We start from the raw sequence: 64430 nt of genomic DNA on the forward strand, positions 1-64430 counted from the left end.
GCAAACTTCAAAACCGCTAACCCCATTGTCAAGATGGCAAGTTTTGACATCCATGCTTGATTGGAAAGGGTCTTTGAACATCTTGTACTGTGAAAACATTGTAACAACCATAAGGAAGTTGACAGCAATACTTTCTCAATAATTGGGGTCACCTGTATCATTTTCTCTTCACGAAGATGGCCATGCAGGAAAGCCCAAAACGATAACTGATTTGCACTGTTTAATTTGTCCGAGACTTGCATCTGAATTATAAATGGGGTCTTCAAGCTAAGCATATGCTCCTGCTTCCCTGGATGCAATCTATTGTTTTTGGTCGTGTCTCAGCTCGGTTTTGTTTTTAGTTTGTCATTGGTTGTATTTCCTTTTGTTCCTTTGTTTTGGCGTAGCAATCAAAGTAAAATACATGAAAGAAGTACAAAAAAAAAAAAAAACACATTAAATGGAAGATGTAGAACTTACTCGATCAAGTGGGGTTTATTTGGTTCAAAGATCGGAACATGTCAAATCTGTTTTGCTTTCATAACAGCCCAACAAGGCCTGAAAATGAAGAACAGTTGCTCCTAATGAACTTAGCTTGATTATCTTCTAAATTATGAAGATTTCTTTATATATATACTTCATTTATCTTTATACAATTCCCTATTCAAAATACAAGATTTTTCATTTTGAGGGGGTCTTAAGAAATTCAATGCATACATATCAAGTGAGCCCCATGGCCTGTTTGATTGCAGGAAACTGGACAAACAATAGGATGGGCAATGCAGCCTTGATTTATAGGGCAATTTCAATTAAGTTTGTGGTGCATACTAAACCCCATGTGAGATTTGGGACCCAATCACAGTCATTGTCCATGAGAATAGTACTTCATAACTCCGATTTTATTATCTCCTTAACTCTAATATGGTACTTCTTCTGTGGTTTTAAATATAACTTCATTTATAATCACAAACTTCTCCAAAAATGAATTAATTATTAAATGAATAGTAATGTCTTCTTCTTCTAATCTTAATTAAAAATAGTATAATAACGTAATATTAATGAATAACAACATTTCTTTGAAAACGAAAGATTCGAGTTTTCATTTAAATCCCATGTAATACAAAGAGAAAACATCCTGTTTAGTAGTTTGATGGTGATGTGAGTTAGGTACATGGAATAGGGTTGTCCTGAAGCAGACATGCAGATGAGTTTATATGGTTATGCAGGTAATTGGTAATTAAATAAAACCATGTAAGCTACAAATCATTGCAATTAGTGGAACAGGTTAGCTGTAATGTTTTCAACTTGACTATGAGTCTATATGACAGGTTGGTGTAATTTGTTTGCATAAGCAAAAACAATAATTTAAGTGAAGCTGCTCCAAATTACTCAAACTGCACATCAGACATCAGTCACCCCCACTGCAAGCATCTTTTGATTATGAAACTTTTTCTAAAGTTTTGTTTTGTCTTTAACCACACATTCATGATAATTTTTTTAATAAAAAAGTTCTATCTTGATTTGATATTTTTTTTTATAATTTTACGTCACATGTTTAATTTTATGATATCAATAAAAATTTTTATCTTTCAAACCTAAACTCTTAATCTTTGTAATAAAAATAAATAATTTAATGATAAAAATGACGTTAATATATAGAGTCTATTAGACATAAAATTATGAAAAATATGACAGATTTTTTTCACCCAAACAGTAGTTATTACCTAAAAAAATAAAAAAGACCATCATGGGCTGGACAGTTAAGGCCTGTGAAAGTGTCCTGCTGAGTTGTTTACCCTGCTTTGGACTTGAAACTTGGTCCATGATTTCTATCTGGAGACACAGAAGAAGCCCAAGGCAACATGTGTTGTCTAGAACCAGAAATACCCAAGCTCGGAGACAAGACTTGCAGGCCCACTTCAAATATCTGCTCATGGATAACACCACCTTTGCGCTTTGTCCCCTGGATGTTTTCCACTTTCCTAAATCTTGGTTCATGCTCCTGACAGAACCATGGATGCTGATGTTGTTGTGAATGGAGTGGAGTTCCAAGGATTTTACGGCTTCTCTTATGGCCGTCGTCATCGTCCCCCACTCACGCGTTTGTGACTGTATTGACAGCTTAGGATACGGATAAGCTTTCCTGCCAAGCTGTTTTTTCTGTTGCACTAGCAAACTCCCTAGTTGCATAGAAAATCCAAGATTGTACCAAACATGAAAGAAGCAAGAAAACCCAATATCATGTTAGTAGTTTATGGTTAAATGATCCATTTGTTTACTGGAAATGAAGACTCTTACTGATCAGACTAGTTTCTACTAGAATCTTGAACACATCAAAACATGTTAAATTGATAAATGTCAACACCGACCTCCAGGAAAAATCCACAACGGCCAAAATCGTAACCAGGAAAGAAAGAGATTAGAAGGGGCTCAGGGCCAAAATAACCCAGACTTTGCTTGTGACTTGCTGACGATTGCCAGAAATTAGTATTGTACGAGCAATTTGTATTAGCAGTAACCATGTGATGCAATGCACGCAATGATTCATGGAAGGGGTCTGTCAATCCTTCTCCGTCCTTGATCTGGAGTGGAAACATCGGAGAAGGAAATCTGATAATGTCATGTTGTAAGACGGAAACATCCAAGAAGTTTCTCACTTTTTTGGAACTTTCTACTTCCCTGTCTTTAGGATACCTCGAAGGGCTAAAAAGACTCTGCTCTTCCCTCCATGTTTGTTTGCTTATAGAATTCAAAATCACCAATTTTGGTTAACAAATAAGCCATAAATGGCATAGATTTGTCTCTGATCTTAGCTACTTATTTTAGCAGCATGTATCTTCACATTAACACTTTAGGTAAACCTGACAGCTCTGTGTTTTTCCTTGTACCTTGATGTCCACCTATCCCCATGGGAAGGATCAGTGCAGAAAAAGAATGCGTGCTGAAGCAGTAACTAATTGAAATCCACATATTCATGCGAATTATGAAAATATCTCCGAAAGCAAAAAGTATAAGATTTGATTTGAAATGAAAAAAACATTTTAAAATTCAAGCCAACTCTGTTGTTTTCAAATGTTCATGTCTATGTTTGCTTTTCAGGCTGATAGTTGTCAGAAGTAAATGCTCTCTAGCACAGCATGTTCTGTACTGATGGAAATGGCAACAGGAACAGGGGTGAAGGACCCTCTGATGCATGTCTAATGGCATCTTGTCTGTCTAAATCAAAGCCATAGAACCCCAAGAAAACAGATAATGTTGGTTTTTTTTTTTCTAAATGGAATCCAAATGCAATCTCGGGAGCCTTTTAATATAATTATAAATACCCTTTTTTTTTTATAATTCAGATGATAATGAGAGTTTAAATTTGAATATAGATTAGAATAATTGATAAAAGTTATAATCCTTCAACAACTTTGAGTTTGACTTAAATAATAAGTTTGGTGAAATTTTAATAAAAATCTTTAGTTATATGACATAATTCTATAAAATCAATAGACACCTTTAAAGCGTAGTTGGTGTTTTTTTTTTTTTTTTTATAATTTTATATCATGTTTTCAATTTTATACTCTAAATGAAAAACCCAAATTCTTAATGTAAGATAAAGGTATTTAAAATCATAAAATTTTTAAGCAAAGAAGTTATATGGTTATATTAATATTTTTAACCCAAAAATGAAAATTAAAAGTGATGTCCAATAATAGGTAACCAGACAATTTCTCTAATGGCTATGCGTGTGATTGGGAATAAGAGAATTTGCTAGGAAAGTTCCTCACAATTAGTTGAATATTTGAATTTAGGATTGAGATGGTTCCCCAAATATTGCTTTATAAAAGGACCACTAGGCAGTAACCTTGTCATGCAGGGTGCAAACGAGTGAGGAAGTAGAGAAAAAAGGAAGAAGCAAAAGTGTTAAGGAAGGAGTGTGAAAACATGATGGAGATCGAGGAAGTAAACAACTGCGAGGCACTGCCACTTCTCTCATTGAATCATGTCTCGTTGTTGTGTAGATCAGTTTGGGATTCCGTGCGGTTCTATGAAGAAGTCTTGGGCTTTGTTCTCATCAAACGCCCCTCGTCTTTCAAGTTTAATGGAGCTTGGTAAGCTTAGTGGTCTAGCTAGCCTTCATTCTCTTTTCAATGAAACAGGAGATTTTCGCCTTTTGTTTGCAGTAAGATGTTAAAATGACCGGTCTACCTGATCTTGTGCAGGTTATATAACTATGGCATTGGGATACACTTAATCGAGAATCCAGCGATTGATGATTTTGACACCATTGTTGAACCACGGCCAATTAATCCCAAGGACAATCACATATCCTTCCAGGTATAATATATGAATTCAAACTGAATCTTTTCGGAAACCCAACCTGCAGATTTGATTTACAGTAGCAGCTAGCTTAGTAGGGAGTTGATACGATGATGATTGTGACAAGTTTTTCTTGAAATGGTTTGTGATGACAGTGCACAGATGTTGGCCTTGTCAAGAGGAGGCTGCAAGAGATGGGAATGAAGTATGTCACAGCTGTGGTTGAAGATGATGGGAATAGGGTTGATCAGGTGTTCTTCCATGACCCAGATGGGTACATGATTGAGCTCTGCAACTGTGAGAACATCCCCATCCTCCCTCTCTCCCCCTGCTCATTCAAGCCAAGGCTAAGCAGTTTCAAGAAGGCTGCACCAGCTAATTGTGGATTCATGGAAAATGTGATGATGGAGAGCTTGAGCATGGACATGTTGAACATCTCATTTTGAATTGCACAAAAAGAAAACAATGTGAACAACTTCACTTTTCTTTTCTGCTATTCTATGCTTGCAATTGTTTTACAGGTCTTATATGGTCTGGTGTCTTGGTTCTTCTGAAGAAATTGTATTGGTTTTAGTATTTAATAAGTTTGTTGAGAATTGAGTTGTAATCCCTATGTAATATATACACCCTTTAAGCCTAGATGAGGCCTCTGATTGTATCAAAATTGGAAATATGGCCTCTGATAGATCAAAAGGATGAAAGAAATGATTCTGTAAAAAACTAAGGCAAGAGTTTGCCATGTTCTGCCTTGGCAGGGCCAGCTGCCACTGTTATCTGTGAAATGTCAATTTTGCAGCAGCTGCTGCTTTTTTGTTATAAAACAATTTTCATTCTATGACAAAATATTTGCTTTGTTGCTGTCACGGTCCATATCTCATTAGATTCATGGTTTTATCTCCTAAAAATCACCTTGCAAATTAAAAATAAAGTGACTTCTTAAATATCTAGTTTCATTTTAGTACACAAATGATGTAGAATTCGCGATTCTTCTGATTCATGCTTTCTTACCACTACAACCATTCCATCAGATTTCCAACTCAATTTTCAAATTTGATTTCGTCAGCTATTCATTTTGTGGCAGGGCAAAATTGTGGACAGCACCAATCAAAAGGAAGGTGGGAGGAAAAATGGACACCACAGAATCACAGAAACAAATATCTTCCAACTGAAATGTGCAATTCAGGTTTCTCCAAATTCACTTCATTTTGATTCAATGAAGTCAATTATTACATCAACAAAAAAATCTATTTCACTCTGTTTGATCATGTTGATTTTTGTGGAGGAAATTTCTTCTCAAGGTGAAGGCTTATCAAATTCACCATTACCCTCTGCTAACCATCCCAGAGATGAATAGCAGTCAGCTGATATAGTTTATCAGATGGATAATTGCTGCAAATATTCTTGTGAATATCATCAAAACTTTGTTAGATTTATGATGGTTCAATCGAAGACAAGACCAGTGAATCCAGGTAAATATAATACTCAGTTATGACTTTGGCTCATTTTTATATAATTAAATCTTAAAATTTTATACACAATCCGTTAAAACGATACAAGAATAATATTTAAGTATGATACAATTATACGAAATATCTAAATCTAACTATGATCTTAAAAAAAATTCTTTATTTTTGCAAGCTGTCTATCCTCCAAGCCAACAAGCATAAGATTACATTAGCCCCATCTGATCTCATAAATAATAGTACTATATGTAGTGGTATACTGATTGAACTGGCCATTCATTGGCCATCGTCCATTTGTTGTGGTGAGATGTGCTTGCTTCCTCAATGAAGCAAAGGGTTTTATTTTGGATTTTCATTGTTGGTTTTTTCTTTTCTATGTGGATATGCATGAAAGAACACCATTAATTAAAGAACCCCAATGCTAAAGTTTATTTGATAAATGTTCAAAGAATACATTGTATTCACTACTTGAAGCCAGGTGAACTAAGATCAAATGTGAAAAAATTGCTGCTCCTTTTTTACTAATCAAAGACATGAGAGAATAATACTATCTGTCTTGTTTGAATAAATTAATAATAAATTGTCCATCAACCACCAACTCTGACAACATTTAACCATAAATTATAGAGAAAAAGTAGTAAAAAGAAAAGAATCTCAATTGTTAAGACATTAAATTTAAATAAGAGAATTATTGGTGTTCCAAATGATGATTTCTGCCACCTGCAACCTTTTTTTTATTTTTTTATTTTCATTTATTACTTGTTGAACCTCATCCATGACCAATCAATCATAGCAAGGAGACGGTATAAGTATTCAACAAGTTCAGGAAACTATTTTGTTTTCGAATATAAGTAATACGCATGCAGTGTTAGTCAGCTTTCTAGTAGGTACTAAATTGAACACTCCCTGTGTAGGTGAAGACAAATCAAAACTTGTGAACTTGTCTTACTGGAAGGTGTTCAAAGTTTGAACAACTTCAAACTAGAAGTTAGTAGTAGAGAAATTTTGATTTGGGTACAACAAGAAAAAAGAACAGGGAGGTTGGGTACAACAATCATGGAAACAAGATATGCCTCCTGTATCAGGTATCAGGCTATCAGCAACTTTAATCACGAGGGGGAGTAAATTGTGGAACCAAATTGGTACAGAATACTCTTACAGAGAGAGAGAGAGGGAGAGAGAGAAAGGTCAGATGCTTTGTGGATGGCTAGGCTTCCAGAAGCAGCAAAAAGAAAGCTAGGAAAGAAACCAAACCAAAGTTAACTGGAAAGTGGGAAGGGGTGGGGAAGAAAGCTGGGTCCCAAAGCAGATATGTGACTGGTGGGCAAGATTAAAGCAAGAGACGTTCTCAACCCCACAATTGCCAAAAGCCAAGACTCTCTTTGGAAAAACTTGTGGTGTCAATCAAGCGAGCAAATACCAAATGAACCAAACCAAAAAGTCGGCCAAACAAAACACACCTCCACTCACCACTCTCCAGCTCTCTCTCTCTCTCATTCATTTGTTATGTCTTTGTTGCCTGCTTATTAAATCCCCCACATTTTCCCCACCCTTCTCTAATCTCTTCTAACATCCAAGAAAAAAAAATCTTTTTTTTCTCCCCTATCACCAATCCTAGTCCTTCCCATCATCATCATTATCACCAACTAACCTCAACAACAACAACAACAACAGCTGCCTCTGCTTATCATTTCATTTGATTATAGAAACAAGTTGTGTTCGTTTGTTTTTTAGTTGGGTTGTTGGTTCTTTCTTTTCTTTTCTTTTTTTTGGTTTCTGGGACGTTTTGTTATGTGAAAGGAAGATGGATATCTTTGTTGGTTGATTGGGAGAGGATGAGAGTGAGAGAGAATTATGCGTACCCTTTGTGACTCTTGTGAAAGTGCTGCTGCTATTGTCTTCTGTGCTGCCGATGAGGCTGCTCTTTGCCGCGCCTGTGATGAAAAGGTTTGTTAGTTCTTTCTTTCATTCTTTTTGCCTTCTTTCTTGAATTGATTCTTGTTTTTCTTCTTGTAACTATCTTGGGGTGTTTCTTTTAGCTGTTAACTGGACCCCATGTGGGATTATTGTGGCCTATTCTTCTTCTTTGTAGGAGGCAGGATTTTTCTCATAGTTGCTTGCTAGTCCAATTGTTTCTAACTATTAACTGCTTGATATTTGGTTTTTTTTTTTTATTAACCCCAATTTAAGGCCCCTCTTTTCTTCTTGAAGATTGAATCTTTTTCCTTATGCGGTTTCTTCTGTACCGCGGCTAGCATAAGCAATTGTTCAGATTGATCTTTCTCTAAATTCTTGGCTGCAATTCTAAAATTTGATGAATAGTCTTAGTCTAACGAATACTTTGAGTCTTTTCTTCATGTCGAAGAGTAAAAGATTGTGTTTTTATGACAAATAGATTGGTATAATTTATTTAATTTCTTGTCAAACACTTCCTTTGCATGTGTTCTTCAAACTTGTTTAGAAGTGGAATTAGAATTCTTTTATTGTTCTAAGTTGTCCTGGGAAATCGAAGCTTTGCTTTGAACTATTGATCGGTCTGGCAGGTCCACATGTGCAATAAGCTTGCTAGCCGGCATGTCCGGGTCGGGCTGGCAAATCCCAGTGATGTTCCTCTCTGTGACATATGTGAAAATGCACCTGGTATGCAGGTGTCTTTTGCTTTTCCTTTAATTATTGACCTGCTGCTTTATCAGGTTTTATAGAAGTTTGTTCAACTTATGTTCATGCCTTGAAATGTCCATGTAGCTTTCTTTTACTGCGAGATAGATGGAAGTTCCCTTTGTTTGCAATGTGATATGATTGTACATGTTGGAGGTAAAAGAACTCATGCAAGATATCTTCTATTTAGACAGAGAGTAGAGGTTTGTCACTTATCTTTGAAGACAATTGCATCATTTGTTCCTCCTGGAGTTTAAATATGCCCTTGGAATTTTATTGCTTCGGTTTTAATGCAGTTTCCAGGGGATAAACCTGGTAATGTTGAGGACCCAGCTTCACAACCAGTGGATCCTGGTGAGACCAGAAGAGGCCAAAATCAGCCAGTTAAACCAACAGTGGGAGAGAGCCAACAAAATCACAAGGTCTCTTCTGTTCAATTGGTAGATGCTAATGCTGATGGTCATGTCAAAATGGATACTAAAATGATAGATTTGAATATGAAGCCTCATCGAATACATGGTCAAGCCTCAAACAATCAGGTTAGATCAATGTTTACTATTAATATACCTATATACCAAACTTCTTCCGTTCTTTTCTCAGCATTTGAAACACGTGATCTTGTTCTTTCAACAGATGTTGGTGTAATATCTGTATTAACTCATTATGGGCTGAGATTGAGAAGCTGTCTTGTTTGGAAGCCCTCAAAATTTCATTCATGTGCAATAGGCATGCCTTTTGTTTCGATGAATGAAAAGACATAAACCTATATATCAGGATTATATGACCTTTCAAATAAGATTGTAGTATCAAACCCAGAAGTTCACAAACATTTAAGGAAACTTGAAAATTTTCACAAACATTTCTGTCTTTGATTTACAACTTGAACTGCGGGATTAAATTCAGGAACAGTACATTCCTGAAGTTCATAATGCGACAGCTTTGTTCTGAACTTAATACAGTCATTGCATTTCTGCTTGCACATGTAGGTCCGCCTACACTGCGCAATCATTCAGGAATAAAACTATACATCTCATATTGTTTTCATAAGCTTGCAAAATATACATCTGATGCCTGTTTCTCTGTCTGAAGGAACAATAATTCGCTGTTGTAAAACAGCAGAGATGATGAGTATGAGTAGGAGACCTGGTTCCTAGTTGGTTAAATTTCATATGGAAGCCAGAAGCCTGGAGGCCCTCGGTTTTACTTGACATCAACTGCTGCATAGCCGGTCAGCCTATCCTCTCCTTGGCGTCCCCTTCAACTGGCCTAGTTTGTTTAGAATAGATTCTCAGAACAGCTTTCATAGTTCATACTGCAAAGCAAAAGAATGTAATCCACTGCAAAAGGATTCATGCAGCAATCTTGTCATTTTTTTGTTAAGTTTTGCTTGCGAATGTTGTAAACACCGGCATTGGGGAGTCTGTGGTTGATGCTTGAGATTCCATGCTTGAAGAGTTATGCCTTGGTAATCATCCAACATGATCATTTCTGGTGTTTTTGTCCTGAAAAGATAATCATATAGTATGCATTTGAGCATTTAGTTCATTGAATGATACATGATCTTAATTTAAAAAGAATATGTTCGAATTCCTCTTCTTTCAATTTAAACAAAAAAAAAAAACACTCAATATTTTTGGTGGATGATTGATTGATAACGTGCCTTAAAGCTTTTCATTGTTGATCAATGTCATCAGGGTCGATAATAATTGGATGAATTAAGTTGTGAATATGGTCTATCTAGTTCATTTTAATTGATTTTTTTATTAATTTGAGTCTATTGTTTCGATTTCAATAATTAATTGATCAAGAAGGATAATGTATTCAATTATTTTAGTGATTTTAATATTTAAAATTTAGAATTGAATCAATGAAAAATTGACCATTAATAATATATTTTTAAAAATATATTATATATTATTTATATTCTACAATATATCTAAAAAATATGTGAAAAATATATTATATAAAAATATTATTATTAATAATTAAAATATATCTCAAAAGATCTCCATTCCAATCAAAATAATCAACCTAATTAATTGAGATAAATCAATTTCAGTTATTTTTTTATTTTTAATTATTATTTTTAAAATTAAATTAATTTTATTATTAAAATTTTAAAAATAAAATCAATCGAATCAATCAAATACTTGTGCTATGATAACAATTTCACTCTTACATCAAGTGAAAAAATCATGAAAAATATCAACATCTAAATAAATATTTTATTCTTCGAATGATAGGATTGGTAATTGAAATATTAAAAATGCATTAAAATATTGAAAATCAAATCACGTGTGTTGAGTAGGATAACAGCAATCATGTTTCGTGTCGAAGCCCCGCGCTTGTCTAATCTGGTGTTCTCCTTCAACGCTATCTCTTAACAGAACAATAGCAACAACAGTCGTTCTCCAAGTTGTTAAGAAACTAAGAACACTCGACGTTTGGTTCCGAACTGGGGACGGGCAACGGCGACCATGAGGCTGTCCGAAGCTGTCGCGTCGGTCTGGTTTCTATTTCTTGTGGCTCTGTCGGGCTTCGCCCATGGGTTCGTGACGAGACGTGCTTTGCTTGACCGCTTGTCTGGAAATAGCAATTACTTAACCACTAAAGAACTCTGGTTCGATCAGACTCTCGATCACTACTCCCCTTACGTAATTCTCTCACTTTCTTGTCTTCTTCAATTTCATTGCTTTATTCCGAAGTTTCCAACTCTTTTTTTTTATTGCATTCATGAAATTTCATTAATTCGCTGAAATTAGGTAAATTTTTAATTTCTCTTTACTTAATAAATGTTAAATTAATTCTATTTTTTTGTGGTAGGATCATCGTCAATTTAAGCAGCGTTACTATGAATTCCTTGACTACTTTCAAGTTCCTGATGGACCAATTTTCTTAAAACTTTGTGGGGAATCGTCGTGCAATGGCATAGCCAATGACTATATCAGCGTAAGTTCTAATTCTTTTTAACCCCAAATTTCGTACAGTGAAAAATGATTAGATTTTGGAACAAAGGGTGTAATCTTTTATTTTTCGGTGGGGGTTTCAGATTTTGGCAAAGAAGTTTGGGGCAGCTGTTGTTTCACTTGAGCATCGTTACTATGGGAAAAGCACTCCTTTTAAATCACATACAACGGAAAATTTGAGATATCTTTCATCTAAGCAGTCTCTGTTTGACTTGGCTATTTTTCGTCAATGGTATCAGGTAATTTTTTTTCCTTTTTTCATTGTTAAGAGACTTGATAATGTGATTTTCTTTCAATTTAATGCCACTGTTAACTTGCCTGGTGTTGTCTTAGTGGGTTTTTGAGATGAACCGAATTCAATGTGATCATATTAGTGGCTACCTAATTTGTTATTTTTGTTTGATGGTGCTTCCATTTTGTAGGAATCCTTAAACTTGAAGCTGAATAAAACAGATGCTGAGAATCCATGGTTTGTTTTTGGTATTTCATACTCTGGTGCTCTTAGTGCGTGGTTTCGTCTTAAGTTTCCTCATTTAACATGTGGAAGCCTGGCAAGTTCTGCAGTTGTTCTTGCTGTTTACAACTTCACTGAATTTGATAAGCAGGTAAGAGATTGATGCACGCTTCATCCCACTTTTATGTGTTACATTTTACTATTAATCTGTCAACTGATTAAGTGTTCGCAAATACCTGTAAACTAATATTTACAATTAGTTTTCTTTGTAGGTTAAACATAGGAATAGGGAGATATAGTTGTTTTAGTTTGTTTTAATATGACTTTATATTTGGGAAATCCAGTTGTGAAAATGTGATGAGATTAGGTGGTTCTACATCCTTTAAATATCTGCTTGCATACTTGGTCTTTTAGTTCCATATCCTTATTCTCCCTTCAGTTCTGGACTTCCTTGTCACCTCCATTCTCCTTATTTTAACCCTCTCCCATGTGCAGATTGGTGAGTCAGCTGGTCCCGAATGCAAAGCTGCGTTACAAGAAACTACTCAACTTGTTGATCAAAGACTTCCATCAAATGGAAAAGAACTAAAGACACTGTTTGGCGCAGCTGAGGTAGAATCTTCTTTCCTTTTAGTTCTCCATAGGGGACACCCTCTCCTTAAACTGCAAAGGGATGAGGTTCTTTTTAATTGTCATGTTCTAATCTTGATGCTTACATTTTGTTTTTGTTTCCAGCTTGAGATTGATGGTGATTTCCTCTATTTTCTGGCAGATGCAGCTGTTATAGCGGTAGATTTGCTTTCTTGTATATTGCTTTCACTCTCTATTACTTTTGCTCAAATATGATCTTAAAGTTTTTAAACTTGCAGTTCCAATATGGAAATCCAGATAAGTTATGCACCCCTCTTGTTGAAGCAAAAAAGGCTGGAGAGGATTTGGTGGTATGTTCCTCTTTCTCATTATGCTTCTTTACAGTTCTCTGAGAGTATGAATTTCTCTTTGTTGTTATTAATCGAGACTATGATTTGTGGGGAAATCATTTCCTATACCTCATGCAGGCTGCCTATGCCAAATATGTCAAAGAGTATTATGTTGGAAGTTTTGGTGTCAGTGTTGAAACATATAATCAGAAACACTTGAAGAACACTGCTGTTACTGAAGGTAGTTCTGATCGACTTTGGTGGTTTCAAGTTTGTACTGAAGTTGCATATTTCCAGGTGGCACCCTCAAATGATAGCATTCGCTCTCCAAAAGTTGATACAAAGTATGTGTTTGAATATCATGTTATGTAATATATACTAATATTGCTTTCTGTGTCTGTATTTCTGCTTTCCATATTTTTGTCAAATTGCTAAATGCCTATAGTTATATTTGTTCCTTTTGTATGCTTTTGTGCATGTCTGATTATACAAATGAATTGCTCAAACATGGCAGATACCACTTAGATCTTTGCAAGAATGTCTTCGGAGAGGGCATCTACCCAGAAGTTGATGTGACAAATATATACTATGGAGGCACAAAAATTGCAGGTTAAAACATTACCTTCTTGTTTTTCTGCCTTTTCTTCAACATGAATTTTACTATATCTTTTACATAAATATTTAGCCTTCTAGCGGTAAAAACTTGATTCTTTCCCTTCTTTGGTCTTCCCCATAGCAACTGCTGCTCCAGAATAGCTTCGTTTCTTCTAGCTAGCTACATATGATTTTCCTCTCTCACATGCACCACACCCCCCTTTCAACCACCTGCAAACACAGGCTTGCTCGTACCTGTCTTCATATGCTATTCTCATGCCAACAGAGGTGCAGCACACATTGATAAACTGTCGCACACATGCACAAAATCGCCAGGGTATTCTTTACCTAGATGCGCTTATATCAGAATGAATGCTTCTTAATGTCAAAGATCATTTCTTGATTTCATTTCACGGAAATGGATTATCTATCTTCGTACACTGAAGCCCTCTGTTGAGCTTGATTTGTGGTTTTATTCATTCATTTTCAGCTAATATTTTTGGGATTTACATAAGTCAAAAACAGATTAAGTATGTTATATGTGAAAGAAAAGGAGTGATTATATTTCTGAGAGAGAAAAACATTAGCTCAAAGTTAAAAGAGATGGATGATTTCTTTAGCATTTGAGGGCTAAATGATTAAATAATTAACAATAATGGTTTAGATTTTTTTTTCACTATATTCTCATGCTCCTGCTATTGCAATCAATAACTTTCATTCATAGACTATTCACTTCTTTTTACAAAAATATAAATTTGCAGGTTCAAAAATCATTTTTACAAATGGCTCACAGGATCCATGGCGTCATGCATCCAAACAGACATCGTCCCCAGATAGTAAGCTTCTTATATTATTACCAATTACTTTGATGAATACCGAGCTTCCAATTAAAAGAAGAGGCTTTATGAGAAGCTCTTCCTTTGTATTTGCTCGATATGACAATGTGGATGGTATGGCAGTAAACACCTAGATGTCTAATAGGCTACCTGTTGATGATAGCTGGGCCTAGTTTCCCCATGGAGCCAATTCCACTTAGTGAGAAAAAGGCTAAGTTTAGTTTTGAGATTATCTAGAAATCACTTATCAGGTGTATAATGTTGATCAATGACTTCATTGTAATTCACTTTGTTGTCCTATTTCACTCTCTAATAACTTCCTCTGGAACATTCCACTTCCAGTGCCTTCCTACATCATTACTTGTCATAATTGTGGCCATGGAACTGATATGCGAGGATGTCCCCAATCGCCCCTAAGCATTGAAGGTAAGAATTTGTTTATTGCTATTGTCATCTAAACTATATTAAGAAAACTCCATATCTTCAAGACTTAAGCACATATTCTTAAGTCAATTATGTGCTTGCTTTGTGTGGCACTTATGAACTCTGCTGCCGTATTCTCTTAAGTTGTGATTTTTATTTTTTTCTTTTCAGGTAATGCTCAGAACTGCAGTTCCCCTGACGCAGTTCACAAAGTCAGGCAACAGATCATAGAAAACATGGACTTGTGGTTGTCTCAATGCAAGGGCACAGGTAGGACTTACATGTAAACATGTATGGCTGAGAATTGATCATTTTAACCTTGATCTCATGTATGTTACCTTCTCAAAAGATGTTTAGGCGCTTATTATGAAAGGCATTGCCAGTATTACTTGTCCTCTTGTACACGTTTATGTATGGCAAAAATGCTTAAATGTGAGAATTGATCACTTTAACCTTGATCTTATGTATGTTGGTGCTCATGATGAAAGGCATTGCCAATACTACTCTTCCTCTTGTATACTCTCAACCCAAAACTCAAGCGAATAATATCCCTTACTTACAGTCAATTTCCTCTTTTCTTATCCTTTTTCCATGTATACCATTCAAATGTCTGATATCAACCTGACAACCTCTTCATTGTTGCAAATGGTCCATGTGACCAGACTTATATCATTGATGCAAGTTGTTGGATGAAAAATATTTATCAAATATAGATGGGCAAGAAAAAAGACGATAACGATGATGAGAAGAAGATCCAGCACTGGTGATGACAACAGTAGCAGAGAGGATGGATGCCAACAAGTGGGTGAAGCAACTTCTTAAAACAGGTAAGAGTTTCCATCATTGGATAACAGTACGAACAAATTTATCATAACAGAAATATCTGCTCACAAGGCTGGATCTTTAGAATCATTTGCTCCAATTTATGCCTATGGTTTGGTCTAATCTTGGTGCTTTAGCATAATTATTAAGAAGAAGAACAAGGGGAAAAGAAGAAAGAGTAGCAATGACAGAGAGATTGGTAGTCTGCTCTTTCAATTAAATTTTCACTGCAGGAAATTTATATAAAGTTGAAGATACATGTTATCAACAAAAATATGGTCCATTGGCTATGAGGATAGCAGCAAAGATCTTCTTCATCATTTCTACATAATTTCATAATTTTACCATCAGTGCTGTTTTCTTTTGTGGATTTTGATTCGAACAACCTTAGTAGACATAACCCTTGACGAACATGCCTTGTTTGGCTTCCTCTGACTCTCCCTCGCCAGTGTACTTGCCAAGTTGAGCAAGAGAGTTGGCCTTAGCCCGGACAAGCAGAGCTTCCTGAGCCTCCTTCACGTTCTCAGGTCTGCCTCCCCACTTCTTCAGGCAAGTGTTTTGAAGGGCTCTCGCGTACGAGAATGATACATGCCATTGGTTTGGAGCTTGGTTCATTGCGTTCAAGTTCAAGGTAGCCTCTACTTCAGATTGCCCACCAGACAGAAACTGCCAAAACACAACCAATCCACCATTAGTTGCAAAGTTTTCACCGTAGGCATGCGCAAGAACTTACATTGTATAGTTAATTACCATGATTCCAGGGACAGCTGGAGGGATTCTTTGGCGGAGGAGACTCAGGGTGTAGTCAGCAACTTGTTGAGGGGTGGCCCTGTCTTTGCACTCTGCACCTGGAGTGACCATGCTTGGCTTTAGGAGGATACCTTCAAACATCACATTGTTCTGGGCAAGGTAGAAGAAAACCTCCGCCCACACCTTTTTGGCTACTTCGAAGGTCCTATCGATTCCATGTTCGCCATCAAGCAAGATCTCTGGCTCAACAATTGGAACCAATCCGTTGTCCTGCATGACCAAACACCCAACGATTATTTAATACAACAAAATGTAATCAAGACAGTGCGTCAATAAGATTTCATATCATCTTACCTGAGAGATGGCAGCATAGCGAGCAAGTCCCCAGGCTGCTTCCTTCACGGCAAGTTCAGATGGTCCATTGGGAATGCTTACCACAGTACGCCTATAATTAACAATTGAAAGTACGTCTTAACAAAAAGCAGTTTCTCATTGGCTGTATTCATAACACAAGGGAAATGCTAATGGAAAACTGAAATAATTTTCTGACATGAACTGCCTAAATGAATAAAGATTTTACCATTTTGCAAAACGAGCTCCCTGTTGGTAGTATGCAGCAGAACGTGGAGCGAGGCCGTCAAGACCTTGGCACCAGGACTCGTTGTTTGAGCCAGCCAGTGGAACAAGACCCTGTAGCAGTCATATTATCAAGCTCTTAGTAACAGATACTTCTTAGCATTAGATCTACAGCGGGGGGGATGAGACTTACCTTGTCGACCTTGATACCGGGTACTATGTTCTGCTCAACAAGAACGTCAACCATTTTCTTGCCATCGGTTGTGGATTGGTAGAGGGTTTCCTCAAAGAGGATGGCGCCTGAGATGTACTGGCCAAGGCCAGGAGCTGACACCAGCAATGTCCTGTATGCTTGGCGGTTAGCCTCAGTGTTCTCTAGCCCAATTGAGGCCAGACGTTTCCCACAGGTGGCGTTGGACTCATCCATGGCCAAAATTCCACGGCCTGGAGAAGCAATAGTTTTCTACAAGCACCCAACAGTTTCATATCAGTAAAAAAGTTCCATTGTTTTTCAGTAAATTCCCAGTTTCTGGCTGTTAAAAGCTTATCCTACTAGCTAAGTAGCTACTACTTCCTGGTGAGAATCCATGCTGGTTTAGAACTTCAAAAGCAAGTACTTTGCAACGGTGTTCAAACCACCATTATTTCTCTTTTCGTTCACTCATTCTAGTATTAGCGTTGACTTTTAACCAAGCTGTAGAAGAGGTTAAGAATTATAACACTTACTGCAGTCTTGACAAGCTCATCGGCATATGAGCTGGCACGCACGGTTAGTCCAGAGGGAGCAACCAGGTGGCACCTCACGACAGAAACCGAAGGTTGGCGAAGGGTCTGACCCCTAACCCACTCGGACTTGTCTACCACAGGTGAAGTCTTGAGGAGAGATGCAGAGGCCATTTTTCTGTTTTCAATACGTTTCTCTTATCTCTCCCCCTCAAGCTTTTTCAACACGAACTTTTTGGCTCTAATTCTTCAATTTATAGTTCCCAGTCCTTACCAAGAGATATCTTGTTTGAGGCTGCAATGCATAGGCCAATCATCAACTGACATGAGGGATGCTTGCTTGGCAAGTTGGCATTGGCATAGGCGTGGCTGATATGAGGTGGGGGAGCTTAAGTATATACCTGTGGAAATCTGTCTTGAAATAAAAGGTTGAATTTTCAGAAATTTGTAAAACCGGAAAACCTTGATCTTTTTGGAGCTGATTGATCTCTTTTTGTTCTTTTTCTTTTCTTTTGACCTTGCTAGCTGGGGAGGAAAATCACCCAAAAGGCAGGATGCAGACAGCTATTTGACTATTTGAAGGGCTGGCAACAATTTAGGAACAGGGTTTTTTTTTTTTTTTGGTCCCTTTAAAAAAAGTTGAGGCTATGAAGGAATTCGTTTCTCTGCTCAAAACCAATTTGATGCATTCATTAGCTTTCATCAGACTCAACTATGAGTATGAAATCAAGTTAAGAATCTCCTGCAAACATACCAATTTAGAGTCAAAGATGAGCATTAATATATGACAGGACCAAGGCAAAAGTCCCTTAGCTTTTAAGAGCGTATTTCATATGCATCAATGTGCCATATGCATTCCTGTGGCTTCTGCATATTTCAAAGCAAGAGGTGGCCTGAAGTTAACAGAAGGCATTTGCCACTATTTCTGCACCCTGAAGACAAGGTGCAAATATTTCAACAAGGACAGTTCTCAATTGAAAGGAAAAATCAGTGTTTGCCTCACTGGTCACCTTAAGCTGCAGAAGTTAGCTTATGACCCAGCTATTCTCTTACTTATAACATCAATGGTCCCATGGCCAAACATCTGGCAATTGTATACCTAAGGAAAATCCAAGTAAATAAACAAATAGACAGACACCATAGGTTGCGAAGAAGAGAAAATCTTCTTAAAAGGACATATAGGAAGTATTGTCGTGGACAGATGCTGGCACTCTGTAATAAATATCCTCAAAGACTGAAGAGCAAAGACCGAGTAATTCTCAACCGCTCAATCCCTGGGCATCTTACAGCTCAGGTGATTCAAATTCAGTGTATTAAAGTTCTCATGTGTCCTACCAATCCAACCCACAAACACTTTGTCTTTGGACATTTCGAAAGAGAAGATAGAGAGAGTGATTCCATATTGATTCAGAATCTTTGTAACAAAAATGGGAGAAAAGAACAAAAAGGAAGAAAAGACATGTAAGAAACCACAGTTACACAAAATCAACAAACTATCTTTATTTTGACCTAGTTTTACATCTTTTACTGGACAACAAACAAATTTATCCACAAATCTTTTCTTTCAAACTATGCTTTTGACCAATATGTTAAGCACAACAACTAGCATCAATGCCGAAACTAGAAATATGACACAGCTCTCATAAGCTAATATAACATGAATAATGTGCCACTACCAAGAAAATCTTGTGTTATCCACTGCATCAAAATTGGGGTCTATAATGAGAGAAACCTGTTGCTTTACCACTACTTAAGATAAGTAGATGAGACCCAGAGTAGCACATAGGTTATCAATGATGTCAGCACTTCAAAACTCCTTGGTCCCTTAAGTACAGGGATTGGTGGAATCACAGATACCATCAAGAAGGTCCCCACCAACCAGGAGAATATAAAAGCTCCAGCCCTGCAGGGCAGCAACAAATGATTATGAAAACCTGTTAATGTTGTAACATTTCAGGGTTCAATAGCAAAGAATTTTCAGGAATGCATTTAGAAGAGGGAAGAAGACATGAAATGAAGTAGTTCACTATATATTCATCATAGTTGGAAGGATCTGGTTAGGAACATTCGTCTGTTTGACAAGTATGAAGCAGTGCTATATCATGGCTAATAGAGAATCAGGAATTATATTGAAGATTAAAAAGAAAGAAAGAAGAAAGGCCTTAGCAAGAAATATCAAGGACATCATATCACATTTTAAGGTAATACCACAAATGTCACCACGTACCCATAAAGTAGAGCTCGAATTTTGCTCTTCAAACGATCATGTATGAAATAGAAGGTAGCTATCAGCGATATGGCTACTTGGAGGGTTGGGCCTTCTTCAGTTGGAAAGAGAACAGTGAGAACTCCAAGCACTAAAAATGCTATGGATGTTTTTACAATGAACTTAGTGGCCGGAGTTTGAAACCTGCTTGTGACAGCCTGTACAACCCGGGATTGTTTAACTTCCCTGACCTTTTTCTTGATGTCAATTTTTGGGTTCTTCCTTTCATAGAACTTCTGCATAATTATTTTGTCATGTGCTGCTTCAATTGCATCCACGCTTGGTTTGTGCCCCCCATATTTACTAATAAGGAAGTTCCGTGCAGCTTGAATTTCGTCTTCAGAAGCCTCCCTGCTTATTCCTAGTCGTTTGTATGGGTCCCTAATATTAATTCTAGGAAAGATGGCCGATCCTGCAAAGGCAGTTAAAGAAGAAATTCCATAGGGTAATATGTATTAACAACTCATAAAAAGCTTTAATAAAATGGGGTCAGCAGCAACAAATCAGGACAAAAGCACAATTCAGTGAAACAAGTTCTCCAAAAGAAAACAGGAAGCAGTAGGCTCCTGGCAAATGCACAGAACAGATTATACCCCAAGCTCATTAAGAAACCAACAATGTCAGGGTTGAACTAGGTCCATGCTCAATGAACAAAAGCATGCTAAGGTTGAGCTTACATTATTTCCAAATCATAAAAAACTATTCAATCTTGAGATTAAATCAGCTCTCACAAACTTATTAAATGACATATGCCTATTAAGATGATCATAAATCCAAACAAACAACTAAACATACATCAAAGCAATACAGATCTTAGTTTACACTTTACATCATGAGCAATGTCTCTTCAGGGCAGAAATAATTAAAGCCGGAAGGTTTTTGAAATTTTTTCTACTTCCACAGAAAGAAAAGATCCTTAGTATAGCATGTCTACTTATTCAGAGCTAGCCAACACAATAATCTGAAAAGAAAGAAAGTCCACTAAACTCAAGCAACAAATATTACCAGCTGATTCACTTGCCATATCACCATAGGAAGCATCCATTGCACACTTGATCAAGTGAGTTTTCTGTGTCTTCCACCTTGTCATAGAAACAATCCAACTACTTCTGCACCGCAACAGGAAAAAGCCATGACATCATACAACTAAACTCAAAGTTTATAGGTCATATTATTGGAGCACTACCTTTCAAGATGGAGTAAGCCAAACTTTTCCTTAGGCTTGCCAGCACTTGGAATAGCTGAAACTTGCCCGCATACCAATCCTCGACTGCGGTCAGGTAGCCTAAGGCAACATCTTGAGGGACTGCCGGTCAGTCCAGAGACACTCATTTTTATAATACCTTAATTGGTATTGTCCACGAAAATACTGTGAAAGGTCAAAGATTAACAGCTGCAACAAACAAAATTAAACCGGCTAAATTAGATGGCAACTAGAACTGAATAAAGGATAAAAAAAAGTTATCATGCCTACCTCAGATTAAACAACTATGTAGGAGAAACATACATCAAAAGCTAAGATGGTCCATCCAAAACATCTCAGTATTCACTATCTTATCTTCCACAGTGCATATAGCTCTGAAATTTAAAAGCACAATCCCGTTATAAAATTCCTCAATATTCATAATTCAACTTATGTTAGTGAATTCAAGAATGGGAACACTAACCACCAGTTTTTCCTATTAGCTACAAACATCTCTGTCAAAATAAACAACATACTCCAATACCTTGAATCTAAAACGAATTCATTCCTTCATCCTCCATGACAACATCTAAAAAGAATATTCCATTTCCTTTGCTTATAACCCAATGAATAAGGCAGCTTGGAAACCCATAAGAACAAACAATCACCAGGCAATCAAAAAGACAAACCATTATCAACTGAACAACACTTTAAGCTAAAATCCCAAGAAAGGCTGCGACTTTATCTTCACCAAATAATCAAGGCTATAAAGCAATTAACTTTGCCCGAAAAAAATTGAGAAATTCAAGGCCGAAGAAATGTAGGAACAATTCAACCTATAGTTTTCGAAGATTGTTTAGTGTTATCCAGGAAGCATTTTAAACCGAAATGAAGCATCAAAATTTTAGTGAAAAGTAATGCGTTTTGGAAAAAAATGTTGAGAAATAGGCATACCTTTGTGGAGATGACTGAAAATACCAAGTTGGGTCGAGCTGGAAAGTGTTGCAACGGATAGGGAAGCAGAGTGTGGGAAGCTTGGAGAAACACACTAAACCCTTGCTTGCCAGGCTCGAAACTGAATTAAAAAAAAAGTTGTCTTGTTTCAAAACTTTCACAAACACAACAATCCGTTGTAGTCTAGTTGGTTAGGATACTCGGCTCTCACCCGAGAGACCCGGGTTCAAGTCCCGGCAACGGAATTCTTTTTGCTTCTTTATATATATATAAGTGATAAAAAGACCTATCAAGTCTTTATATTTTTCAATTTTATTTAATTTAATCTCTATATTTCTCCTCCTAAATTAATTTTTATTGATTTCGTCACTGAATATAAATGACTAAATATAACTTGTATTATGCATATCACTAAATATGTTGATTTAGTCATTTTATATTTTAACGTAATGTAAGTTATTCATTTAAATTTGACTTTAGGTATGAAATTTTTTAAAATTTTTTATAAAAAGAGAATTCAAACTTAATTTTAGTAAAAAAGATAAATTAATTTACATATTCTACAATCACTAATCAAGTAAGAAAATATTTACATATACTTTTTAATATCATAAATTTTTTACACTTAAATATTTGACTTATTAATAAACATATCAATATTCTACTTAAATATTTGTATTTTTTAAATATTTTTTTAATTTAGTCTCTCGACATCTCAATTTTGTTCAATTTAGTCCATGTACTATATATTTTTATTCAATTTAATTTCTATAACATGGTGATTTTTTTTTTGAATTTTTTAGATCTGCCACATGGCACTGACATATCAACAAATCAGTTCCACATCAACACTGACACGTCATCGTATAGTATCATGTGGTATTGCCACGTTATTAAAATGTGACACATCAGCACTGACGTCATCTTTTAACAGTAAAATTAGATACCGTTAGGCAAAAGGATTAAATTGAAGAAATTCTTCAAATCAAGGCACTAAATTACTTCAATTCTTAGTATAGGAACTAAATTAAACAAAATTGAAAAGTACAAAAATTTGATAAGTCTTTTTACCATATATAATTTCTACGAAAAAGCTTCTGCATTTGAAAAAATGAAGGTGAATTGGAGCTTAAAAATAAGTCCTTTGGGAAGAAAACATGCATTGAAAAAATGTTCATTTTTCTGGGTTGCTTCAATCCATGCTTATGTCATTAGAACTATTTAGAAGCAAAGGGTTTTATTTTTTATTTTTGGCAAATTCGTATTTATCCAAACCATAATCTGGAATTGGAGCTTGCTAAGCTACCTATCAAGCAATGTGCCGGTGATGGGAAGGAGACCTTGTGGCGCGATGATTGGCATCCTAATGGATTTGCTATGGCAGAAGAGTTGGAAAAGATGCAAAGGTTGCTACTGTGGTAAAACAAAGGTGATTCAAAATGGCAACCAGGAGAAAATCCAATGAATTTGTACATATCCAATTCCAAAATTGCCTTTGTTTCCAAGGCACCATGTTCTGAACTGGACAGTTCAAAGCTTCTAGCACGTGACAATGGCTGAGAAAAAGATTACTTTTCCTGTCAATCATGACGGAACTGAAATTTAATATCTGTTTAGTTGTTTGCATTAGCATATATAATCAAGAACAGAAAATTTTAGTAAAAAAACACATAAATTCCGTTGCCGGGACTTGCACCCGGGTCTTTCGGGTGAGTGCCGAATATCCTGACCAACTAGACTACAACGGAGTGCCGGCCATGGAGAGCAAATATTCTAAAATGCTTTGACCATGAAATGGCATCAATTCTAAATGGAATGATGGGCACATTCCTTTCTATGGACAGCAAGGATTATTTAGACTGAAGCCCAGCAAGAAAATTTACTGAGATGATAATGGTGGTAACAACAGGGTAGCATCTCCATCACGAAGATGATACATCAGGACAATCCCTTTGTCATCTTTTCCCACGCTTCTGCCCAAAATCATGTTGTTTGCTTTGTTCTTTCTGTTAGCTTATTCGCAAGCTAGCTCACACTAGAAATACCAAGAGAAATTAATTAAAGACAAATATGGTCCACCTCATTATGTTGTCCACTTTCCTGCACGATTTTACACTCCAAATCCGAAGGTCAAAGTGCAATGAAAAGCCCAAGAGATTCCCAGTTACACAAATAAACTGAACAGTGAATCATAGTACAGAGAAACATGAGAGTAAAATGCCATAGTTCTTTCAGGATTGAGACCCTGGTGGATTAATGTTGGATTACTGCTGTTAAAAAGGATGATATTCGGAAGAAAAGAAGGGAATTTGAAGGGCTGCAGGGGTCCATCATCTTTTGTTACTTTCAATATTGTCATCTCTGTTGCTGGATTTCTTCAGTATGTAAGCCGAAGCTGACAGTCAATGGAAAAGTGAAAATTGAATATGATCAGTACATTCACGGAATACCTTAGACAAGAACAGACAAGAAGAAACCCCGTGGACTGAAAGTCACTGCTTGGTCTTAAGGGCCTGGTAGGAAGAGCCAACATAGATACAGCCACCCCGTGCCAGATATTCCATTTACAATTTCATCATCCTCTCTTTGGGTTTTGAACCTCCATTTTTACGAAGTAATTAAACCTTTTCACTGACTATGGAACCATACTGAATATCAGCCAACTTGTGAAAACTCTAAACACATATATTCTCCAAGAAAATCCTGAAGCTTTCATCTATTGCTGGCTGGCACATCCCTTAAGAAAGTTGGCTCTTCTCTCACCTCCTTCCCCATTCTTCTGGGTTAAACTGCAATTCTTTTTAACTAGCAAGATGATAATGAAGCTGTTCTTGTTTATCTTACTGTTGGAAGCTGCAAGTTTTCCGGTTACCTCAAACAGGCCTGGTCATGAATTTGTGTTGATTGAAAAAGAATATGTAAACTGGGTTAGACAGATGTCTTCTTTCAAGCACTCTCTCTTCGGAAGAGCAAAGAACAAACTAAAGCCCTGCTTATCCATAAGAGTAAACAAAAAACCAAGACTGGGGCAGTTTGCTACGGTGCAAAAGGCTATTAGTTCACTTCCAGTAGTTAATAACTGCCGGGTTGTAATCTACATTGGAGCAGGAACTTACAGGTAAATCTAAAGCTTCTTTCAGCTTTATTTTTTGACAGGAATTGGACATTTTGTTTCTGATTTGAATTCGGATGGCAAAATGCAGAGAGAAGGTTGAAATTCCTGCAACCATGGCTTACATCACTTTGGAAGGTGCTGGTGCAGGCAAAACCGTCATTGAGTGGGATGACACAGCAGATAGGATGGGGCAGAGTGGCCGTCCGTTGGGCACCTATGGTTCTGCAACATTCGCCGTTAATTCTCCTTACTTTATCGCAAAGAACATCACCTTCAAGGTCAGGCAGAATCTTTAGATTACAATCTCAACAAGTCCCAATTTGAGTAGTAGTTTCGTCCTATGATGTCAACATCCTTTAACATGCACGCTCATGTTATTCATCAATGTTGCCATAGCATCTCCAAAAGTTCAAATGCAGTTAATTTTTTTTTAATAGAACTTGAATATCCTCTGACAGAACAAAGCACCATCACCTCCATCGGGAGCTCTTGGGAAGCAAGCGGTGGCTCTGCGGATTTCAGCGGATACGGCAGCCTTCATCGGTTGCAAGTTTATCGGAGCGCAGGACACTCTCTACGACCACATCGGCAGACACTACTTCAAGGACTGCTACATTGAAGGTTCTGTAGATTTTATATTTGGAAATGGCCTTTCCCTCTACAGGGACTGCCATTTGCATGCCGTAACCAACAGCTACGGAGCCCTGACTGCCCAGAAGAGGGAGAGCTTCCTCGAGGAAACGGGCTTCTCCTTTGTCAACTGCAAGGTCACCGGGTCAGGTGCCCTCTTCCTGGGGCGAGCCTGGGGAACTTTTTCAAGGGTGGTGTTTGTTTATACTTACATGGACAAGATCATCACCCCGAGAGGATGGTATGACTGGGGAGACAAAAATAGAGAAATGTATGTATGATCTCTCTTTCCCATTTTACCTGTTCCAAATTTATGAGCCAAGACAAGCTAAAACTCATCCATGTTCGAAAAACATGTTCGCCCTGGCAGGACTGTGTTTTATGGACAGTATAAGTGTTCAGGACCTGGAGCTAATTTTGGCGGGCGAGTGTCATGGGCCAGAGAACTTACTCAACAAGAGGCAAAACCATTTATTTCAGTTGATTTCATTGATGGCCGTAGTTGGCTTCCTGTGTCATGAAGATATATCTTCATCCTTCAACTGCAGCATATATATCAAATCGTAAAACTATGCTCCTTCGTCTTCAATTCAGTTGCTCGGAGATGGCACCTTCGTTCTGAATACATAATTTATATTTAATGCATTGTCAGTATATAATTCAAAAATTTTTATTCAAGCTTGCTTTTGTTGTGAATTTTCCTGAACTCTTATGAACCCAAACTTTATTGGTTTCGAAAATTCACATACATACAAGTGCAAGACTAGGTCAGGGCTCAGGGCCGACTCAATCCCCAGATGGCTGAAACAAAAGGAAATTTGAGCTAAAGTGAAACAAACAATGTATTATCCTTTTAAAAGGAATAATAATTTACATAAGTTACATGGTCAACGTATTCTACAGCATAAATCAACTATACAAATCAATACATACTGTACAATTATCACTACTTCCCCATGTCGTGTACAAACAATAATTGTGGCTCCACAACTGTACACATCCACCAGCTTGGATGCAGAGGAAGAACCTATCAGACCAGAGATGGTCATCAGGACTGGAAAAGTGTCACTGTTGCGATATAGCCATTCTTCATAACCTGCTAATAGCAATAATCTTCATTAGAAATCCTCTCACTATCATTAACTAAACTAAAAATTAGCAAAACAGTGTTGCATCAAATACTAAAAAGCCAAAGGAGCAAGAAATTTTAACAAATTTTCACCTCAAATGCAACATTCTGATAGCCATACACCAAAGTAGAGCCAAAAGGATTGCTTGTGGAACCTTGTGTTTGTATAGCTGCTCGGCCACAGTCCCCAAGAATTTCCTGCAGTAAAATATCATTCTTTGTGACAACCATAATCTGATTGCATATATTTGCACCATTTTCCATATAACTATGATATAAAGTACTCGAGAAACTGAACAAATTGCAGGTTAGTGAGAAGTAAAATGAAGATTATTGGCTTTTATTCAACTCTAAGAAGTTACCTTCACCTGCTCCCATTTGGTGCTTGGAGTAATTCTGTTTTTGTAGTTACTCACATCTGGGAAGGACCCCCCAACTGCAGCAAGGAAACAAAAACATAAGATCAATTACCCTCACCAATAAGGCAATAACTATAATATAAACAGCTGAAAGAAGGGCTCATTGTCAGAACCTAAGATAACAAAATTGCACTTTATATATGAATTAAAATCTGCATGACCAGGATAGTTCGTGTGTAGAACAAACTTCTTGATTTTATGAGTCTGCAAAACCAAAAAAGCGTTCTGAGAAATTCTGACCACCAATATCAATTCCAGGAGTACAATGATTATAAATAAATAATAGCCAGAAAGACAAATCTAATGCCTTCTTAACCAAAAGACAACTGAAACAAATACTAACGAAAATGTATGTACTATGTAGGGAAGGTTCCTTCACTTTTTTATTTATGGGTGTTAATGGAGCATTTATTCTGAATACCTGGCCATCAAATAAGATATCCAATCCACGAGTAAAATAATTGTAGAAATAATCACCACATAGAGTTGTCCGAGGTCGAGGATCAGAAGCAGAGTGAATAACCATTTGGTCAACCTGTAGACAAAATCAATTTTTCCCATGAGGGAAATATGCAAACAGTTCAAGCTTAAAAAGCTGCTATAATTCTGCTCAGTCAAGTTCAATTCAACAACATCAATTAGATATAAATTCATAAAAATTTCAGAGCAAAAGAAGAACAACTTGCTGTATTCAGTTATCTTAATTCTTAATTTTGTCTTTACCAAACAAAAACCCTTTCACCCCACAACTGAATGCAAAGAAGAAAACAAAATAACATGCCTAATTACTTCATGTAATGTCCAATCCAACAACTCTCCTTAGGTGAAGTAATGTGTGTAACCAGTATAAAAACCCCATATTCCATTTCAAAAGGTTCATGCATCATTGCTACCTGCTTTTGATGGATTCCACAAGGGCGCCCTAATTCAGTCCAGACATCCTGCATGAAAAGGAATAGCATAAAATTAGCACTACCCCACGTGACTAGCGGAGAAAGGGAAAAAGAACAAAGTTAAATCTCATTAAATCGATTGGAGATTTACCTGTGGTGATGCACCAAAAGGAATATGCTGGCCTCCAACAGTGAAAAACAATTCTTCCCCAAGCTGGAAAAATAGGCATGGAAATCAGTTAGATTCAAAATATTAGTCTCTAGGATTAAGAGACCATTGGTACTCTAAAAACCATCAACAAACGATAGGCGAATCAAAATACCCAGCCCAAGAGACGTCACCCCTTTTCTAAAAAACCACTTATTTTCAAGAGATATTATCCAAAAGTTGATGCTAAAGGATAAAAAGTAAAAAGGCAGTCAGCTGCTAAAATAAGATGACCAACTGATTCTTATTAACAACAGAACTGAAAAAGATAGAAGTCAAACCTTGGCTTGCACCTCTTCCATGTACAGGCTGCCAGCAGGTAATGGAGGAGCAGAAGCCTTGTCCATTAAGGATCCAACACCAACTTTTTTGCCTTCTGAAGTATCATATATGGATACACGGCAGGTAACTGGAGTGGTGCCATCTGGGAACTCCAAAGGCAATTCCGCTGTCAAGGAAAAGAGCAAAGATAAACTTATTAGGAATCGAAGAATAGGCATGACAAGGAATCATGTGTTGAGAAAAGAATGAAAACCTTCTCCATCTTGGCAGCAATCTGTATACTGACTTGGAATTGGAAAAGCAAATGACAGACCCTGCAAAATAACAAGATAAAACACAGCACAATTGGAGACAAAAACTTTAAAAAACCAAAACAACGCACTCTAGTACTAAAGTAACCAAGGTACATACTGGATAGAATAGGGTATAAACACCTCTATCCTTGTCATATATTCCAGGATAGGTCGGACCAAAAAGTGGATAGACAGCTACAAAAGTAGCAAGAGTAGATGGTCCCCTGTATGCAAAAACCAGGTTCACAACCGAAACATGTAATTATGAAATATTTGAAATTGAACTTAGGACTTAACTTACCCAATCAAAGAAGTGGCATAGCGCATTTGAAGACGTTTGATATCGAAAATTTCAATAAGGCGTAATCTCTAATACAGAATTCAGAATAAATTAAATGTGTTATAACGAAATCATGTGAAAGAAAAGATAACAAGGAAGCAAAAGGAAACAAAGAATGTGAACCGACAATAACACCTGTGACCAAGGGTCAAAACGAAGATGAAAACCATGATCTGGAAAGCTTATGACAATATCCTGTTTAAGAGGCTCCTGCAGACAATAAACATAATGAAAAAGGTAGGCATGAATATTAAACTTGTCCTGACTGTGTAATTACTCAGCATACACCAAACTAACTTTAACAGCCAAATCAAAGAAATAATCACAATTATGAGCAACTGCACAAATATTATGTAAACCTGAATTCCATTTTAAAGAGTTTCACCTTGTACCGATTAGTTAAACCAAACTACTGAAACACGACACGACAGGAAACAGTATATTTAAGGGTTCAGTCCAAACCTCATCATAAAACTTCACATGAACGACATCGTAAATCTTAGGCTGTTGTTCTATTTGAGCAAATGCTTCACATATCGGCATCCCTGACAATAAACAGTGCAAAAAGAAAAAAAATGAAAATTAATAAAAACAATTAGCTGTATAGAAAAAGTAACCTAGTCCTTTGATTAAAACGAATCGCGATTGTTTCGAACAATCGAAATTCGCGTCAAATTACATAATTTCAAATTCAGTTCGCCGATAAAAGTAAAAAGGAGTAAAATAATATTAGAATATAAAATTGAGAGGAAACGAACCGAGAGTGAAAGGTCCGATGCCGAGACCGGGCCGGAGATCGAGAACGATGGCGCCCATGGCGGTGCCTTCGCAACGTCGTCTAGGTCTCTGCAACATTTGTTCTCAGATTTTTTTTTTTTTTTTTTTTTGGCCTTTCGTGCCTCCTTCTTCCTTTTTCTTTTCCTCTCGGGAGTGTTTGGATTGGGTTTGGGGCAAGCCTCCGTTACTTCCGCTAAGAAAACACCCAAGCGTTGATTACTTTATATATAAAGCTTGTGCTTTTAAAAAGCCGAATCGGTTTGGGCTTGAGATTGACTCCCGGCTCACGAAATGTTAACACCGTGGCCTACTCGGGCCGTTGGACCCACGAGCCACCCATCTGACGCAAGCCCCCCCGTCCCCCCGGTCGCATTATTTTTTCTGTGACTTTGATATTATTTTAGAAAATTATATATTTATATATAGCCATGATAAAATTTTAATTATGCTTTTGAGTATTTCACTCTTTTTTTAATTTTTTATGCATATAAACAAATAATTAATGTTCTTTTTTAATATTATAATAAATAATTAAAAATTTCGACTTTATACTTTTATTTACGTGACATCTAATGTAGATGTAATCATATGGTAATTCAATACGACACGTTGCTACATTATATATCACAAATAGACATTTGATGATATTACGTCTGATAATTATTAATTTTTGGTTAAAGTTAATAGATTGTGTAACACAAATCAAAAGATAAAAACATGTTTATATATTTTTGTCTATGTGACATATGATTTGTTAACCGATATGATCACATGATAATTGAAAATGAGACATAATTATATTGTATATCACAAACAAAAAAGGTTGGTTGGTATTAAGTTGATGATTATTAATTTTTAGTTAAAGAATTTGTGTGAATGCAAACCAAACAATAAAAAGTTTGTTTATATATTTTTGCCCACATGATATATGATGTGATAATCTATGTAACCACATAATAAGTGAAAAACAATATGTAACCACATTTTATATCACAAATAAAAAAAAATCAATTGGCATAAGGTTTTTCGATTCTTAGTTTTTTGTTAAAATTAAGAGCTTGTGCGAATACCAATTAAATGATAAAAATTGATTTATATATTTTTATTCACATAACATATGATGTGATAATGATGTAACTAAATAGTAATTAAAAATAATATATAATCATATTACATAATAAAAAAAATATCAATTGATATTGAGTCTCACAATTAGTAATTTTTTGTTATAATTCAAAGTTTGTGTAAATACCAATAAAATGATACGAATTCATATAAATTAAAGACTTTTTTCTTATTCAAATCATATATTCAAAAATGATAATTATCATAACGAAAGGCATTTTTGGTCCGACACTTGCATTAAATTCCAAAACAAAAAAGCGACCCCATTTACCTTGTCATTTTCTTGATGAAAAAGCTATGTGATAAGTTCACATTGTTTTCCTAATCAAATACTGAAACCTTGTCAAGATCTTTCCATTTGCCTTCCCTGATTTATTATTTTTTATACAGGCGCCGTCCACGCACGTGCAGAAAAAGCATATTATGATGATTTTCTCGTTTCAATTCATGTGATTTAATTTTTTTTATTTTAAAACTGTTTGATTTAATAAAAAAGAATATACATTTACTCGTAATAGTTAGAGTTGAGCATTAATTATTAATTAAAATCGATTAATTCAACCAATTCACTCGATTTTAGTATTAATTGAACAAGTTAAACAGTTTTATTTAGTTATTTGATTGATTTTCTATATTCACAATTTACAATCGAACCAATTGAAAAATTAATTATTAATAAAAAATAAATTCCTCTAGGTAGAAATTAAAAGGCATTAATTTCTTTTTTTTTTTATATATTTCCCTTTTGAGTAAGTCGACATTGTTTACAAGGCATTTATCAGTACCTAACAAAGGAGCGGCGTCCATTGACTAATTTGCTTCTAGTAAAAGATGCTTTTTTTTGTTATTTTTTTAATTACTAAATAAAAATAAAATATGTCCACTTCATATAATGCATTGAATTTCATTAATAAAAAAGGGTCGAGGTTAAATGTACCGGATCAAAAAGTAAAGGTTTCCATCGAATACAAATGAATATGCTGTCAATTCTAGCTTAAAACCAAAAGAAAAAAAAAAAAAACATGGAATTTGCCTTACCAAATTTACAACATAATAATCATTACAAGTTCGACTAATTCATCTAAATTTTTTTTATTTTTTAATTTTAATTTGGATAAAATTAAAATACATTATTTCAATTTTAAAAAAAATAAAAATAAAATCTCATCATTATGCAAGAAATAATTTATGATTTTTCAACGTTTCAATTATGATTACGAGGGCATGATATATATATATATATATATATATATATATATATATTATAATTAAAAAACTATGATTTTGTTGTAGAAAATGGACGAAAAGAGTATACATAATCATATTATTAAAAAAAAATTGCGTTTCTTCTTGAAAATGTGAGAAATTTTAAATTTAATAGTGATTATGATTTTTTACGGTTGTTTTCATGTTTTTTGCTCTTCAATTATCTCTGTAGTTAACTGTTACTACAATGTCATACATGATAGGGATTAAATTCAACCTTTACAATTATGAAACACATGCTCCTTATTACAAAAAAAAAAAAAAGAAGAGATTTGAACAATCCAATTACATAACATTATATATATCAAACAAGATTATCAAATTTTATATAAAGAAATATACCATAATCACACTATTAAAAAATCATGTTTTTTCCTAGAAATACGGAAAAACTTGAGTTTAAAACCAACGACTTAAATGAAATTATTTTTATTGACCGATGACACGATATAAGATTTTTTTTTCTTACGTAAGAAGAGATTTAAATTCGATTATGCGGGTGATAAAATACATTCACTTATAACATACTATGTTTGTAAAAAGTGTCAGATGCCATACCAAATAGGGACCTAAATCCTTATCAACAAAGTACAAATCGAGGTGTTGTTACCTTATATAAAAGGATGAACAGGAAAAGGGGAGTCCACACAGCAAAGAGATTTTTCAGATAAGGGAGGAGGAAGGGGTAGAAGAAGAAGAAGGGGATCATGTTTTTAGCATTTTGAAACAAAATTTTTCCTAAAGTGTGGGTCCACATTTTTTTTTGCCACTCCTTTTACTTGGTACTCACTGCCCACTAACCACGTGGTGCTTAAGAGCAGCGAAGATTAGAGAATCAAACGCTCAAAACTCTGTCCCAAAGCCCCAGGCCAACCCAAAGAGCCGCGTTTGACGCCTTCCTTCGATGCTTTCCCTTTAAAAAGGAAAAGGGAAATTGACGAGAAAAAGTAAATACGTTGAGCTACCGATCAAAGGACCGACTGTGCCCCCTTGGGTCCTGTCTTCCCCCTACATATGAGAAATTATTTTTTTATTTTTGTAAAAAGGTTTTTAAGTTATTAAACCATTTCTGGTTTTTTTTTTTTTTTTTGTGTTTCTCTCCCAAACAATGCCTTGTCACATCCCTTCCCAGTCCGTTTCCATGTGCCCACTACTCACAGCTCCACCACTCTCCAATCCCCAATTTCATCGCTAGGGTTTTCACTTTTTCTTTATTTTATTTTATTTTATTTTTGGGTTTGGATTCGACGTCGAAGAAAATAAACAGCAAAAAAGAAGAGCGAAAAAATCTTTACGCGGGGAGGTTTTTTTTTTAGAATTTATGAATTGAATTGTTTGGTGTTTGAATGGAAAATTGTCAACAAGTGCAATCCAGCACGGCTCTGTATAAGCCGTGTTTGCAGGACAACGGCGGCGGCGATGTTGTTGGTAATAACGGTGATAGTTTGAATCGTGATTGTTTACAAGGACCGGAGTTCATGAGCGTCGATCAATGCCAGAAGGTTCCGGAGATGGACGATTCGCAGCTCGTTGGAAACGCTGACGTGGCGGTTAGAGGAGATGCTGGTGCTGCGACGGAGACGGGGGCGGGGGGTGAAGTCAAAGTTGTTGAGCAGAGCGCGGGGAAGCGGAGGCGGGGAAGGCCGCCGAGGAATCAGGTGAGAACCACGTTGTCATCGGCGCCACCGCCGCCGCCTCCTCAAAAGAAGAAGAATGATGAAGAAGATGTTTGTTTTATATGCTTCGATGGCGGGAGTCTCGTGCTCTGTGATCGCCGGTGAGTTTGGGAGATTTTTTTTTTTCTTTTCTGTTTGGTTGATCAGAAAATGTAGGATTATGAAATGAAGTTTTTGTTAGTTGGCCGTTATTAAGATGAAAACTAGCGCTATTGTTTGATTGAACTTCGAGTTTTGCTGAAAATTTATTAAACTTTTGCTCAATGAGCTTATCCGGGCTTTATATTTAGGCAAATTTGAACTGGAGTTAATTTCAGCTAAGGGGGAAGTTCTATGGCTATACTGCTGGTCTCTTGTTTATGTTATGATACTACTAATTCTTAAATTGCAAATCAAGTCTTCTTTTTTTTTGGCAATAGAATGTCGGTTTAGTTTTAATTATCTTTTGTTTAGTTTGGCTTATATATTCTTTTTCTGCATTTGTGCGATTTATGTGGTTAATTGTATGCGATTTTACTTCTCAGGGGCTGTCCTAAGGCCTACCATCCAGCCTGTATCAAACGGGACGAGGCATTTTTTAAATCAAAGGCGAAATGGAACTGTGGTATGTTGCATTTTAACTACATCTTATTAATATTTGTCACTTTCATTTCAGTTTAATTAATATAAGTGCGGGGAAGTGTTAAAGCTTGTGCTAGTGTTGTCGAGATTCATGTTCCTCTTTTCTTGCTTTGGAGTTAATTAACTGTTGATCTCTCATACCGTTAACACGTGCATGTCAAATGGTAGTTTTCCATGTTTGCCATAGGTTTGGATCCTTTGTTCTTGAGTAGTTATTGGATTACTATTTTTTTTATTTCAATAATGATATCATACCATTAGCACGTGCCTATTGAATGGTGGCTTTCCACGTGTTTCATTCACTTGAGTTCTTGCATCGGATCTCACTTGTAATATCATTTTGTCTCCACGTGCATATTGAATGGTGGTTTCCATGTCTGTTCATTGACTTGGACTCTTGCGTCATTATTATGTTAACATTTTTATCGCAATTATTATTAAGTTTCAATGATTATGTTTTTCGTTTCATTAATTTCTGGTGGTCTATTTGTTGTACATTTCAGGGTGGCATATATGTAGCACTTGTCAGAAGGCTTCATATTATATGTGCTATACTTGTACATATTCCTTGTGCAAGAATTGCACTAAAGATGCTGATTACGTGAATGTGAGAGGGAATAAAGGATTTTGTGGAACGTGCTTGAGAACTGTAATGCTGATTGAAAACAGCACATCAGGAAATAACGAAATGGTATGATTAACTTTGCCTTATACAATGGATTTCTTTTTGAATGTCTTATAGCTTTTTTCCATTACGTGTGCTTCCTTATTTGGTAATTATTGTATTTAGTACGTTTAGATTATTGAAGAGTAGAGAGCTTTTGTCTACCTTAAAGCCTTTTAATTTATACTGTGCAGGTTCAAGTGGATTTTGATGATAGAACTAGTTGGGAGTATCTCTTCAAGGTGTACTGGATTGTATTGAAAGAGAAGCTTTCTTTAAGTTTAGATGAGCTTACTAAAGCTAAAAATCCCTGGAAAGAAACTGCTGTCATGGGTACTAAGGGAGAGTCATCATGTGAACTACTTAATAACGGGAGTAATGCTAAAGGTGCTAACATGGACAAGTCTTGTGGAGACCTAGGAGCTAGTAATTCCAAGAGACGGAAAACGATGAAGCAACAGAAGTTTTTGAACAAAGCTGAATCTCTAGGAGCAGAAAAAGCAGGTGTTATGAAAGGGATGCCTTTGCCTGAAGGCACAATTTGGGCAACAAAGGAGCTTCTTGAATTTGTGGCACACATGAGAAATGGCGATACATCTGTGCTGTCTCAATTTGATGTTCAGGCACTTTTGCTTGAGTACATAACGAGAAGCAATCTTCGTGATCCTCGCCAGAAATCTCACATTGTGTGTGATTCAAGGCTTATAAAATTGTTTGGAAAAGAAAGGGTGGGCCACTTTGAAATGTTAAAGCTTCTTGAATCACACTTTCTCATCCAAGACCATTCAAGGGCCATTGATACCATTAGAGGCAGAGGTACCAAAGCTGTTGCAACCCAGTTGGCTGTTGATGGGAACAGTGATAGTCAACCCATAATTGCCAATGATAAGAGACGTAAAACACGTAAAAAGGTTGACGAGAGAGGACAAAAGGCGAATCCAGATGATTTTGCTGCAATTGATGTTCATAATACGAACTTGATCTACTTGAAGCGAAATTTGATGGAGAACTTAGTTAACGACGCTGACAAATTTAATGAAAAGGTTGTTGGTTCCTTTGTAAGGATAAGAATTCCTGGAAGTGATTGGAAGCAAGATACGTATAGACTTGTCCAAGTAGTAGGTATTAACTTATATAACGAATGCTCCTAGAATTCCTATTAATTTGTTCATTGTGGACATTCTCTGATATTGTTTTTTGTTTGCAGGTACCAGGAAGGTGGCTGAACCATATAAAATTGGCGCAAGGACAATTGATGTTATGCTCGAGATACTAAATTTAGACAAGAAAGAGGTTGTCTCAATTGATGGAATTTCAGATCAGGAATTTTCTGAGGTGCCTAAATATACTTCCTCAATTCATGTTTTTTTTTTTCTACCTATTACTTTGTGTTAATTCTTGCTTGATTTGCATTTATCTAAAGGATCCTATGCTGTTTGTAAAACAGAAAATTTCCATGTTTAGTCCTGCATTTATTGACAAGAATTCCATGTAATGAAGTCCAATGCATTAACTTCACGATTTTATCACTGAATTAAAACAATATGGGATTGAGAGTTAGGCTTTGTAGGTTGGAATTTTTGTTACAGGACACTGCAAGGTGGGTAGATTATCTAGGGCACATTCCTACTAAAGAGTAACTGAGGTGTGAGAAGGTAGGCTCTAGCTAAGATTCTGCTTGTGAGCGTAATGGTATAAGCTTGCCTGACTATGAGACTCACTGGTCGAACAGACATATAAGTGGGGCATAGTGATGTGGGAGTCCCGTGTGGAAGGGCTCTTGCTCAACGGATCAAAGGTATGCCAGAGATAACAGGCTGGTGATTCCCAAGAGCTCTTATTGGAGTCGTTTGGCATCTTGATGTCAACTCATTGGGTTATATTTATAATTAAGCTAGGGGAAAAGTGGCTTGATTAGCCAAAAAGAAAGATTTAAAAGACTTAAGGTTTTAATGGCAATTTTGAGGATAATCGATGGCTTGTGTGGATTGGTATAGGCTGGAAGAACAAAAATCGAAAAGAAAGTGCGAAAGATAAAACACTGCTAAATTTTATGAACTAATCTCCATTAAATAGAAAATGGTCACTCTATATAGGTCATTGATACGTTCTCCATCTATATAGCTATCATTTATACACATTCTTAGTTAGGCAGACAGTGGACCATCTCATGAGGTATATTAGGTTCCCCCTCTGATTTTGATATTTTTGTTATACCTCCAGGATGAGTGCCAACGGCTACACCAGAGTATCAAATGTGGGCTGATCAAATGGTTTACAGTGGTAAGTGTGTGTATTTTGTTTATTTTTACTTTTTGCAGCCAAGATAATTGTAGTGTCAGTTGTAAAGGACTTTTATGCTCTTTTAGGGTGAGATTCAGGAGAAAGCAATGGCACTTCAAGCAGTGAGGGTAAATGATGTAAGTTCCTAAGCTGCCACATTGCAACGTGTTAAAAAATATTACTATGTAGTTACTTTGAAAGGGATAGGATGTTTAGCATCGTTATATGGTTACATGTTTTCCGTTTACCCTTAAAAACTCTTGTTTACACTTGCTTATACTTTTTTGACCAGTGGCTGGAGTCAGAGATTTTGCGAATTAAAAATCTTCGTGATCGAGCAAATGAGAAGGGACACTTAAAGGAATATCCTTTGTTGCTTGATATGATACTGATGTTTTTGGTATTTTTTACCCTTACATTCTCGACTATGCTGCTACTCTACATATGTCACAAACATACAACTACCAATAAACCTAAGCCTTTTCCCACTACAAGGGGTCACGTTGAGCCTAGCATGCTATTCTGCTCTTGTTAGGATCATTCACTTAGCAAGATGAGTGAATGGAAGGTCCTTTTGATAGGTTTTCCCCATGTCTTCTTTGTTTTGTCATTGTAGGTCTTCATCTTGACCAGATGCAAGTCCAATCTTGTTATTTATTATCTCGGCTACATTGCTTTCTCTTTGTGTCAGTAATTGTTTGTTAAATATTTTGCGTTTTTCACTAGTTGGTGCAATGTACCATGAAGTATAACTGGCCTTGCAATTCTGCTTTATACTTTATTTTGCACAAGTTCTCAACCTAGCCTCTATATTTATTTTTTTTTATTTTCAATTTTCAAATTTCTTTGTGCTAATTATGCTTTGAGATTCTGTGACACCAGCAGACATGGTACTGGCTGTTTCCATTACTCAATAGCCTTTTTGTTGGCAATTAAAGGGTAACAAGTTTATCATGTATTCCTTGACCATGTTGCACGCTCAGAGAATGTGTTGAAAAATTGCAGCTTCTGAACTCACCTGTTGAACGCCAGCGTAGGCTGCATGAAACCCCTGAAATACACAGTGATCCAAATATGAATCTATATCTCAAGTCTGAGGAAGTTGCTAGAGAATTGGACGAGAAGAAAAAAGGTAGCATGTAGTTTTAGATATTGAATTTCTTTTGTATTGTTGTTTTTCCTATGTTGTGTATATATATATGTGTGTGTGTGTGTGAGTGTGTATCTTTGGTGCTAATTAGCCTGGTGTGTGTGTAGAGAACAACATGAAATCAAGAAATTCTGGCTTTGGTGTAAAGGAAAAGGAGCCTGCCTCTCCACTGAAGGGAGGTGATGTCTTTAGTGACATTGGAAGCAGAGAAAATAGCATACCTCATTCTAAAGGATTGGAGCCATCTGTAAATAATGTGGAGACAGAGAAAATATGGCACTACCAAGACCCACTTGGCAAAATTCAAGGGCCATTTGCTATGACAATGTTACGTAGATGGAGCAAGAGTGGTCATTTTCCTCCTGAGTTGAGAATATGGAGAGTAAGTGAAAAGCAAGATGACTCCATCCTCTTAGTTGATGCTTTGTGTGGGCGGAACAGCCAAGAGCAACAGTTGTTTCATAATAGCTGCTTACCCACTGAGGACATAAAGGTTGCCTCTGATGATAGAAGTAAGAATGGGGATGGAGATGTTAGGGAGAGTGGGGATATGAAAGTGAATCAGATGGAAAGTAAAATGGTTGAGGGGAGCTCGAACTCAATGCAGAATGACACAAGTGGTCATTGTTGTGGTAACAATGAATCTGCGAGGAGCAAAGAATTGGGCTCTCAATCTTCTCCATGTACTGCTCCTATGGATGTTGTCAATTCCAATGCAGCACAGACCAGATGTTCTTTACCACACCGGGACTCTGTGAAGGGTGATAATGACTTTCCTTGCCAGCCCCAAGTGAGTAGTTCACTTCCCTCATCTACATTATCTGGGGAGCCATGTGAAACTCAGTCTCGTCAACTAAGTGAAGGGCATGGGGTTGAAAGATGGGACTGTGGTTCGATTAACATGAATGAGAATTTGAAGCAGACCTCTGAAGGTCAAATTATTGCTGGAAATGTGAAGCAAGATGACAGTGAGGGAAAATCAGGCAAATCTTGTGGGCAAAACTGGCGATCTCCACCTTTACATGATTCTTCAAATGGATGGGACCCCAATTCTGGTCTTATTTCTCTGGCAAAGGCTCTTGAAGCATCAGAGCACAATCAGGGTATTGATTTCCCAGATCTTCCCACCTCAACATCAAAGTTGACCCATGAAGACTCAAAAAGTCAGGCTACTGAAAACAAACAGTCTCTGTCTTCGAATGTCCCTCATCAGGATTCAGGTCCTAGCTGGAGTACTGCTTCTAGTCTAGTGGGTAATGGACCACAGCTTCCTGGAGTAGCTGGTGAATGGGGTGGGTATTCCTCCACTCCAGCGAAACCTTCTGCTGAGGAATGGGACTCAGAACTTGTGCCTGAATCTTCTTTGAAACGAACTGACTTGGCAAGTGATCATGCCGCTACGCCAACTTCCGGGAGTGGCCAGTTGACACATTCTTCTCCCACAGATCCTGCAAATAATCCATCTGGTTGGGATTCAATTGTTCCCGAACAACATGAGTATTCTTTGGGTGATGAATCAGTTTCAGATCTCTTGGCTGAAGTCGAAGCAATGGAGTCTCTCAATGGCTTGGCTTCACCTACATCAATATTGCGTTGTGATGGAGAGTTGGCTCAAGGTTCTGAACCTGATTGTTTTAGTCCTGTAGGGGGACTGAGCCCTGCTCCTGACCCAGGAAAAAGCGATGCTTTGAGCTCAACAAATGATCTACAAAAGCCTTCTCAGTCAACTGTGACCAACGAGCCATTTGGGGTCTCACAGTCTGAAGTACTCGATGCTCAGAAGAGTTCTGGTGGGCATTCTTCCACAAGTGCTGACATGGATGAAGATCCAAGGCCCAGTGACGTCTCAGTTAACCAATATGAAGCTGGTTCGGACATGCCCCCTGCTGCACCACCTGTAACAACTTGGGCCATGGCTACCGTAGATAATGCTTGGAGATCAGGGCCAGAAACTACAGGCACCAATTGGGGAGCAGCTCAAGGAAATGCACATTTCAATTGGGGAGGTTTAGGTCAAGGAACCCCGAATGTAAACTGGGGAACAGTTCAGGGAACATTCCAGGGAAACGGCAGCATCAATTCAGGCACTTCTGCAGGGAATCCGCCAATTTGGGGAAGCCAACCAAGGTACTCAGGTCCAAGGGACCGTGATTTTCAGGGCAGAGATTCAAGTTTTGGTAGGGGCAGGTCCTTATGGAATAGGCAGTCGTCGTTATCGTCGTCATACGGTGGTCCAAATGGAGTCTGTTCTTTCAGACCCCCGCCCAAAGGGCAGCGAGTTTGTAAATTTTATGAAAGCGGGTATTGCAAGAAAGGAGCATCATGTAGTTATTGGCACCACCCTTGATTAGGATATTTTCCAGTAACAACCACAGCAATTGTGTGCATTTAATTCTGTATTCATTATTGATATATTAGGGAATTTGCTCTGTTAATTTCTCCCAAAATTTAACCTGTAAAAGTATATCATTCAAGCTGCCATAATACATATTATTTTCTATTCTCTGGGATAGCTTTACCCGTTGCAGATAAGCATCTTGCTTCGCTGCTGCGCTCTTCTATGCTACAGGATCTTTACTTGTGGGCACGTACGTAACATGCTTGGTTCGATATATAATATTATTAATATTTTTCGATATATATCGATTTTGAATTAATTTTTTCAATTATTAAAAATTTAAAATTGAATCCATCGAAAATATATAAATAACCTCACTTTCTTTTTAAGCCGCCGCTAAACGCTGCCGTTTAGTCTGTGCTCAAATCGATGACCCCCGCCTCCCTGACTTTAGAACAACCCACGAAGAACGTTTCAGAAGTTCGAAAAAAAAAAGAAAAAAAATCAAAGCCTCAAAAAAAAAAAAAAAAAGGAAAAATAGAATCCAAATTTGTCAAATGATAAACAGAATTACAGAAATTTGACTACGCGGGGTCGTGATATTGCTTTAGTAGCTCGAATTTGTTAGCAAAATTTAGCGGGTTTTCGTCGAGACATGGAGGCAGAAACGAAGTCGTTTTTGGCGCCGACGCAGAGGTACGCGGCGGGAGCATTGTTCGCAATCGCTGTCCATCAGGCTCAGATGCATCAGACCCGTCCTCTGGGACTTCCCACCGAGGATGATGATCCTTCCTCTGAGGAGCGAATGAGTAGCAGTAGCAGCAGCGACTCCGTCTCCGAAGATCCTGAACTTTGGGTCCACGGAAACTCAGGTCTGCTCCGACCCATTTTCAGGTGGTTATTTTATTTTCTTTTCCTTTTGATAACTGCATGAGTTGCCTTTTCTTATTTGTTTGAATTACTTGAATTCGAATGTGATCAATGTTTAGGAACTCGCATTCTTTCTTGGAACATTTCAAATTTCTGATTTTTTATGAATTCTTTTCCCTTTTTTTTTTTAAAATTTATTTGTATTCATATTGGTCAGATTTCTAGATATTGACTCTGCAGCATGGCTTGGACTTGAAGAAACTGCTGGATCTTCTCCAGCCAAACATCATGTCGGAGCAGTATGTCCTTGTTTTCTATCTCTAATGTATTTCTTCCTGCTCATGTCGTGTTTATGATTATTTGCAGCAGAAATGCACGCTGTGTCTCAATGATTCTTGTTGTTTATGCTATAAACATGTAGTTACCATGTATTGTTACAGTTCTTGAGGTTGCTAGCTGAAGAAAGCGGGGATGGTTCTTCGGAAAGATTGGATCAGGAGGTTGCTCTGTCAAAAGCTGTTGATACTATGACACTTGGTATGGAAACAAATTCTGAATCCTCCAAGTTTAAAAAAGAGAAGCATCGTGAGTATGAACATGAATATCGTGAGAAATATTCCACTGCTGAGGTGCCATCAAATTCTGAAGTGGCAAACCGACAGATAGAGACTACGCAGGAGAGCAATACTTATGTGATTTGTGGGAGTGATGAACTTCATGTGCTGGGTGGTAGTTTGGATGAGAAACCTGCTGAAGAGGTTGGAATGCTTAGTTACCAGAGGAAAGTGACGGTTCTTTATGAGCTTCTTTCAGCTTGTCTTGCAGCTGCAGATACTCGTGAAGATAACAAAAGATATACCCGACGAAGAAAAGGCTATGATGCTCGACATCGTGTGGCTTTGCGGTTGCTGGCAACTTGGTTTGATGTTGAGTGGATAAAAATGGTTTGTAAACTCAGCCTGCTATCCTTTTTCCATCTGTTCCTCAAACTGAAGGCTTGCAGTTACAATGTCATTTTAGTAAGAGTAATAACTGAATTGAGAGCCATTGATGTCAATTTCTATGTAATCTTGAGTGTTTGCCAGATATGATGGGTATCTCAAGTTTTATGCACTAATGACACCCCCAAAGTTCCTTTGTCTGAATGTCCTTAGTTGTCTACCATCAGAGAAGATTTCTGAGAGTATGCAGTGTTTGGCCAAGAAACTAGATCTTTCCGGTCTAATTGCACAAGTTATAGAAAATTTTTATATTTTCTCCCTGTTAGTAAACTTTTGTGCTTGTAGGAAGCCGTTGAGATGATGGTTGCTTTCTCTGCAATGGCTATAGTAAAAGAGAAAGAAGCAAAAGAAGAAGAATCCCAATCTTCCGAAGGCAAATGGGCGAAATGGAAGCGTCGTGGTATCATTGGTGCTGCTGCAATAACTGGAGGAACGTTAATGGCCATTACTGGCGGTAAATGATCATCAAACCATTTAATATTGGTACTTTTAAAACATCAAGTTTCCAATGGAAACAACTGACTCATGACTTCAATTTTTTTGACTTTTTCGGTACACCATTTTAATATTCAACAGGGTTAGCTGCCCCAGCAATTGCTGCAGGATTTAGTGCCCTAGCTCCAACATTAGGCACTATAATCCCTGTGATTGGAGCAAGTGGGTTTGCTGCAGCTGCAAGTGCTGCTGGAACTGTTGCAGGTTCTGTTGCTGTTGCTGCATCATTTGGAGGTGAATAACCAATCTGGAATCTCTGAATCTAGCCTATCTGTATCACCCTATTTCCTTCTCGCAGGAGTCATAAGTAGTTATAATCTGTTATGCTTATGATGTCAGAAATTTTATACTATTATATGTTAAATATATCCAAGCTGTGTTTGGTACATAGTGTTCTGAAGAAGTCTAGTGAGCCTTAGTATACTTATATGTGTTAAACAATATGGAGTATATTTTAACACTTAGTCCAATGCAGCTGCTGGTGCTGGACTTACCGGTACTAAAATGGCTAGGAGAATTGGAAGTGTTGATGAGTTTGAATTTAAAGCTATTGGAGACGACCACAACCAGGGCGTGAGTTCTTACAGACTTCCATCTTCTTCTTCTTCTTCTAATTCTTTTTTCTCTGCTTCTGGGGACATAGCAAACTATGGTGTCTGAATCTTATTAATGATCTCAAGATTTTAATTTTGATTTAACTTATCTTTCAGCGACTAGCAGTTGAGATTTTGATCTCTGGGTTTGTTTTTGATAAGGAAGATTTTATTAGGCCATGGGAAGGACGGATTGACAACATGGAAAGGTACAGAATTTATACCATGATTCACTGTATTAGAAATAACTCTTTATTCTTTTCAAATTTTTTAACGTGGATTAAATTGACAAGGAGGATTTTAGGTTTGTGTTGCAGTGGGAGTCCAAGAATCTGATTGCAGTGAGCACTGCAATTCAGGATTGGCTAACTTCAAGTAATGGGTTAACAACTGATTCTTAAATAGTTTTTTGATTACAAGAATTGTTTATGTTTGAACATTGCTTTTACATGCTGCAGGAATTGCCACGGAGTTAATGAGGCAAGGTGCAATGATGACAGTTTTAAGCACACTTTTAACGGCATTGGCATGGCCAGCAGCATTGCTTGCAGCTACTGACTTTATAGACAGCACGTGGTCAATTGCCGTGAACAGGTTTGATTTTGCTACTGACTTTTAGCAGAGTACTTGGCTGTGAAAAAGGGAAGAACTGTTTTCCAGTTTTATTTTATTAATTAGTACCATGCAGTATTTTAGAGGCTATCTTGCTGTTGTCCTTCTGAGAGGCATCTTTGGTTAGAATTTTTACAAGGATTAAATTTAGCTAGTGATTAATTTTTCTTCTTCATTAGAATTGGGCTGCTAGTCTAATGACCCTTGTGAAAAATTTCAAGAGAACCAAGCAAGGAATTTGAGGGTGAGGAAAGAACTGCATATTAAGTAAAACAGAAAGAAAAAAAAAAAGAATGGTTATAAAACTATATAGTGTAAATATGAGTAGTTCATGGTTTGGCATTGAATTCATTAGGTTTATGCAAAACTTAAAATAGCTGAATCTTAGGAGAGAAAAATCTGTAGCTTTAAAGTGTCTCTAAAACGAATATCAATGTGGTTAATGATGTAGAAAAATGTCAAATTGAAATCCACGTTAAAGTTTTCTTTGATGAACTGTCACAATAGTTTTATCTGTTATGGACCTTAAATGTTCTACAAATTAAATTCCTAAGACACCAGGCTGCTTAATGTATTAATTTTATGTGCTGGATGTAGCTGATGTTGAGTTCCCACCTGTCTAAGACAATTAATTCTTTTCTTCAACACTTAGGAACCGTTGTACTACATGACATGTGTCTAACCAGGTCATTATCTTCTTCCATTTTCTAGAACGGATAAAGCAGGAAGGCTGCTTGCCGAAGTTTTATTGAAAGGTTACCAAGGTAACAGGTATACATGTGGCTTTTAGGGGAAAGTTGGGATTCATTGAAATAAAACTTCTGTAAAGGATCTTTAATGTTCATTTTTCGATTCTATGAATTCTTCAGGCCTGTGACACTCATTGGTTACTCACTTGGAGCACGAGTGATTTTTAAGTGTCTTCAAGCCTTGTCTGAGACTGAACAAAATGGTAATCACAACCGATCCATCCTCCTGGGCTTTTTAATATGATGTAGTGGATGTAATATTCTAAGACTTCTCTACTGTATCTTCACAGCTGAACTTGTAGAAAGAGTTGTTCTTCTTGGAGCACCCATTTCAATTAAAGGCGAGAATTGGGAAGCTGCAAGAAAGGTATTTTCCATTTGTATATGCTTTTCATCAGTAGAACATTTGGATTAATTTCTTGAAGTCTTTTGCAGATGGTAGCTGGAAGGTTTATAAATGCTTACTCCACAAATGATTGGATGCTTGGAGTAGCCTTTCGTGCAAGGTATGCATGATCAATGCACTGCTGAACAATGTTTTAAGTGTTTTAGAACTGTTGGTATATAGATTAATATATACTGGATAACCTGTGTCCTACCTGTCATCAAGTATAAGTCTAGAAATTGTTTTGTTGTGGATAAATGTGCACTGGATAGCCTTTTATTCTGTGGCATGTGTGCTTACTGATCTACCATCGTGTCAAAGAAAGGAGGTCTTGGTGCAATGCATGCATCGTTATATTGTATCACTGTCGTCCCTCCCTCTTGATTCATGGAGCCTTGTCTGAGGCTTGTTAGCGTTTTCTTTTTAGAACAAGTACTTCTGTTCATCACCTTCAATAATATTATATCACTCGAGCAATTTTCCTCTGATGCACACTAATTGTTACTTAAAAAACAGTCTACTCACACAAGGATTAGCTGGAATTCAACCAGTTGGTCTGCTGGGGATTGAGAACGTAAGCCATCTCAGCTATATTGTTTCCACTTAGCTGTTTCTTCTTTCTCTGAGCTCACGATGTTTTACTAAATAACACTTTGATTAAACTCTTCAGGTTAACGTAACAGATTTGATCGAAGGTCACTCATCCTATCTATGGGCTACTCAGCAGATTTTGGACCGGCTTGAACTTGATGTTTACTATCCTGTCTTCAAGAGCACTCTCCATGAATGATAATACTCAAGTTCCTCTTCAATTTCTTGTGGTTATGCTCAGCCGCGTAGGTAAAATTTTGCTTTATTCTTTCCATATCTTCATAAAGAATGCGACTCTGAACTCAATAGCAGGGTCAGGCATGCTGGTGCTGCTGAATCTGGAGCTTCTCCTGTGGGTCTGCATTTGTTGTTTATAATTCCTTCTTGCTCTGTGTATACTACTACTACAATAGCTTGCTTGCAATTTGAGCCAAAAATGAAGAAGAAGATGTAAACTCAATACATTACTGAAATAGTAAATAATCATGGTTTTCATTTATCAGGTTGCCAATGCCATCCATTTATATTATTCTTGGTATTCAACTTTCTCTTTTTTAATTGGCCGAAATAGAATGATGTTTACTTTTATTAAGGATCATCAGATTTAATAATATCAATTGATATTTTTAATTCACGTAACAATCGATGAATGGATCATATGATTATTACGATCAAGCATGGTGATGTCACATGAATAAAAAATACTAGTTGAAATTGATTTTGATCATCGCTAATTTTTTGTTTTTATTCCATTTATGAATAGATTCGGACAATTATTAATTTTTTTTTTTTAAATTAAGGGTTTGTACCGGTAAAGATCGACCGATAAGGGTTTATTGGAGTACAATCAAATAATAGTGGTTTAATTGCATAAATGGACATAATTTAGGGATCTTTTTATTATTTAAAGTTTATATTAATTTTCTTGAGGTTTTTTTTAAACGACGTCGGAGCTCTCTGGCTATAAATGGACAATACCGATGAGGGAGAAATAAAAATAATTATATTAAAAAAGTAATGGAAAGGAGAGGAGAAGAGGAGAAACAAAATGAGAAGGAAAGAAAAGCAAGCGGGAATCCAACAGTAAAATATTGCATAGGAGCTCTCTGGTTATTACTCTTCCATTCTCAAATCCCAAGATCGCAACCCTCGTTGCATCGGCATCCCTGGTTCGCACCCACAAGGTCTCTAATTTCTGCGTTTACTGTTGAAGAAATTCTGATCCGTGTTTTATATGTACATATGGATTTTGATGTATACTGATAATTTCGAGTTGGGCGGATTGTTGAACAGCATGGGGCCATGAAATGGGATCATATGAGGCTAAAATTAAAAAGGAGGGGGCATGCCCTTAACGACTTTCGTTATGCTTGCGCTGGTTGCTCCGTGTATATGAGCAGAAACAAAGGTTCAGTTGATAGGGGAGGGGACAGTCCTGAATTGCCTGGCTGTGCCGGAATTCAGGTTAAGTTTTGCACTTGCCCGTTCTTGGACGGTGGGTTGGTTCTAGTTGTATGGTGTTTACTTGATTTGAAGAATGGGTTGGTGACAGTTATTAACGGAAATCATGAAATACTGGTGCAGGTGGAGCAGGGTTTATCTGCTTGTCGCTTACCTTCCAATTGACGAGTCTTCTCTTTGGGCACTTTGGTTAAACTTTTTATTGTTTCTAGCTCTAATTGTTGTGTGATTACTACAAACTGACATGGCTGTGGCTTCATTTTTTACAGGTTGGAGGACGTCGCGAAATTCCTCGTGCTGCGACTGCTTCAGCTCCTGTTCATGTTGATAGCAGAGAAGGTACGGTAATTTTTATTGCTTTATTTGTCAAGAAGGTTCATTTTATGTCATGACTTTCATTTTAGTCAAGATCTCTAGGAAATACCTTTTTGATTGATTTTTGTATGTTAGCATGGGTTGGGCTGTTGCTATAGTTCTTGTATTATTTCTAGTGAGGGGGAAATTGTCCACTAATTGTTGATATAATTAACGTGTGATTGAATTAAATAGAGATCGAAATTGTATGTCTCTATGTGCCTTGGACATCACTTGAACCCCCCACTACTGCTACTGCTCGCCCTTCTTGGATACTCTACTCACCTATTAAACTATGGTTACCACCACCTTGTTGCATCTATAAAGAGTAGTGGTTATGGTATGATTTGTCTCTCGAAACTTTGAGTACATCGACCAAAGATATCATGAGTTTCAAGTTTCAACAACTCAATGCAGAAGATTAAGAATCGTTTAGCCTTTCAGAATTAAATCATTTTCTGTTACTTGTTTCCTCATTCTTCATCAATTCACTTTCCGGCTTTCCTTCTGAAGATCGTGATATTTGTCAACCTCCAACTCACAAACCCACTCATGCTGTAGGAGATGACTTCCTGAACAGGCAAGCAAATGATTTGACTTGTTAATAGATGTCTGACTTTTTGTTTTACAGCATGACCTCAATGATGACTAATCAATCATATTCTGAATGTAGGTTTGCAAACCTTGTTGCCTCAGGGGTAGCCAGGAACATGTGTAGAGTGGGGAACTACATGAAAGAGACTGTAGATGATATCCTATTCACAAACCGAAAGCGACCTAAGTAATATATCTGTCCTTGAAGATGAGTATCTAGCAATGGGCTTCATTCGGAATCTGTGCTCTTCACACGTTCACTTCCATCTATCTTTTCCTTTTTGATGACTATCCATCTTTTCTGTTTTCTTTTTTCCAATAAAATAGTTGTTTTACTTTTTTGTTAGAGAGAAAGTTGTTGCATCCTTAACTAGGATCCATATGGATAGGGTCATCTATTTTGCTCATGTTATAGTGCGTGCACGGAGAGTAGGGTTTCACAAGGGTCTTTTTTGTATGATAGAACAAGCTTTTAGCTACTCAAATTCTGCCAATATTAATCTCTGGTTACGTGAATTACTTTAGATGTTGGGACATGATATGGATAAGATGGAATGGACTTGCATCTGTTCTCTGTCACAATCTGTGAACTTAGAAGCATTGTTACGTATCATTGGAGGTTTCTTTTCTCACTTTGAGTTCCATTTCCAGATGAGCTCAACTTCATGTTGCTTGTGGACAATCGATGGGCCTGTTGATTTGTGTTAAAAGTGAGGGTCAGATTTCTTTTCTTTGTTAATGCGAAATTCATGATTTCATGCTAAGTGCTACAGACTAACCCCTTTTCTCAATGCTTGAGTAAAAGATTTTACACAAGTCAGCCAAGAAATTAGCTGTATCTGAGTAAGCACATGATATAGTCACAAGCGAGTTCATGAAATGCAGTAGCAAAATTATAAAGTACATATCAAATGCCATGAAAAATGTTTTATTAATAACGGGATCATAACATCTTCCCTGATGTCAGATTTATGGTTTTCCTCTAGAACTATGATATATGAGATTTATGGCTCATTGTTGAGATCACGACATCTTTTGTTACGTGAGATTTATGATTTTTTGTTGAGATCATAATATCTTCCTTGAGGTAGGATTCATGGTTCTTTGTTAAGATCATAACATCCTCCCAATACAGGATTCATGGTTCTCCATTGGGACCATGACATCTTCTCAGTTATGGGATTAATGGCTCTTCGGTGGAACCGTGACACTAAGCTTTGAGCTAAGTGAACATGAGACTTTGCATTTGGTATAATGGTAAATTGGTTGTTGTTTTCAAGCTGTGAAGCTTAACAACAACTTCCCTTTTTCCGTTGAAAAACATAAAAGAAGCGTTGCATTGGAAGAGAGAGATCCTCAAGTTTTCAATTACTTCAAGTTTGCTGAGGGTGCGGAACAAAAAGCTAATTTGTACGAGACTAAAAGGATTGGATCTGATTCCATGCCTCTGTTCAAATGGGTTACATTGCTGAACATGGTTTTGCAGGACCACCATTTTTCCTTGCTGCAACATGAGACTGAAAGCTTTGGATTGATATGGAGAAGATGGGCATAAAGGGTTGCCAATCATCTGAAACATGATGATGATGGACCAGTTAACTCACCGTGGACTTGTGAGGCTTGCTCAGAAAAATGGCGGCATATTTCACCTCAATATGGGGTTCTTGCACGTGGTTGCTATATCCAATCCCGAAATGGCTCGCCAGGTTCTCAAGGTTCAGGATAACATTATTTTTAACAAGCCAGCCACCATAACTATCGGTAATCTCACGTACAATAGGGCTGACAGGGGCGGAGCCTCCTCATGTGGCCCTCAAAAACTTTTAAAATTTTTTTCATAACATATAAAAATTTTTAAATTTTTTTATATATTCTATTACTTGCTCCTTCAAAATAATATTTTATTAATAATTAATATAAATAATAAAATAATAAAATAATTTCATTTATCTCACTCAATTTTAAATTTTTTAATTTATATTATTATTTTTATTTTATTTATTCATATGTTATAAATTTTTATAAATATTTTTTTAAATTTCTATAAACCATTAATCATGTTTTTTTTTTGTTATGTAATACATAATACCTACCTTCTACTTGTCATATTTTTTTTATGTTATATAAATTTTATTTTTTTATAATTTTAATTTTTAAAAATTAATAAATTATTATATAGTTCTCAAATATAAATTGTAATATTACATTGTTATTTAAAATTTCATCAATGTATTATTTTGTTTTATTAATCCTGATTATATAAAAAAAATTAATTTAAGTATATTTTTTTATATACTTTACATTTTATATTTAGTTAAAATAAAAAATTTTTAATTTTATATATATTTTTAACTATTTATATTTTATAAATTATAAATTTATATTTTTATTATTAATATTTTTATTATTGATTGAATTTAATATATTAATTTTTTAATAATTTTTAACTCTTATTTAACTATGTTTACCATCTGTACAATTTAGCTAGCTCCGCCCCGAGGGCCGATATGGCTTTTTCTCATTACGGACCTTTCTGGAGACAGATGCGTAAGCTCTGCGTAATGAAGCTTTTCAGCAGGAAAAAAGCTGAGTCATGGGAGTCCGTCAGAGATGAAGTGGAGTCTCTCGTTAAAGCTGTTTGAGCCGGACCAACGGCTAGTCCACTCATTGCCGTGCCAAAGAAACGCCTGCTTTGTCCACTCTTGAAAACGAAAGGAAAACCATTTGAGTCTTTGCAACATTTAACAAAGATTGTGTTAAGTTATCAGTATTTTTTAATTAATGTGAAATGGATATAATTAAGAATTGCACAACTGAACAATGCCCTTTTTTTTTTTTCATCATTTAAGCCTTATATCTGAAGTTAAAGAGCTCCAAAACGACGTCGGAGGCAATCAGAACCTTTTGCTCTCCGCTTTCCCGACTCTGAGTAAAGATGGCCGATACTGAGTGGAGAGAAAACAACGAGAAAGAATGGAGAGGAGCCGAGAAGAGAAAGGAGAAGAGGAGAAGCAAAACCAAAACGAAAATGGAAAAGGAAAATCGTGCAAAGGATTTCTTTATTACTCTTCTACTATCAAATCCCAAGATCGCAACCCTCGTTGCATTGGCATTCCTCGTTCTCTCCCTCAAGGTCTCTAATTTCTTTACTTTTCCAATTATCTTTCCTCTTCTTAGCAAAAAAGAAAAAATGATTTTGATGAATTATTCGAATAATTTCTGATAAAATAAAAAACCCATGTTATATAATTTATTTTTGATATTTACTGATAGTTTGGCTGATTTTGGAGCGGGAACGAGCTATGCTGTTGGACAATCTGAGGCTGAAACTTCTAGGGAGAGGCGTGGCCTTGTAGGATTTCATTATGCTTGCGCGGGTTACTCCGTGTATATGAGCAGAAATGAAGGTTCAGTTGATAAGGAAGAGGATAAACCTGAATTGCCTGCTTGTCTCGGCTTTGAGGTTAAATTCTTCACTTGCCCGTTCTTGTTTAAGCATTAGAGTAGAATGGGTTTTTGATTTGCTATGCAGGGTGTTATTGGTTGGTTGGTTGGTGGTTGAAGTTTTATGGTGTTTACTTGATTTGAAGAATGGATTTGTTGCAGTTATTTACAGAAATCATGAAATACTGGTGCAAATGGAGTATGGTCTATCTGGGCACTTTGGATAACTTTTTGTTGTTTCTGGCTCTAATTGTTGTATGGTTATTACAAACTGACATGACAGTGGTTTCATTTTTTCAGTTTGTGGCATATAGGAGAACTCCTGCTGCTGGCCCTGCTTCAGCTTCTGCTCATGTTCATCGCAGAGGAGGTAAAGAAATCTTATATTGCTTTATTTTTCAACAAGGTTCATTTTTAGTCATGACTTTCATTTTAGTCAAGATCTCTAGGAAATACCTATTTGATTAATTTTTTGTTTGTTGGCATGGGTTGGTTGCTGTTATAATTCTTGTATTATTTCTAATGAACTGGAAATTCTCCACTCATTGTTGATATAATGTGTGATTGAATTAAATAGAGATCGAAATTGTATGTCTCTATGTAGCTTGGGCATCATTTGAAGCCTCCACTCCTGTTACTGCTCGTCCTTTCTTGGACACCACTCACCCACCACTACAATAAACCCGTAATGCCTTAAACTATGGTTACACCAACTTGTTGCATCTACAAAGAGTAGTGATTATGTTATGATTTGTCTCTCCAAAATTTGGTTACATCAACCACAGATCTCATGAGTTTCAACTTTCAACAACTCAATGCAGAAGGTTAAGGATCGTTTAGCCTTTCAGAATTAAATCATTTCCTGTTGCTTGTTTCCTCATTCTTCATCTATTCACTTTTTGGCTTTCCTTCTGAAGATCGTGATATTCGGCAACCTCGAACTCACAAACCCACACATGCTGTAGGGGATGACTTCCTGCACAGGCAAGTAAAATGATTTGAATTGTTAATAGATGTCTGCCTTTTTGTCTTGTTTTTTCTTACAACAACATGACCTTGATGATGGACTAATCGATCATACTCTGAATGCAGGTTTACAAGGAATGCAAACCTTGTTGCCTCAGGGGTAGCCAAGAACATGCGTAGAGTGGGGAACTACATGAAAGAGACCGTAGATGATATTCTATTCCCGTACTGAAAGCGACCTAAGTGATCTATCTGTCCTGAATATTTGAAGACAAGTAGCTAGCAGTAATGGGCTTCATTCGGAATCTGTGGTCTTCACGAAATCACTTCCGTGCATCTTTTCATTTTATTTTTTCAATCAAATAGTTGTCTTACTGTGAGTTAGACAGAGACTTGTTTCACCCTTAGCTATGATCCGTATGGATAGGGTCATCTATTTTGATCATGTTATCGAGCCTGCATGGAGAGTAGGGGTTGACAAGGGTCTTCTTTGTATGATAGAACAAGCTTTTAGCTATTCAAAATTCTGCCAATATCAATTCGATATTACATTTTTGTTCAGCGTCCTTATGGTCAGTAATTTTAATCTGTGTTTACTAGAATTGCTTTAGATGTTGGGACAGGATATGGATAAAGTAAAAGATGGAATAGACTTGTGTCTGTTCTCTGTAGCAATCACCATAACTTAGAAGCATCGTGGCGTATCGTCGGAGGTTTTCTTTCTCACTTTGAATTCCATTTCCAGACGAGTCTTTCTTCATGTTGCTTGTGGACAATCGAGGGTTCTTTTCAATCTTGAGGGTAAAGAGGTTCTTCAAGTGTTCAATCAGTTCATGTTTGCTTAGGGTGCGGAACAAGTCCAAAGAGTTGGAAACCCCTCGACACGTTTCTTAAACAGTCACCATCCGCCATTTTTACCGTACAAAATTCTTCACTGTCGGGAAAGTAAAAAGGATAATGGAAAATTGCACGTTGGGAGCCTTTCTTTGGTTTTTTACTAATTTTGGACCGTTGTTTTTATATTGGAAAGTCAAACATTTCCTTTCCTTCGAATTAACAGCGAAGAAGCAACCGCGAAATCTCTCCCTCCATTTCCCGAGAGAAGAGCTGGCTTAGCTTACCATCCCAATTCGGCAATTACCCATCACCATTCAGCGAGCAATGCCCATTAATTAACTCTTTGGCTGCACAAAATCCTATCCTATCGCTTATCCATCCCCATTTTTGTCTCCACTTTTCTCTTCTACCCCCAAGCAGGTAGCGCTTATTTTCCTTTTTTTTTTCTCTCTTTTTTTTATGTATACCAAATGTTCTTAAAACTAACCCAAGCTTTCATTTTTCCTCTTCAGATTTGTGGAAAGATTGGTGGAAGAGCAAGGGTTTAAATTTGATTTTTTTTTCTTTTTTTCTGAATACATTTCGAATTTAATGGCCGCAGTGGCCGCTTGTAAACGCGTGGGTCAAATTGGAACGACTTTGGGGATGATAGGAGGAGTTTCCAGATTTAGAGGATTTGTTACTCCGATCGTTGTGTCCCCTCTTGATACGGCGGCATTTCCTTCCTCGGGGATTCGATTATCAGCTTCTTCTGCTTCATTTTCACGATGCAGGCAGATGTCTCAGCTCGTTAAATCTAATGGAAAGCGATTGTTTCTCGTCGACACCTTAGCTTTGGTATTACAAACTAATCTCGTTTTGAGAATTGTGGGTTCTAAGTTTTATTGGATTAACTTTTAGAATGTGATGACATGATACGGTGCATTATGCTTAGGTTAGGAGATTGGAGGCGGAAGGTCTGCCTTCCAAACAAGCCGAGGCGATAACAGCAGCCATAACCGAAGTTTTGAATGACAGCTTGGAAAATGTGTCTCTTTCGGTTGTTTCCAAGGCTGAGATGCAGAAAGTAAGGTCTTTTTTTCTTCTTTAATGTTTTATTACAATGCAAAATTCACTTTTGTTAGTTTAATACAAGGCCAAGGCGGTTCATATGAGTTGAAGATGGTCTTTTTAGTTGCTTTTGCTGAATTTTATTCCTTTTATTTTACCCCCTAATAGGGTGTCCTTGTTTTCTGACTTGGTAGAGTGAAATGATTCAAGAATCCAATCTGTCCAAGCTCAAATCAGATGTTCACAGCTCTCAGGTACTTACCAGTTCTGTACATCGATTGTTGGAAAAGGTTTTTGTGGATTTATTGATTTCACAGTTGTTTTAAGTTTATTGATTGAGGAAGCCCAATTTTTGTCACCTTGCGAATTGCTATAGACAGTGTTAACATATCTAGGCCCCTCTTCATGCTGCAATAGGTCGTTTTGGAACTCCCAAACTTGCTTTCATCTAACATTCGATTGCTTGAATAGGGGAGACAATGAATGATGGTCTATGATCTTAGCATTGCAAGAAACCACCGTTTTACTCTGGTGCTCATTTTTAGGTAGCACGAAATTGTTTCAATAGGTTTATTAATAAAGAGTAATGCATATTTATCTTCCCCTTCATTTTGAGTCAACATGAATAGAACAATGCCATACTAAGGATTGTTGCCAGATTTTCAAAGTTTAGTCAGTTGATGCTCTGTTCTGGCAGAAACAGGAGAGTTTCAGTTGTTTCTGTTTATCATCCTCTTCCTGCTGCTCTACTCATAAAAAATTCAACTATCAACATTATCAGTCTTTCCTTTGTTGTTATTTATCCAAAATCTCGAGTACTAATCTTTAGGGAAAAAGGAACAGAATTGCAATCTCAATTTTTGAGTATTTTAAACAATTCTCATTATGCTGACCAAGGATTGGATCTGATTTCATGCCTCTGTCTGTTTAAATGGGTTGTTTTTCTGAACAATAAGTTATGCAGGAGAACCATTTTTCTTTACTGCAACATGAGACTGAAAAACTTCGGAATGATATAGAGAAGATGCGCAGTGAATTGAGGTCTGGTTTTTGGGTTACCATTCATTCATATATGCGTGTTACCATTTGAATATCTAATTTCTGTAATGATCACCCCCTTTATAGAGAAATTGGTTGTAATGCAGATATGAAATTGACAAAGTCACTGCAGGGCAACGATTGGATTTGAATCTTGAAAGAGGGTAAGAAAGTGAAGAATGCATTTTTCTTATTTTCCAGGCTTGCCATACATTTCTGTTCCCATTACATCCCCCTGAAACAGTCTAATATCTTTGTGGTTTATGAGAAGTGCAGGAGAATACGAGATGAGCTAACAAATCAGACTGCTGAAACATCTAACCTCACTAACAAACTTGATCGGGTTAGTATTACAAATGAATGAGAAATCATTTGCTTTAATTGATTGAACTGATGACATTTGTTCTTTTCTACTTCCTATTCTACAATTTTCAGGAAATTCATGCATTAAAGGCTCAATTGGAAGCTGCAAAATATGACTTGATAAAATACTGCATAGGGACACTTGTTTCCATATCTGCTGTTGGTCTAGCTATTGTTCGTATGCTAATGTAAACATGTAATGTCAGCATAACCCCTTCTGGGGGAAAGAAGTAGCTCTCCTTTTTTCTTCTTTTTAAATGGAAAATAGCTCATTTTTTGTGAAGCTATTGCTTGTACCACTTCGACTTAGCTTGGCATAGCTCAAGTGATTAGGATGGGTGAGAGGGTTTGGGTAGAGACATCAAGTCTGAGCCTTATAGCTCTCCTCTTGTATAACGAAGTAAAATAATATACTGAGGCTGTTGTATGTTTAAAATTTTTGAAGAAATGAAAGAAAAGTTCAATCATATGACTAGCTGCTTCCAATTCCTCATTCAGCCTTTCTTTTCCTTGTAATCTTAGCCTGTACTCTTGCATGCTTGAGAGATGAGAGGGGATGAAAGAAAGAAACCTGAAGAGCTGAAAACAGGAAAAAGGATATCTATATATACTCCTACTAAGATACCAATGTCATTCTTTGATATCTCCAGGATCCCTGGATGGAAGAGTTGTTGGTTTGTCAACACATAGATTTTTCCTTTTTGCCCCCTCATTTCCATTGCTTTATTATGCATTGATTGATTCCGTTAAATAGAAGGATCCATTCACCTAATCTTTTTTTTGAATGCAACGGGGTGGGAGATATTGCTACAAACAGAGGTGTTAGAAATTGCAATTTACGCCAAAATCCAGCTATAGTTTCCTCTCTTTTTTGTCTTATATCAAGCTACAACCCCCTCACCCTTTGTGCTCGATTGTCATTTTCCCTTGTCAAATTCTGGGTTCATTGCCAGTAATTTAGAAGCCTCTAGCTTCTCCTTCGGTTCTTCCACAAGAAATAAAATCCAAGTAGTTTAAGTCTTGACAAATACCACTTTGAGAGGTTTACCTAATAAGTGTTCCAGCCCTGCCTAACCATATGATCTAACCCTCACCTCCTACATTTTCAGCTCTCTGCCACAATTTCTCCCATCTCCCTTTGTCCTCGTAAGTATTACATAATGAAAGGAAGAAAATTTTTTTGTGCGTGATTTGGATTGAGCAATGGTCCATCTGTATGGAGGTTTCTAAACAGTTTGTTTGAGTTCCAAACTGCCATGTTTCATTATCTTGTTCTTTTTTAGAGACCCACCCAACTCCACGAGATAGAAAATAATGATTGGTCTTGTCATACTTATTAAATATGATATCTCGTCTTATATCGGATGTAAATGTAATTATTGAGAACTAGAATTTAATCTAGTAAGTCTTATCAATTGCAGTTCATTATTTGTACAGATCACCAGTGATGCGGTCCCTCAAAGTCAAACTCTATAATAGCTCTCTCTCTTAATGATTTCACGTAAAAAACTTGATTATTTTTTATGATTTGTAGTATTCCTTTGTTAATGTGTCCACATGACACTGTCAATTATTACTAGTAGCTTAAATATAAATTTCTAAAACCATGTGATTTAAACTCAAATTATTGAATTAATGCTATTTAGACTTGGATCAAACCGTTTGGTTTAGACTTGAAAAATTAATGAATCAATAATTCTTGAACGGGAATCGTTATATTAGACCAATAATTGAAATCTTACTTGTGCAGGGAGAAACTCATCCTGAATCTGATTTGCTTTGGTGGGTTTGGAGTTCTGGTCAGCACGTTTCTCCCATAATTCCTTGCTGTGATCTATAGATATTGGTTATAGAAAGCTTGCTGCATGCTTAAAAAAGCTTCATTAAAATCAAAGAAACTCCAAATTACAAAAAAAAAAAAAAAAATTCAGAGGAAGTGATACTGACTAAACTCTTAAACAGTCCTTGTTGCATTCAATCCTATAGCTTCAGCCTGAGCCAAAGAATCGACTTGTCTCTCATAAAGTTAATATATCATGCCTTACAATATTATTACTTAATTCAGATATCTTCAAGAAGACATTTTAACCATTAAAATCTAAAATTTCATTTTAAAAATCTCGAATTTAAATCTTATTGTCCGATATCACATTAATCGATTAATTGATTAATTTTTGCTGTTTACAATCTTCCAAGATTAGTCAAAGCTCATAAGAAGAGAATGAATCAATCAATGTGGCTGGCAATATACATATATATATATATATATATTTATATTTATATCACTTACATATTAAACAACAAGAAATTAGTATTATTTTTTTATCACATGTTTTGTATTTTTTTATTGAAAGGTAATACGGGCGTTTTATTGAAATAATTAAAAGAGAGTTACGACATTAAAATTAAAAGTAATATAAATTTACGGCTTAGTAAAAAGTTCGTCTTTCTGAAAACACGTTTTAGACTTACGAAATTATCAATAATCGAGAAATCAAGGGAGTGGTTGCCAAAATTACAAAGCATATGCAGAGTAAGAAAGAATCTGAAATGGTCAACACTGAAATTATATCTCTCTATTTTTAATAAAATCGAAGATTCTAATATGGCAAAAAAGAAAGAAGCAATATATATATATATATATATTTATAAATCTTTTGATGGGATATATCAAATTGAAAAATTATCATAATTATATGCCCCACGTTGTGCTTTTCCGTCATTATTATAAAATAGGAAGGAAACGAATTGCAGGCCTCACGTCCTCTTCACCCCCACCTAAAATCCCAGCATTAATCCTCTCTCTCTCTCTGGAAAAACATGTGGATATTTGCCAACCATCCAAATGCTTGCACTATAGAATGTGGCCACATTGGTCCCCCCACTCTATCACTCTCCCTTTCTGTCCTAAAATTCAACTCTCTCTCTGCATTGGCCATGGATACGGCCGATTCCCACATGCACCAACCCACACAAAGGACCATTGTATTCTTGTAATTGCCATCCGTTGCCTTGTCCATTGGTTTATAAATTTTGGGTGGGAGTTATAAAGCTTATCCCCTGCCCGCACAACCTCCAATTCTTTTAAGATTATGGCATTTTACTCTGTTTCTTTAATAGATAGATATGCCCTGTTAATACCGGAATATCAGTACAAGAAAGCCCAAAGAAATATATACAAATGAAAAATTGTGTATGACTCATGGGATAGTTATTAGGGATTAGAGGAAAATGTCTGAAAATGGTGGTGGAAAATGTTGGAGTACCTACTACTTCCTTTATACTTCAATTGAAAGTAAACGCAGGCAAGAGTGAAAGATCAGAAGTAGAATACACTTTGTCCATTGGTACAAATAGTAGGAAACATTATTTTTCTTTTTCTTTTGCTTTGATCTAAATGAAATGTTCTTTCACAATCTTTATTAAATGTTGTAAAATAAGAAAAAAAAACAGAAGAACAAAGTTTTAACACAATTCAAATGAACAGAATGATCTTACCAACGATGGAAAGAGAGAGTCCTATTTCTCTCATTTACTTCTTTTCGTTTTACTTCTTCAGTTATTTGCTTTTGAAGACCTGCATGCCTTTTTCCCATGCTGTATATATATATATATTTATATAAGAAAAAAGAACCAAAAATCCCACTTGTAATTGTAAACTCACCCTTTGTCACCTTCTTCTTCATTCCCCTGTTTTCTTCTTTTGCATAAGCTGCAAAGACTCGAATGGTTCGATTTTTTTCTTTTCGTTTCAAAAGAGTGGACAGAGCAGGCGTTTCTTTGGGATGGCAATAAGTCGAGTCGCCCGGGGTGCGGTGAGTCCGAACACATCACTCATGTCAAGCTCGCTCGGTTTCATCCCATCAGGCAATTCCCACGTAAAACAGTGAAGCATATGAGCTACTGCCAAGTCGAGCGCATATAACCCGAGTTGCATGCCCGGACAAGACCTTCGACCCGACCCGAACGGGATGAACTCGAAGTTGCTGCCTTTGAAGTCCGGGACGCCTTCTTTCAAGAACCTGGACGGCTTGAAAGTGTCGGGATCTTCCCACGAGTTTTTGTCTCTGCCGATGGCCCAGGCGTTGATCATCACGCGCGACTTGGCGGGGATTTGGTAGCCTGCTACCACGGCATCCTCGGCTGTTTCGTGGAGGAGCAGCGGGATCGGCGGGTGCAGCCGGAGGGTTTCTTTCAAGGTGCACTTTAGGAAGGTGAGTTTGTCGAAATCGGATTCTTCAACTTGGCGGTCCAGACCCACCACATCCGCCAGCTCCTGTTGGACTCGCTTCAGATCCTCCGGGCTTCTCATCAGCTCCGTCAACGCCCACTCGATCGCTGATGCCACCGTCTCCGTCCCTCCGAACATCACGTCCTGCAAACAAAATTCGCGAATACAAACATTAGAACAAAATTAAGCGAAAATTTGCCAATAAATAAATGTCAATATCTAAATTTGTTGGAGTCTGAAATTTATCTATAAATTGATGGAAATTACGCAAGTCCTATTTTTTATCCTAATTATAAACATTTAAATGGCGCAAAAAAATCAAGATTTATATATATATATATATATTTAGTGTATGAAAAGAGCACAAAAAACTTTATTTGTTGATAGATTATTTTCACTATCTTTCCTATTTATTATGAACTTTATTTTGTAGGGACGTGGAAATGGTAGGTATACAGCTCATAACCGTATAAGTCCAAATCCATCAATTGATTTTAGATAAATATCAATATCAACATAAATGCAGATGGTTCTTGTTTCTTCAAAAAAAAAAAAAAAGAAAATTTTGCATTCAAGTTCGAATCCTGAAACGATCGAGAAAAGAAAATGGAACGTTGCCATGTTTTGATGGTACAGTGGAATTGAAGTCTATGTGAAGAGAGGAACATACCATGATAATGGCTTTGATGTTGTCCCTGGTGAATTTGATGGAATTTTGAAGATCCTCTGATTCGTTTACTTTGGCTTCTTCACTGTAGAAAGCAAGTAAATCATCGACCATGTCGGTGTCACCTTCATCACAGCCGTCGTTTCGCTTCCTCTTCTGAATGTGATCGTCGATGATGGTGTCAATGAACTTGTCCAATGCATGACGAGCGTTCTCCAGCCTGGTGTTGAGTCCTTGAGGATCAGCCCAACCGAGCCAAGGAATGAAATCCGCAATATTGAAAGCACCAAAAAGCTTGGAGAACTCCTGCAAGATCTTGATGAACTCCTCTTGCCCTTCTTGCGAGCTACAACCGAACGCTGCCCTGTAAGTAATGTTCTTTGTGAGGTTAAAGATCAACTCACCCACATTGATTGCCTTCCCAGTGTTGGCTGAAACAGCTTTAATGAGAGTCTCCACTTCGTCTCTAACGGACTCCCATGATTCAGCTCTTTTCCTGCTGAAAAGCTTCATCACGCAGAGCTTGCGCATCTGTCTCCAGAAAGGTCCGTAATGAGCAAAAGCCATATCCGCCCTGTCATACGTAAGATAACTGATGGCTATGGTGGCTGGCCTGTTCGAAAAAATGTTATCTTGAACCTGGAGAACCTGGCGAGCCATTTCAGGATTGGATATAGCAACCATGTGCAAGAACCCCATCTTGAGGTGAAATATGCCGCCATATTTCTGAGCAAGCCTCGCAAGTCCACGGTGAGTTAACTGGTCCATCATCATCATGTTACCGATAAGTGGCAACCCTTTAGGCCCTGGAGGAAATGGTTTTCTCCGAAGTCGAGAGATGAGGCCTAGGAGGAGTAACAAAGGGATAACAAAAAGAAGGGCCATGGGCAATGGTTCCATGGTTTGTATCAGGGAATCCATGGCTTGTTTTACAGACATGATCGATATCTATACAAAATCTGCAACTCTTTGAATGTTGCTAGTTTCTTGTCAGATATTATGGGGCTTTTTATACAGGTTTTTGGCCAAAACCCCTGTAGGAAAAAAAGTGCACAACTTGTGATACTATTTATCTATGTTTATTTTCCAACCAATAAATAATTTTTTTGTCAATTTGCCCATCTATTTCCTTCCTTATTTTTTTTATAAAAAAAAATAATTCGTACCTTATTTTATTTATATGTTGAAAATAAGTAAAAAGGTAGGACTGCAAGATGATGAAATTAGAGTAAAAAGAGGAAAAGAAAACAACGAAGAAGAATTGAGAGAGACCTAATTTGTCGCTTTTAACCTTAGAGGGGGGATTGCTTGCTTAAACGTTTAGAAATTCTCATGAACACAATATTTAATTCTCGTGGGGTTATGCCTTATTAAGAACAAAATGGCCCAAAAAGTTGTGTATTTAATTGCAATTAATTAACCTAAATTAGGTTTGCATGATCTTATCAACAAAAAAGAGATTAATGGTTTCATTAAATTGAATGTCCTTTCTAAATTAAATTTCAACCCAAACTAATGACTAATACCTCAAGCAAATCTTATCCAAATCCCATCATCAGGATCTTCAAAACAATTCTATAAGTTGAAATTAAGTGTAAAAAAGCCTAATTAAACATATGGTTATATTTAAGAGCATCTAATTAATTACAAAGGTTAATTAATGTAATAATTCTCCATCATTGATCCCTTGCATTTCACCCCACCGTTGTAGTCTGCACTAGCTCTTTGAGTACATGCATTGACCTAAAAACTCTTATAAAATAACTGGTTACATTTCCTATTTTTGGAGATAAGGGGCCAATTGCTGTCACTATTTGTCATATGTCAATGTAGAAAAGGATTTTATATAAATATCTTATGATATTTTTGTATTTTAGAGGCAAAATTAAATGGGAACGTTCAACCATTGATGATGGAGAGAATGGGGACTGCTTAACTTCTTTGGTGGAAAAGGTCATTCAAATATCATCCAAGGCCAAGAGAACTAGTCTTACACGGTTTCAGCTTTGTTGCGCACTAAGCAAGGAAAATTTAATTGTCATTAAATCCAACCAAAACGAAAAATATCTAAACTGTTAATAAAAAATTCTTGAAGGGACCTTTGATCCAATCATTTAATCTCACGTTCAGATGAAGAAGATGCAAATTAAGGTTGTGCAAGTTGAAAAATTAAACAATTTTTTTTTTCACATAAATGTAGAGAGAACCCATCTTTGTTTGCCAAAGAAAATTTTCTATTTTAGTTACGATTACTTTATTTTTTTTCATATATATGAATATACGATGGGGTCTTGAATTATAGGAAAAATGTCACTCGATTTGTCTCAATTATCATTATTAATAAATTTTTTACTGTTGCAATATTTAGTAACACTTACCTACTCTCAATCATTCTCTGCTTTATTTCCTAATCATGTTTAACCAAAAAAAAAAAAAAATATATATATATATATATATAAGAAGTTTAGAAATCTGCCATGCCGTTCATGCTTAATAAAAAATCATTTGAGGCTTTCAATTAAAGTGAATGACCCTTATTTGAATTTTTGTTTTTTATTTGTTTTTCATCATCAGCATTGAAAGGTGAGAGATTTTGATGCAGGACCGACCCTGTTCTTCTGCATCGCTATCTGCTTCAGACATTGGAACCGTTGACGGTTTCATCTCACCATTTATTATTCCCTTTAGATATTTTCATGAAAATGTCTAATTAAAGATTGATTTTAGAATCTACTCAAAATAATTATACTTAAATTCTAAGATAATGGATAAAGATTGCGTGTTTTAGCATCACTCCAACGTCATTGTGTTTTTTCATTCTGTTCCTCGACCAGAATCTTCAAACTGTATTAGTTTTTATATGGCAAAGTGACATGTAGATTATATCAATTAGGGAGGCCACTTTCCAAAGGGTATAATTAGCATGATTTACAGAAACCCCCAAAGCAGGAAAGCAGCATCATTATCAGATGGAATCGTTTTCCCAAACTTATCTGACTTAATCCTGAAAAGGATTGGGAGGGAGGGGAGGGGGTGTGAAATGGACCA

The 64430-nt window shown here is 36.6% G+C and overlaps 12 protein-coding genes and 2 non-coding genes across 28 annotated transcripts; 9 read left to right on the top strand and 5 right to left on the bottom strand.

The window, feature by feature from the left end:
* The first annotated feature begins 3823 nt into the window (after nucleotides 1-3823).
* On the top strand, nucleotides 3824-5127 carry LOC18610805 (glyoxylase I 4-like). The gene is made up of 3 exons (XM_018128818.2): nucleotides 3824-4076; nucleotides 4188-4302; nucleotides 4440-5127. Exons 1-3 carry the CDS (start codon nucleotides 3910-3912, stop codon nucleotides 4728-4730), a joined length of 573 nt encoding a protein of 190 aa, XP_017984307.2. The 5' UTR covers nucleotides 3824-3909; the 3' UTR covers nucleotides 4731-5127.
* A 1961-nt stretch (nucleotides 5128-7088) lies between these two features.
* On the top strand, nucleotides 7089-9890 carry LOC18610806 (B-box zinc finger protein 18-like). The gene is made up of 5 exons (XM_007046683.3): nucleotides 7089-7694; nucleotides 8291-8387; nucleotides 8493-8608; nucleotides 8702-8944; nucleotides 9495-9890. Exons 1-5 carry the CDS (start codon nucleotides 7602-7604, stop codon nucleotides 9501-9503), a joined length of 558 nt encoding a protein of 185 aa, XP_007046745.3. The 5' UTR covers nucleotides 7089-7601; the 3' UTR covers nucleotides 9504-9890.
* An 813-nt stretch (nucleotides 9891-10703) lies between these two features.
* On the top strand, nucleotides 10704-15164 carry LOC18610807 (putative serine protease EDA2). The gene is made up of 12 exons (XM_007046684.3): nucleotides 10704-11059; nucleotides 11229-11354; nucleotides 11455-11610; nucleotides 11794-11976; nucleotides 12321-12437; nucleotides 12561-12614; nucleotides 12695-12766; nucleotides 12884-13089; nucleotides 13260-13354; nucleotides 14101-14175; nucleotides 14518-14601; nucleotides 14770-15164. Exons 1-12 carry the CDS (start codon nucleotides 10883-10885, stop codon nucleotides 14883-14885), a joined length of 1461 nt encoding a protein of 486 aa, XP_007046746.3. The 5' UTR covers nucleotides 10704-10882; the 3' UTR covers nucleotides 14886-15164.
* Nucleotides 15165-15605: 441 nt separating this feature from the next.
* Nucleotides 15606-17702, bottom strand: LOC18610808 (fructose-bisphosphate aldolase 1, chloroplastic-like). Its single transcript, XM_007046685.3, has 6 exons — nucleotides 17473-17702; nucleotides 16940-17209; nucleotides 16751-16860; nucleotides 16525-16615; nucleotides 16171-16440; nucleotides 15606-16086 (listed from the first exon to the last, which is right to left on the bottom strand). The coding sequence occupies exons 1-6, from the start codon at nucleotides 17641-17643 to the stop codon at nucleotides 15808-15810; spliced, it is 1191 nt and encodes a 396-aa protein (XP_007046747.3). The 5' UTR covers nucleotides 17644-17702; the 3' UTR covers nucleotides 15606-15807.
* Nucleotides 17703-18944: 1242 nt separating this feature from the next.
* Nucleotides 18945-22025, bottom strand: LOC18610810 (DnaJ (DUF3353)). 5 transcript variants are annotated; one of them, XM_018125044.2, is made up of 6 exons: nucleotides 21873-22011; nucleotides 21210-21313; nucleotides 20922-21128; nucleotides 20741-20841; nucleotides 19697-20147; nucleotides 18945-19372 (listed from the first exon to the last, which is right to left on the bottom strand). In XM_018125044.2, the coding sequence occupies exons 3-6, from the start codon at nucleotides 21065-21067 to the stop codon at nucleotides 19216-19218; spliced, it is 855 nt and encodes a 284-aa protein (XP_017980533.2). In that variant the 5' UTR covers nucleotides 21068-21128; nucleotides 21210-21313; nucleotides 21873-22011; the 3' UTR covers nucleotides 18945-19215. The 5 variants fall into 5 exon arrangements, with proteins under 5 accessions (XP_017980533.2, XP_017980531.2, XP_017980524.2 ...); XM_018125042.2 differs by having other exon boundaries at nucleotides 20741-20844; nucleotides 21243-21313; nucleotides 21873-22009; XM_018125035.2 differs by having other exon boundaries at nucleotides 20741-20844; nucleotides 21873-22009.
* Nucleotides 22026-22044: 19 nt separating this feature from the next.
* Nucleotides 22045-22117, top strand: TRNAE-CUC (transfer RNA glutamic acid (anticodon CUC)). The gene has a single exon. It is a non-coding gene; the product is annotated as a tRNA-Glu (tRNA).
* A 1430-nt stretch (nucleotides 22118-23547) lies between these two features.
* Nucleotides 23548-23620, bottom strand: TRNAE-CUC (transfer RNA glutamic acid (anticodon CUC)). The gene has a single exon. It is a non-coding gene; the product is annotated as a tRNA-Glu (tRNA).
* A 480-nt stretch (nucleotides 23621-24100) lies between these two features.
* LOC18610811 (putative pectinesterase 53) lies at nucleotides 24101-26383 on the top strand. Its single transcript, XM_018113951.2, has 4 exons — nucleotides 24101-24990; nucleotides 25076-25265; nucleotides 25446-25888; nucleotides 25988-26383. Exons 1-4 carry the CDS (start codon nucleotides 24686-24688, stop codon nucleotides 26136-26138), a joined length of 1089 nt encoding a protein of 362 aa, XP_017969440.1. The 5' UTR covers nucleotides 24101-24685; the 3' UTR covers nucleotides 26139-26383.
* Nucleotides 26384-26441: 58 nt separating this feature from the next.
* On the bottom strand, nucleotides 26442-30173 carry LOC18610812 (PHAF1 protein At3g51130). Of its 2 annotated transcripts, none has more exons than XM_018113950.2 (14): nucleotides 29940-30173; nucleotides 29644-29726; nucleotides 29317-29391; nucleotides 29143-29210; nucleotides 28960-29065; nucleotides 28802-28862; nucleotides 28548-28714; nucleotides 28210-28272; nucleotides 28059-28106; nucleotides 27587-27700; nucleotides 27279-27369; nucleotides 27115-27182; nucleotides 26840-26944; nucleotides 26442-26713 (listed from the first exon to the last, which is right to left on the bottom strand). In XM_018113950.2, the coding sequence occupies exons 1-14, from the start codon at nucleotides 30034-30036 to the stop codon at nucleotides 26666-26668; spliced, it is 1194 nt and encodes a 397-aa protein (XP_017969439.1). In that variant the 5' UTR covers nucleotides 30037-30173; the 3' UTR covers nucleotides 26442-26665. The 2 variants fall into 2 exon arrangements, with proteins under 2 accessions (XP_017969439.1, XP_007046755.1); XM_007046693.3 differs by having other exon boundaries at nucleotides 27109-27182.
* Nucleotides 30174-33140: 2967 nt separating this feature from the next.
* LOC18610813 (zinc finger CCCH domain-containing protein 44) lies at nucleotides 33141-41248 on the top strand. Its single transcript, XM_018124209.2, has 10 exons — nucleotides 33141-34126; nucleotides 34550-34629; nucleotides 35150-35337; nucleotides 35505-36432; nucleotides 36518-36645; nucleotides 37534-37593; nucleotides 37680-37730; nucleotides 37886-37956; nucleotides 38571-38725; nucleotides 38851-41248. Exons 1-10 carry the CDS (start codon nucleotides 33696-33698, stop codon nucleotides 41088-41090), a joined length of 4332 nt encoding a protein of 1443 aa, XP_017979698.2. The 5' UTR covers nucleotides 33141-33695; the 3' UTR covers nucleotides 41091-41248.
* Nucleotides 41249-41460: 212 nt separating this feature from the next.
* LOC18610814 (transmembrane and coiled-coil domain-containing protein STS1-like) lies at nucleotides 41461-46876 on the top strand. Of its 8 annotated transcripts, none has more exons than XR_016028447.1 (16): nucleotides 41464-41975; nucleotides 42169-42250; nucleotides 42392-42895; nucleotides 43238-43406; nucleotides 43529-43681; nucleotides 43923-44020; nucleotides 44158-44249; nucleotides 44345-44415; nucleotides 44499-44634; nucleotides 45364-45423; nucleotides 45522-45604; nucleotides 45692-45768; nucleotides 45837-45907; nucleotides 46303-46360; nucleotides 46457-46626; nucleotides 46690-46876. XR_016028447.1 is itself a non-coding variant. In XM_088810097.1 (16 exons), exons 1-15 carry the CDS (start codon nucleotides 41737-41739, stop codon nucleotides 46574-46576), a joined length of 2013 nt encoding a protein of 670 aa, XP_088666223.1. In that variant the 5' UTR covers nucleotides 41464-41736; the 3' UTR covers nucleotides 46577-46622; nucleotides 46690-46876. The 8 variants fall into 8 exon arrangements, 5 of the variants coding, with proteins under 5 accessions (XP_088666223.1, XP_088666226.1, XP_007046759.3 ...); XR_016028451.1 differs by having other exon boundaries at nucleotides 46696-46876; XM_088810097.1 differs by having other exon boundaries at nucleotides 46457-46622.
* Nucleotides 46877-47396: 520 nt separating this feature from the next.
* On the top strand, nucleotides 47397-53754 carry LOC18610816 (altered inheritance of mitochondria protein). Of its 3 annotated transcripts, XM_088804179.1 has the most exons (8): nucleotides 48979-49496; nucleotides 50273-50547; nucleotides 51271-51919; nucleotides 52060-52249; nucleotides 52531-52600; nucleotides 53016-53054; nucleotides 53148-53214; nucleotides 53323-53754. In XM_088804179.1, the coding sequence occupies exons 4-8, from the start codon at nucleotides 52178-52180 to the stop codon at nucleotides 53426-53428; spliced, it is 354 nt and encodes a 117-aa protein (XP_088660305.1). In that variant the 5' UTR covers nucleotides 48979-49496; nucleotides 50273-50547; nucleotides 51271-51919; nucleotides 52060-52177; the 3' UTR covers nucleotides 53429-53754. The 3 variants fall into 3 exon arrangements, 1 of the variants encoding a protein (XP_088660305.1); XR_016025058.1 differs by lacking the exons at nucleotides 48979-49496; nucleotides 50273-50547; nucleotides 51271-51919; ... (3 more) ...; nucleotides 53148-53214; nucleotides 53323-53754 and adding exons at nucleotides 47397-47561; nucleotides 47671-47872; nucleotides 47962-48177; nucleotides 48706-48773; XR_016025059.1 differs by lacking the exons at nucleotides 48979-49496; nucleotides 50273-50547; nucleotides 51271-51919; ... (3 more) ...; nucleotides 53148-53214; nucleotides 53323-53754 and adding exons at nucleotides 47397-47561; nucleotides 47671-47841; nucleotides 47962-48177; nucleotides 48706-48773.
* A 476-nt stretch (nucleotides 53755-54230) lies between these two features.
* Nucleotides 54231-56951, top strand: LOC18610817 (coiled-coil 90B-like protein (DUF1640)). The gene is made up of 8 exons (XM_007046700.3): nucleotides 54231-54453; nucleotides 54546-54870; nucleotides 54968-55099; nucleotides 55278-55337; nucleotides 56048-56124; nucleotides 56229-56285; nucleotides 56398-56464; nucleotides 56557-56951. The coding sequence occupies exons 2-8, from the start codon at nucleotides 54625-54627 to the stop codon at nucleotides 56674-56676; spliced, it is 759 nt and encodes a 252-aa protein (XP_007046762.2). The 5' UTR covers nucleotides 54231-54453; nucleotides 54546-54624; the 3' UTR covers nucleotides 56677-56951.
* A 2841-nt stretch (nucleotides 56952-59792) lies between these two features.
* On the bottom strand, nucleotides 59793-62424 carry LOC18610818 (cytochrome P450 84A1-like). Its single transcript, XM_088805840.1, has 2 exons — nucleotides 61386-62424; nucleotides 59793-60859 (listed from the first exon to the last, which is right to left on the bottom strand). Exons 1-2 carry the CDS (start codon nucleotides 62319-62321, stop codon nucleotides 60236-60238), a joined length of 1560 nt encoding a protein of 519 aa, XP_088661966.1. The 5' UTR covers nucleotides 62322-62424; the 3' UTR covers nucleotides 59793-60235.
* Nucleotides 62425-64430: the final 2006 nt, after the last annotated feature.

The sequence above is a fragment of the Theobroma cacao genome, chromosome 1, assembly GCF_053813885.1.
Source record: "Theobroma cacao isolate CCN51 chromosome 1, ASM5381388v1, whole genome shotgun sequence".
NCBI lineage: Eukaryota > Viridiplantae > Streptophyta > Magnoliopsida > Malvales > Malvaceae > Theobroma > Theobroma cacao.

What these genes read in the sequence shown, in the direction of transcription:
- LOC18610805 (XM_018128818.2), top strand. Translation starts at nt 3,910, where the DNA reads ATGATGGAGATCGAGGAAGTAAACAACTGCGAGGCACTGCCACTTCTC. An exon ending in TTCAAGTTTAATGGAGCTTG is followed by an intron (nt 4,077 to 4,187) that starts GTAAGCTTAGTG and finishes GATCTTGTGCAG; the next exon opens with GTTATATAACTATGGCATTG. An exon ending in ACAATCACATATCCTTCCAG is followed by an intron (nt 4,303 to 4,439) that starts GTATAATATATG and finishes TTGTGATGACAG; the next exon opens with TGCACAGATGTTGGCCTTGT.
- LOC18610806 (XM_007046683.3), top strand. Translation starts at nt 7,602, where the DNA reads ATGCGTACCCTTTGTGACTCTTGTGAAAGTGCTGCTGCTATTGTCTTC. An exon ending in GCCGCGCCTGTGATGAAAAG is followed by an intron (nt 7,695 to 8,290) that starts GTTTGTTAGTTC and finishes TCGGTCTGGCAG; the next exon opens with GTCCACATGTGCAATAAGCT. An exon ending in CATATGTGAAAATGCACCTG is followed by an intron (nt 8,388 to 8,492) that starts GTATGCAGGTGT and finishes ATGTCCATGTAG; the next exon opens with CTTTCTTTTACTGCGAGATA.
- LOC18610807 (XM_007046684.3), top strand. Translation starts at nt 10,883, where the DNA reads ATGAGGCTGTCCGAAGCTGTCGCGTCGGTCTGGTTTCTATTTCTTGTG. An exon ending in TCACTGAATTTGATAAGCAG is followed by an intron (nt 11,977 to 12,320) that starts GTAAGAGATTGA and finishes TCCCATGTGCAG; the next exon opens with ATTGGTGAGTCAGCTGGTCC. An exon ending in TGGAGGCACAAAAATTGCAG is followed by an intron (nt 13,355 to 14,100) that starts GTTAAAACATTA and finishes ATAAATTTGCAG; the next exon opens with GTTCAAAAATCATTTTTACA.
- LOC18610808 (XM_007046685.3), bottom strand. Translation starts at nt 17,643, where the DNA reads ATGGCCTCTGCATCTCTCCTCAAGACTTCACCTGTGGTAGACAAGTCC. An exon ending in CCGGTATCAAGGTCGACAAG is followed by an intron (nt 16,861 to 16,939) that starts GTAAGTCTCATC and finishes TGACTGCTACAG; the next exon opens with GGTCTTGTTCCACTGGCTGG. An exon ending in GCTATGCTGCCATCTCTCAG is followed by an intron (nt 16,441 to 16,524) that starts GTAAGATGATAT and finishes TTGGTCATGCAG; the next exon opens with GACAACGGATTGGTTCCAAT.
- LOC18610810 (XM_007046688.3), bottom strand. Translation starts at nt 21,067, where the DNA reads ATGAGTGTCTCTGGACTGACCGGCAGTCCCTCAAGATGTTGCCTTAGG. An exon ending in GGCTTACTCCATCTTGAAAG is followed by an intron (nt 20,845 to 20,921) that starts GTAGTGCTCCAA and finishes GTTGCGGTGCAG; the next exon opens with AAGTAGTTGGATTGTTTCTA. An exon ending in ATTCGAGCTCTACTTTATGG is followed by an intron (nt 19,373 to 19,696) that starts GTACGTGGTGAC and finishes GCTGCCCTGCAG; the next exon opens with GGCTGGAGCTTTTATATTCT.
- LOC18610811 (XM_018113951.2), top strand. Translation starts at nt 24,686, where the DNA reads ATGATAATGAAGCTGTTCTTGTTTATCTTACTGTTGGAAGCTGCAAGT. An exon ending in CAAAGAACATCACCTTCAAG is followed by an intron (nt 25,266 to 25,445) that starts GTCAGGCAGAAT and finishes ATCCTCTGACAG; the next exon opens with AACAAAGCACCATCACCTCC. An exon ending in GGAGACAAAAATAGAGAAAT is followed by an intron (nt 25,889 to 25,987) that starts GTATGTATGATC and finishes TCGCCCTGGCAG; the next exon opens with GACTGTGTTTTATGGACAGT.
- LOC18610812 (XM_007046693.3), bottom strand. Translation starts at nt 30,036, where the DNA reads ATGTTGCAGAGACCTAGACGACGTTGCGAAGGCACCGCCATGGGCGCC. An exon ending in ATGTGAAGTTTTATGATGAG is followed by an intron (nt 29,392 to 29,643) that starts GTTTGGACTGAA and finishes TATTGTCTGCAG; the next exon opens with GAGCCTCTTAAACAGGATAT. An exon ending in TTTATACCCTATTCTATCCA is followed by an intron (nt 28,863 to 28,959) that starts GTATGTACCTTG and finishes GTTATTTTGCAG; the next exon opens with GGTCTGTCATTTGCTTTTCC.
- LOC18610813 (XM_018124209.2), top strand. Translation starts at nt 33,696, where the DNA reads ATGGAAAATTGTCAACAAGTGCAATCCAGCACGGCTCTGTATAAGCCG. An exon ending in TAGACTTGTCCAAGTAGTAG is followed by an intron (nt 36,433 to 36,517) that starts GTATTAACTTAT and finishes TTTTGTTTGCAG; the next exon opens with GTACCAGGAAGGTGGCTGAA. An exon ending in CAGATCAGGAATTTTCTGAG is followed by an intron (nt 36,646 to 37,533) that starts GTGCCTAAATAT and finishes TTATACCTCCAG; the next exon opens with GATGAGTGCCAACGGCTACA.
- LOC18610814 (XM_007046697.3), top strand. Translation starts at nt 41,737, where the DNA reads ATGGAGGCAGAAACGAAGTCGTTTTTGGCGCCGACGCAGAGGTACGCG. An exon ending in TCAGGATTGGCTAACTTCAA is followed by an intron (nt 44,416 to 44,498) that starts GTAATGGGTTAA and finishes TACATGCTGCAG; the next exon opens with GAATTGCCACGGAGTTAATG. An exon ending in TGGTCAATTGCCGTGAACAG is followed by an intron (nt 44,635 to 45,363) that starts GTTTGATTTTGC and finishes TCCATTTTCTAG; the next exon opens with AACGGATAAAGCAGGAAGGC.
- LOC18610816 (XM_088804179.1), top strand. Translation starts at nt 52,178, where the DNA reads ATGAGCAGAAATGAAGGTTCAGTTGATAAGGAAGAGGATAAACCTGAA. An exon ending in CTGCTTGTCTCGGCTTTGAG is followed by an intron (nt 52,250 to 52,530) that starts GTTAAATTCTTC and finishes TCATTTTTTCAG; the next exon opens with TTTGTGGCATATAGGAGAAC. An exon ending in TCATGTTCATCGCAGAGGAG is followed by an intron (nt 52,601 to 53,015) that starts GTAAAGAAATCT and finishes CATCAACCACAG; the next exon opens with ATCTCATGAGTTTCAACTTT.
- LOC18610817 (XM_007046700.3), top strand. Translation starts at nt 54,625, where the DNA reads ATGGCCGCAGTGGCCGCTTGTAAACGCGTGGGTCAAATTGGAACGACT. An exon ending in CAGATGTTCACAGCTCTCAG is followed by an intron (nt 55,338 to 56,047) that starts GTACTTACCAGT and finishes TAAGTTATGCAG; the next exon opens with GAGAACCATTTTTCTTTACT. An exon ending in GATTTGAATCTTGAAAGAGG is followed by an intron (nt 56,286 to 56,397) that starts GTAAGAAAGTGA and finishes TGAGAAGTGCAG; the next exon opens with GAGAATACGAGATGAGCTAA.
- LOC18610818 (XM_088805840.1), bottom strand. Translation starts at nt 62,321, where the DNA reads ATGTCTGTAAAACAAGCCATGGATTCCCTGATACAAACCATGGAACCA. An exon ending in ACATCAAAGCCATTATCATG is followed by an intron (nt 60,860 to 61,385) that starts GTATGTTCCTCT and finishes TTTTGTTTGCAG; the next exon opens with GACGTGATGTTCGGAGGGAC.